Raw genomic sequence first — 71,588 nt, 5'->3', positions numbered from 1 at the left:
TTGATCTCTCATGGAGAGATGGTCAATTCATTCTAGCAACCTGTTGGCACTCCCTCAGGAAAGGAACAAATCTTTGAGGCTGCCAGCAGGGAAGTGGATGAATTATCCACCTGAAACCCTCAGGGCAATTACCAAGGCCCAGACACAGTTCCCACTACTGATCCTAATTGCGACTATAACGCCCCCGTGGGAATGAACCACCAGGCTAAATTTCTTGAGGCTGTCCTTGGAGGAATGAGAAAGGGATTAACTAAGGCAGTAAATTATGATAAAGTAAGGGAGGTTACATAAGGCAAGGAGGAAAATCCAGCCATGTTTTATGGTAGGCTAGAGGAAGCCTTTAAATATATACTAATCTGGATCCTTCCTCTCCTGAAGGCAAAATATTAATGGCACAGCGTTTCATTAGCCAATCTGCCCCAGACATTAGACGTAAACTCCAAAAGCTACAGATGGGGCCACAAACTAATCAAAATCAGCTTCTTGATACTGCCTTTATGGTGTATAACAATCATGACCTGGAGGAAGGAAAAAGAGAACAGAGTAAAGAAAGACGGCAAGCCAAAATTATGGCAGCCATCATTGGTGATGCCCTGAATGCCCAAAGAGAGTCTAAGGGAAACCCAAAGGACCATAAAAATAATGCCAGCAAAGGCAAGTCTTGCTTCAAACGCAAGAAAAGTGGGCATTGGGCAAAGGAATGTACTAAGCCTCCACCCCCCGGCTCCCCTCAGGCCCCTGCTGTCAATGCAAAGGCACCAGTCATGAACCCTGGCACTGGAGAATTGATTGTCCCTGCTCCCACTGAGGGGCTGGGTTAGGCAAAACTCTAGCAGTGCAAAAGGAGGAATCAGATGAAGACTGAAGGGGCCTGGGGTCTTCCTCACTGCCCCTGTCCAGGAACATTGTAATTACTACTGGGGAGCCCCGAGTAGCTCTGGATGTCATGGGCACCCAAATTCAGTTTCTTTTTGATACAGGGGCAAATTACACTGTCCTTACTGCTTATGCAGGGAAACTTCCCTCCTGATCCATGAGTGTTACGCGAATGGAAGGGAAGCCACAAACCAGATTTTTTACTCCTCCTTTGATTTGTCAGTTTGAGAAACAAATCTTCCAACAGGAATGCCTAGTAGTATCAAGCTACCCAATCCCTCTGCTGGGAAGAGAGATTATGGTTAAAATAAGGGCACTACTACAATTTAAGCATCACCCAGTGAAATTGCTAATCGTCAAAAATACAGACAATGTCCAAGACCACATTAATAAACAGGTTAACCTGCTGTCATTGTATACTAGAAAACCGGGGAAGGCTAAAACAGCAGTGCCAGTCAAAATACAGCTTGAAGACCCCAGCTATTTTCCCGGTCAAAAATAATACCCAATTAAGCAGGAAGTAAGAAATGACCTAGCACCCATAGTTGAGGTATTACTTACCCATGGGCTCTTAAAACCCTGTAATTGTCCCTGCAATACCCCCATCTTACCTGTTCTAAAGCCTTCAGGAGAATACTGGTTAGTAAGAACAGTTAATAAAGAAACAAGGGGGACAAAAAGAAGGATCCTCTTGGTATATGGGGTCAAAAATATATCTCCCTTAGACAGCCCAGTGGAAAGTTAAAAAAGCCCTGCATGACTCTTTCCATGTTGGAAGGGATGCAACTCTGATTACAGTAAACAAGCTCTTTACTGGGTCTAACTTCAGTGGCTAAGCAGATCTGCCAAGCCTGCTCACTCTGTGCACTTAACAACCCAGGAAACAAAATACCTCCTCTAATAGAACCAGTCCAGAGGAGAGGAAAGTTTCTAGGGGAAGACTGGCAATTAGACTTCACCTATATGCCAGCTTGCAGAGGATACAATTTTTTGTTAGTACTAGTAGCTACCTTTACTGGTTGGGTTGAAGCTTATCCTACCAGAACACAGAAGGCTAATCACATTATAAAGGTTCTCTTAAAAGAAATAATCCCCTGGTTTGGGTTACCTCAGAGCCTCCAAAGTGATAATGTCCTGTCCTTTATCTCCAAATAACTTGAGCGGTTGCTGAGGCTCTTGGAATCAAATACCATTTATATTCGGCATGGAGGCCTCAATCCTCCAGGAAAGTAGAAACAGGTAACCAAACTCTAAAACAGTTGTTAGCTAAGCTATGTCAGGAAACATCAGAAATTTGGGTCAGCTTACTGCCCATCGCCCTCTTAAGGATCCATAATACCCCAGAGCAAAAATTAATATAAGTGAATATAACGAAATGTTATACAGAAGGCCATTCTTAACTAATAATTACTGATCCAGAAACAGCCAGTAAAATACCTAGTCAACCTAGGACAATTTCAGCAGGCTTTAACAAAAGTGTGGAATTCAAAGGCTCCCCATACTGGGAACTAACTAGCAACCCCAAATCAGGCCAGGAGATAAGGTACTTGTTAAAACACGCAAGGAGGGATCAACTGTTCAACAATTACAACCCAAATGGAAGGGACCATATTCAGTAATACTGGCTATGCCTTCTGCCATCAAAGTACAAGGATTACATAGTTGGGTACATCTTTCAAGGATCAAGCCAGCAATACCAGAAGATCCAGACCAGGAACCCGAAGTTTCCATCAGCCACTACACCTGTGAACCTGTGGAAGCCCTGAAGTTCCTGTTTAAAAGACAGCCCAAAGATGAGTAAATACCTACCAACTTTCCTTGGTGTCTTTGTTGCATAATTACTGTAGGCTGGATAATAGTAGTCATTTATTTTATTTTTGCAGTTTAATTGCCTTCTTCCAAATGGATAGAATCACTTCCTTTGTAGTAATTAAGCTGAATGTTTTAATACATTTTTATAAGAAACATTCCTGACAGCGTAGGTATCCACACCCAAAGTTCGCATTAAGTATTTTAACCGAATTCATTTCCTCTCGCATAGAGACTATCAAGCTTCAGATGATCATGCAACAAGGTTTCCAGCCAGTTCCAAGTGAAGACACCACCCCTGGCCATCAAGAAGCCAACCTGTCTTCACTAGACAGGGTAGGAAGAGAGTTCTATGATCTTCAACAGATAGGGACTATGCCCAAGTCAGCATGAAGCAGTTACAGAAGAAAGTCCGTCAGTCCCTCTGCCTCCCATAAAGATTTATGGGGATCACGTCTCTCAGGGATGAGATGAGGCAGGAGAACAGGATCTGGAGGCAGGGAACCTAAGGTTGTTTCACAATGACTTCCTAGAACTAAACTGAAATGAAAACCCTAACTTTCCACACCTAAGTAACAAAAGGACCAGAGGCTACTGCCTTTGCAAACCCTCACCTTGTCTGTACAGCAGATGGGAAATTGAAAGTACCTCTGATTGGTTGCTTTTTTTTTTTTTTTTTGAGATGGAGTCTTGCTCTGTTACCCAGGCTGGAGTGCAATGGCACAATCTCAGCTTACTGCAGCCTCTGCCTCTCGGTTTCAAGCAATTCTCCTGCCTCAGCCTCCTGAGTAGCTGGAATTACAGGCATCTGCCACCACACCTGGCTAATTTTTAAATTATTTTCAGTAGAGACAGGTTTCGCCATGTTGGCCAGGCTGGTCTCAAACTCTTGGCCTCAGGTGATCCACCTGTCTCCAGCCTCCCAAAGTGTTTGAGCCACTGTGCCTAGCCGACTGGTTGTTTTATGCAGCCAATCAGATGTTTGCACAGGAGTGTGACCTTTGACATTTCAGCCTCCTATTGGTTGCTTTCTGCAACCAATCAGACTGATTGTGGGCCAACACTTCATTTACATGAAGGGAGCACCAAGTAGCCAATAGGAAACCTGTAGAAGGTATCTGGACCCCAGAAGATTCTGTATCAGGGGCCCTTGAGCTGCTGCTCAGGGTGCTCCCACACTGTGGAGTGTATTTTCATTTTCAATAAATTCCCACTTTCATTCTTTTTTTTTTGAGACGGAGTCTCTCTCTGTTGCCGAGGCTGGAGTGCAGCGGCGCCATCTCCGCTCACTGCAACCTCCACCTCCTGGGTTCAAGTGATTCTCCTGCCTCAGCCTCCTGAATCACTGGGATTACAGGCACTCACCACCACGCCCAGCTAATTTTTCGTAATTTTTAGTGGAGACAGGGTTTTGCCAAGTTGGCCAGGCTGGTCTTGAACTCCTGACCTCAGGTGATCCACCCGCCTCAGCCTCCCAAAGTGCTGGGATTACAGGCTGGAGCCACTGTGCCCAGCTGCATTCTTTCATTGCTTCATTCTTTTCTTGCTTTGCTGTGAGTTTTGTTCATTTCTTTGTTCAAAATGCCAAGAATCTGAACAACTTGCAGTCAAGACCCTCTACAAGTAACACAACCTCTTCATGAGATCCATGAGGAAGAGGACTTGCCCAGTGGTACACAGAAGAAGTGAAACTAGACATCACTTCTCCTAAGGCTGAACCTACAGATTATATGAGAGATGGCCATGTGGCTCTGCTCCAGGTGGATATGGGTAACAGATGCCGCTGTGGCTCTGCTCCTTGGTGGATGTGGGTGAGAGATGCTCATGGAGCTCTGCACCTTGGTACATGTGTAGATGAGAGATGCCCACGTGGCTCTGGTCCTTGGTGGGTGTGTAGGTGATGGATGCCCCTGTGGCTCCGCTCCTTGGTATATGTGGGTGACAGACACCCCTGTGGCTCTGCTTCTTGGTGGATGTGGGTGAGAGACGCCCCTGTGGCTCTGCTCCTTGGTGGAGGTTTGTGTGGTTGCTCAGGGTAACCACAAGGCCAGCATGGTATTCCCTGCAGCATCACTGGGAAATAGGAAGGGGCTGCACAGACCCTTCCAGCATCATTCCTTGTCTATCTTTCTAGCAGCCAAGTCCCCTCAACCCCATTACCCACCTCCTTTTGACTCCTACAGACACACTCCACCGTCATACAAGACGTCAACACCCTTAGGCAGTGGAAGGGTAACCCTCCCAGCCACCTCAGTGGCATATTCCTTTCAGATGAGAGTACCTGGCATCTCCACATAAAGGAATTTGGATGAAATTTTGGAAGGTCACAGACAAAGTGACTGGAAACCAAACCATAAACAAGATTGAAGAAGGGAAGGGACATGTTCCCAGTCAGGTAGACCCCGGCTTGCACCCTGGCCCTGCCACCTCCTGCTGAGAGAACCTGGGCAGGGCTTTAACCTCTCTGGCCTCAGTTTTCTCATTTGTAAAATGAAGATTCAAGATGATAATAATGAAACTACCTCTCAGTGATAAACTGTTCACTCATTGACTCATCGATTCAACTATTGAACAAGATAAAGGCCCTGCCCCTACCCCCACAGGCACACCCCATCCCCCTATGACTAGAGTAAAGGGCGATCAGCAAAGAAAGAAATAAACAAGATGGTAGCATCAAGTAATAATACTAGATGACAAAAAAAAATCAGGTTAAGGTAACACAAATTGGAGTGGGTTGCCTTTTGGGGTCTGATAAGAACTCTCTGAGGAAGTGGGCTTTGACTCTCCCTGGGAGAAATGAGAAACACTTGGGGAAAGAGCCGATGGAAAAATTAAACATGGTCAAGACTATCAGGCCATGCTTCCCAGCTGGGGCCTCACATTGCAGTCCTCTGCGAGCTTTTAAAAATCCCAACCCCCAGGCCACACTCTAGACATCTAAATCTCTCGAGATGGGACCTAACCATTGGTACTTTAAAAAAAAAAAAAAAAAACCCAGATGACTAAAATGTGCAGCCAAGGTTGACATAGAGTGATGTAAAGTATCTGACATACATATAAGTGCACACATACATAGAAGCGACAATTATTAAAACAAGGCCTCTGTCCTTGAAGAACTCACATTCTAAGAGTGATTGGTTACAATACTGGAAATTAGGCTGGGTGCAGTGGCTCATGCTTGTAACCCCAGCACTTTGGGGGGCAGAGGTGGGTGCTCGCTTACTTGAGCCCAGGAGTTTGAGACCAGCCTGGGCAACATGGTGAGATCCCATCTCTACAAAAAATACCAAGTATTATCCGGCGCACATCTGTAGTTCAAGCTACTCAGGAGGCTGAAATGGAAGGACTGCTATAGCCCAGGAGGTGGAGGTTGCAGTGAGCTGTGATGGTGCCACTGCACTTCAGCCTGAGTGACAGAGTGAGATCCTGTCTCAAAAAAAAATGTAAAATAAAAACTGGAAATTATTACCAGCTTACTATTAACGGCAAGGATCTGGGCCTTGAAATAATATGGCCCAGTACAACCTACCAGTCTTGCTTGTGTGTGGTTGGTGGGTATGGGTGTTGTTGGGGACCAGCCATGTATCTAAAGCCTAGGATGTGTGTGTGTGTGCCCTGAGTGTTAAAAGTGCATATGAGGCAGGAGAATAGGGCCCGGAGGCAGGGAACCTAAATACTTCCCAGAACTCGATCAAACTGAAACACTTTCGCTATGACAAGAAATATCCTCTTTATTTACATGTTAACTGACTTTGTAACTTTACTTCATCCTCTTCATTTACATAGAGTGTACACCAAGTAAATAACTTTGTAACTTCAGTTTAGCCTCTTCATTCTAGCCATACACCACATAACCAATGGAAACCTCTAGAGGGTATTTAAACCCCAGAAAATTCTGTAACCGGGCCCTTGAGCCACTTGCTTGGGCCCCCTCCCACCTGTGGAGTGTGCTTCCATTTTCAATAAATCTCTGCTTTTGTTGCTTCAGCCTTTCTGTGCTTTGTTTGTGCATTTTGTCCGATTCTTTGTTCAAAACGCCAAAAACCTGGACACCCTCAATCAGTAACACTTACACCTCAAATATATGTGTGGCAGTCATGTGGGTCAGATGTAGAGATCACAGACAGGTGATGCCAGCCTCAAACATGATTTGTTTGTCTGCATAGTGTTTCTTAGAAAATATTACTTAATTGCTAATGTACAATTTTAAAAGGTGATTTCGGCTGGTGTGGTGGTTCACGCCTATAATCCCAGCACTTTGGGAGGCCGAGGCAGGTGGATCAGGAGGTCAGGAATTCGAGACCAGCCTGGCTAACATGGTGAAATCCCGTCTCTACTAAAAAATACAAAAATTAGTTGGGCATGGTGGCGGGAACCTGTAATCTGCGGGAACCTGTAATCCGAGCTACTCGGGAGGCTGAGGCAAGAGAAGAATCATTTGAACCAGGGAGGCAGAGGTTGCAGTGAGCTGAGATTGCACCATTGCACTCCAGTCTGGGCGACAGAGTGAGACTCCATCTCAAAAAAAAAAAAAAAGTGATTTCTCATTAAACTGTAGATTTCCAGCTTTTTCTGAAAAAATCAGACAATTTGGAAACACCAGCTTGTTTTCCCCCAGGGCAACAGTTCATTGAAGCCGCACTGCCACCACCCTCCAGGTGGGGCCAGGCCCTGCAGCCTCCACAGCCCCTACAGCATATGCAGCTCCCATTTTTGGTATCACCTGGTCTCTGTGAGCGTTCGACCCCAGATGTAGTCAGGACATCTGGTTTTAAATCTTGGCTATTCTTGTTATTAAAAGACAATTTTCAAAAGGAAGATATCATAACTCTCATACAGATATAAAATGAACAAGTGTTAAAGATTGTATTTAACTCACTGAGGGAGGGAACCTGTAAAGACATTATAACCAGTTCAAGGAAAATCCAAACAATATTCATTTATAGATCAGGAGTAGTGGAATAAATGTGCAAATTGGAGGGAAAACTGGCCTCTTCCATAGTGGGAGAAGGAAGTCCATTTAAACTCCAAGGGACAAAAATTTACATGTGTATAGGCAAAGATAATTTTTCATTGTTATGAGCTATCTATAACTTCAGGAGCAATAAAAGTCACAGTGCCCCCATACAATCAGAAACAGGTTGTATGCATATGTGAAAGGAAAATAAATCTTGGGGCCCCTGAATCACTACGCTCAAGGGAAAAGTCAAGCTGGGAACTGCTTAAGGCCAACCTGCCTCCCATTCTATTCAAAGTCATCCTCTGCTCACTGAGGTAAATGCATATCTGACTGCCTCCTTTGGAGAGGCTAATCAGAAACTCAGAAGAATGCAACCATTTGTCTGTCACCTACCTGTGACCTGGAAGTTCCCTCCCCGCTTCAGGTTGTCTCCACCTTTCTGGATGGAACTAATGTATTTCTTAAGTATGTTGATTGATGTCTCATGTCTCCCTAAAATGTATAAAACCAAGCTGTGCCCTGACCACCTTGGGCAAATGTTTTCAGGACTTCCTGAGGCTGTATCATGGGCACTCGTCCACAACCTTGGCAAAATAAACTTTCTAAAGTAACTGAGACCTGTCTCAGATTTTCAGGGTTCACAGGTATGTAGAAGGGTATGCTCTAGACAATGAACAATTTTTCATTGGTCAAAATTTCTCTCTAAATGGTGATGATTTTTCTGACTATAGGCAGTCTTTAATCTTATTGTGCCTCAGTTTCCCCATTTGTAAGAAGATAAGTTCAAACTAGAAAGTCCCATTCAACTTTGAGAGTCTGTGTACATACATGTGTATACAAATGCAAGGAACACTAGATGTTGTTTTAGTGGAAAAGAAACTGAAGCTCAGTGAGAGACAGAAATTACCTTGCCCAAGACCACTCAGCAGAGCTAGCGTAAGTACTCAGGTTTCCAGTCTCCCAGCTCAGGGCCACACCTCTGGGCAAGATTGCAGAGCTGATAAGAGAACCACCCCCTTCTCACCTCACCAGTCTGAATTTGAGAGCACTTAGAGGCTGGACAATGGGGAGCAGGGATTGGACTTGTCAAGCAGGCTGGGCAGGGCTAGGGAAGGCAGGCTTGGGAGCAGCATCCTCACCAGCCTCAGTCTGAGGACTCAGGATGGGAGGCTTCTGTGCAGGCAGACATGGCTTTGATTCCCAAAGATTTTCATCTCAGTAGAGCTTTTTTCTAGAGCTGTGATGATCAATGCTGACTACACATTGGAGTCACCAGGGAGCTTGAAACCCTCCCCATGCTCAGGTTGCACACCAGGGTGGGACCTATGTATTACATTTTTTAAAGTCCCCCAGAGGATTCCAATATGCTGCCGACATTGAGAACCACTGTTCTAAAGGCGTAAGAAACGTTAAGAATGCTTCCAACCACCTGTAGTACATCCTTGTCGCCAAGAGGGGGCGGCCGCTACCCAACTCAGGCTCGTTGTTGGACACACGCCGGCCAAATGTGGCCAGATTTTTCAAGAGAAGCTGGAAATCCACTTTGATGTGAACTCTCCAAATATTTAATGGAGGGCAGATAATTCCGATATTTATTAAAAAAAAAAAAAAAACTCTCCGTGGAGCTGGGTGTGGTAGTTCACGCCTGTAATTCCAGCACTTTGGGAGGCCGAGGAGGGTGTATCACTTTAGGTTAGGAGTCTGAGACTAGCCTGGCCAAAATGGCAAAACCCTGTCTCTACCAAAAAGCATAAAAAATCAGCTGAGCGTGGTGGCGTGCACCTGTAATCCCAGATACTCGAGAGGCTGAGGCAGAAGAATTGCTTGAACCTGGGAGGCAGACGTTGCAGTGAGCCGAGATCGTGCCACTGCACTCCAGCCTGGGCAACAGAGAGAGACTCCGTCTAAAACAACAACAACAACAAAACTCTGCGTGGATCTGCCAAACCTACAAAACTGCAGTGGGCAAACTCTGGTGAAATGTGACCCCAGAGTGTGGGATCTTGGCTTCATTCAAAAAATGCTAGAGCTTTACGTCATTATTCTAATACCTTCATTTTACGATTGGGGAGACTGACGTCCGGAAAAGAAAAGAGATTTGCCCAGGTTTGTCAAGGCAGAGCCAAGTGTGAGACCCACACCCCCTGCCTCCTTGTCCAGATGTTCTCGCAGTCGGGGTTCAGGGGAGACGATTCTATAGCTCGGGCGAGGGCATGCCTCGGGGCCAAGGGGGAGCCGGTCGGGCCAAGGGGGAGTCCCGATGGGGCTGGGGAGGTCGCCAGAGCCCAAGGGCAGGAGGGGGAGCGGAAGTTTATTTTTAGCTGCTGGGAGTGTGCCTCTGCGCCTTATTTAGACATCAGGCGACAGGGTGAGCTGGAGGCAGCAGGGCCCCGGGGAGGAGATCGCCCCCTCCCGCTCCCTGGCTCCTCTTACAACTGCTCTTCCCAGTCCGCCCCCTTATCATCCTCTCTGGGGGCTCTGGGGCTACTGTAAATAGCAGCCCTTGCTGGCTTGGACTCTGCCCTCCTGTGCTCTTGCTTACTTGCTTTCTCCTCCATTCCCGCCCCAGCAACCACCCGACCCGTTCCCCCAAAGACTCTCGGATAATTAGAATCTAGGGCAGTAGGACGTTTTCTCTTCACCCTTCTGGGGTCACAGATCTCTTTGAGAAGCTGAAGTAATTTATCATGGGGCTTTAGAGCTCCGGTTGTGCAGTCTGGTAGACCTAGGTCCAAATCCCAGAGTAGGACCCTAGGCAAGAGACTTGCCCTCCCCAAACCTGAGCTTCCTCATTAATAAAGTGGAAGTGGTAGCCCGTCCGGTCTCCCTTCTGGGTTCTGATGATTAAATGTGATAAGTATACGAAGCCCTTAGCATATCACAGTAAATTCTCAATAAATAATGGTGATGACAATTCAAGATATAGACCTTTACCCAGAAAAAAAAAAAATGAAATTACTCATACATGGACAATTGTGAATGTAAACTTCATACTCAGTCCAACTAATTCATTAATTCACCCATGTGTTCAGCAAATCATGGCAGTGCTTACAGGAATTGAGCAAAGAGTGGGGTGGGGAATGTGAATGTATGTGAATTATCCAGTCACGGTGCAAGTCAATAGCAAATCAAGCATCAGAATGGAAGTCTCTATTTTTTAAAAAACAGCTTCATTGGCTGGGCGCAGTGGCTCACGCCTGTAATCCCAGCACTTTGGGAGGCCGAGGCAGACGGATCACGAGGTCAAGAGATCGAGACCATCCTGGCTAACACAGTGAAACCCCGTCTCTACTAAAAATACAAAAAAAATAGCCTGGCGTGGTGGCGGGCACCTGTAGTCCCAACTACTCGGGAGGCTGAGGCAGGAGAATGGTGTGAACCCGGGAGGTGGAGCTTGCAGTCAGCCAAGGTAGCGCCACTGCACTCCAGCCTGGGCAACAAAGCAAGACTCTGTCTCAAAAAAAAATAAATAAATAAACAGCTTTATTGAGGTATAATTGATATACAAAAAAACTGCACATAGTTAATGTGAACAATTTGATGAGTTTGGACATATGCATACACCCATGAAACATCACCACAATGAAGGTAATAGATACATCCATCACTTCCAAAAGTTTCCTGTGCCCCTTTGGTTTTCGTTTGTTTGTTTGTTTTCGTTTTGTTTTTTATGGTGAGAACACTTAATATGAGATCTACCCTCTTAAATTCTTAAGTGTGTAATAAAGTATTATTAACCATAGGCACTCTGTTGTACAGCAGATGTCTAGCACATTCATCTTGCATAACAGAAACTTTATACCCACTGAGCAACAACTCCCCAGTACCCTCCCCCATCAGCTCCTGACAACTACCATCCAATTCTCTGCTTCTATGAGTTTGATGATTTTAGATATTTCTTATAAATGGCATCATGACTGGCTCATTTCACTTAGCATAGTGTCCTCCAGGTTCATCCATGTTGTCACAAAAGGCAGGATTTCAGGATTTCCTTCTTTTTAAGGCTGAATACTATTTCTTTTATCTTTTTCTTTTCTTTTTTTTTTTTTTTTTTTGAGACAGAGTCTCGCTCTGTCACCCAGGCTGGAGTGCAGTGGTGTGATCTTGGCTCACTGCAGCCTCCACCTCCCAGTTTCCAGCAATTCTCCCGCCTCAGCCTCTCAGGTAGCTGGGATTACAGGCCCATGCCACCACATCCAGCTAATTTTGTATTTTTAGTAGAGACGAGGTTTCACCATGTTGGCCAGGCTGGTCTCAAACTCCTGACCTCAGGTAATCCACCTGCCTTGGCCTCGCATAGTGCTGGAATTACAGGTGTGAGCCACCGTGCCCAGTCTGAATACAGTTTCTTTGTATGTGTACACCACATTCTCTTTACCCATTCGTCTGTTGATGGGCATTTAGGTTGTTTCCATATCTTGGCTATAATGAATAATGCTGTAATGAACACAGGAGAGTAGATCTCTTTTCATGGGACAGCTGGATCATATGGTTCTATTTTTAATTTCTTCAGAAATCTCCATACTGTTTTCCACGGTGGCTGCACCATTTGCATTCTCACCAACACCGCACAAGAGTAAAAGTCTCTTGAATCCTACCTAATCTTGACTGCTTTAAAGAATAACTTTTGGTCGGACACAGTGGCTCATGCCTGTAATCCTAGCACTTTGGGAGGCCGAGGTGGGAGGATCACGAGGTCAGGAGATCGAGACTATCCTGGCCAACGTGGTGAAACCCTGTTTCTACTAAAAATATAAAAATTAACCTGGTATGGTGGTGCCCACCTGTAGTCCTAGCTACTCGGGAGGCTGAGGCAGGAGAATCGCTTGAACCCAGGGGGCAGAGGTTGCAGTGAGCCGAGATCACACCACTGCACTCCAGCCTGGCAACAGAGCAAGACTCCATCTCAAAAAAAAAAAAAAGAAAAGAAAAAGAAAAGAATAACTTTGCCTCTGAAAAGGGACTACAATGAAGATCTCTTCCAGTCCCAATCAAATCTGGGAGTCCATTCCCTCCAGATCCCTCCTCCAGCAGACCCTTGTACGCTTTCTCCAACACACTTGACCAATGTTAGCTTCTGCTTGAATACCTCCCGCAATGGGGCATTCACTCCCTGTCAAGCCAGACCCCTGAATGTTTGACCAGTTGGAAGGCCAGCCTGCCTTCCCTCCCTTCCTTCCTTCCTTCCTTCTTTCCTTCCTTCCTTCCTTCCTTCTTTCCTTCCTTCCTTCCTTCCTTCCTTCCTTCCTTCCTTCCTTCCTTCCTTCCTTCCTTCCTTCCTTCTTTCCTTCCTTCCTTCTTTCCTTTTTCAGACAGAGTCTTGCTCTGTCGCCCAGGCTAGAGTGCAGTGGCATGATCTCAGCTCACTGCAACCTCTGCCACCCAGGTTCAAGCAATTCTCCTGCCTCAACCTCATGAGTAGTCGGGATTACAGGTGCCTGCCACCGCACCTGTCTAATTTTTGTAGTTTCAGTGAAGACGGGGTTTCACCATCTTGGCCAGGCTGGTCTTGAGCTCCTGATCTTGTGATCCACCCGCCTCGGCCTCCCCAAGTGCTGGATTACAGGTGTGAGCCACCATGCCCGGCCTGGTCTTCCTTTTTTTCGAGGAGCTGGACTCTACGTTCCTGGGTGCCTCTGCCTACCACTCGTAGCTTTCCAAGACAGCTTGGAAGACAGTTCATCTTCTCCAAGTGCTCCTGACCCAAAAGTGCCTTGAGGAAGGAAGAGGAGGAATGGGGTGAACTGGAGGCTGCGTCTAGCCTTGCCCAGCTTCGAAGCCCTGCCTGAACTTGGGCTCCCCCAGAAATCCAGGTTCCCAAGATTCCCTCCCTCCTCTGCAGCTGCTTCTTTAAGAAGCACCATGGGGGCTGGTCCTTGCTACTGTCCTTGGATCCTGTCCAGGGCCCTGATTTAAAAGGTATCGCAAAGTTTTTAAAAAAAAAACATGTGTTGTAACCCAAGGCCCTGGTAACCACAACACTGCCGGCCGCTGGCTGCCGCCTCCCAGGCTAAGAGTAGAGGAAACTGCTCTCCACCTACCCAAAGGCACCCCACACTGCTGTGCACCGTAGTTACCTTATTATATCAGTCCAGGAGCTCTGTGAGGACAGGGCCCGAGCTGGCCCTCAAGGCTGCAATCCTTTTGCACCAAAGTGCCTTCGGGATCCTCACCCACACTCTCATGAACTATTCCAGTAGATACTTGACTGCTTCAGGAAAGCGCTTCCTCTCCATTCTCCACATGAGCCCCAGAGTGACCTTGGATACCACCAATCTGACCATACCACCCCCATTCCTACAAGATAAAGGAAAAATGTCTTGGCCAGGCCTTCAAGGCCTCTGCCTATCTGTATCTTCCTCACTCCCTGCATTCCCCCAGCATTCCAGCTGCACTGAGCCTCCGAGGCCCCCCTCAAAGTGCCACTGGGCATAAAATGTTCCCACTTTGTGGACAAGCAGAACCCCTGCTTAATCTACACAGCTCAGTTCAGACATCACATCCTTGGAGAAGCTGCCCCAACCTTCACTCTCCCAGACAGAGTTAATCACTGCTTTTGCTTCCATGGTATTTTTCCATAACCCTTGTTGCATTATTTGTCTACCTGGAATACAGGCAATGTAAACTCCTGCAAATATTTTGTTTAGCTTGCATGGTGATTTGTGTGTGTGTGTTTGTGTCAAAGAGAAAGAGAGATTTTACATTAAAAAAGGCGGAGGTGGGGGATTGCTGGACACAGTGGCTCACACGTGTAATTCCAGCACTTTGGGAGGCTGAGGCAGGAGGATTGTTTGAGCCCAGGGGTTCGAGACCAGCCCGGCCAACATGGCAAAACTATATCTCTACAAAAAAATACAAAAATTATCTGGGTGTGGCAGCATGCACCTATAGTTCCGGCTACTCGGGAAGCTGAGACGAGAGGATCGCTTGAGCCTAGCAGGTTGAGATTGCAGTGAGCCATGACTGTGCTGCTACACTCCAGCTTGGGCAACAAAGTGAGACCTTGCCAAAAATAAAAATAAAAAAGATTGAGCCGGGCATGGTGGTATGCACCTATAGTCCCAGATACTTGGGAGGCTGAGGCAGAAGATCACTTGAGCCCTGGAGTTTGAGGCTGCAGTGCACCATGATCGTGCCTGTGAATAGCCACTGCACTCTAGCCTGGGCAACACATCAAAACCCTATCTCTTATAAAGAAAGAAAAAAGATTTTCAGTTTCACTTAGAAAATTAGAAGGTCAGGCCAATCAGGGCCTCCATTTCCTTCTAACACCAATCCACTGCAGTGCAGCCCACCTGTGCCCCTTTTGGTTGGGTATATGGCCCCCAGTTTGCACCTGTCCCCAGCTTATACTAGACTTTTTCTAATTTAGGTATCTACCTAGCCCTATAGACATTTGGGTTTTAACCTGCAGACCTAGGTATATCTCCCATATATTCTGGGCCACTCTGATTTACAAATATTATTCTACCTCTTTGTCCCTCTAAATGTCCCAGAAATTCCAATATTTTGGTGAACAGTAATGCATGAATAGAATCAGATCAATAAAAATATACATAAGTCACAAAATTTATTTGCTAACTCATGTGGTCCAATTTTCAGTTTGGAAAGCCCAGTTGATGACCTCACCATCCTCCAACTCTCATTCCCATTGTTTTATGTGGGTAAGACCCTCCCACTAGGGTAGAACAAGGAAGATGCATCAGGACCCAGGACGAGGAAATGCCAGGTTTTCCAGAAGGAGGGGTCAAGGCGTAGTCTTCTGTTGGAAAAGGGTTGCTTAAGTTATGATTATATAGCAGGTTATACAGGTTGAAAAATATTCACTTTTCAAATCAAAGAATGAAGTGGGCTGCTGGAAATGAGGATCCACTGAACAAGGCTATACAGTTAATATGTTTGCAGTTGGATAGAATTGAGAGCATGATGTCAGTGGGAATATGCAGAAGGTGCAGACGGTCCCCTGATGAGATGTATATCGGGGGAGGCAAGGTAGAGGGGTAGGGAGTTTACTGACTACGTGCAGCCAGGGAAGTGAATACCCAGCTCTGCTATGAGCCTGGAAAGACCCAAGCTAATGCTGGAGTCCTGCTCACTCGATTACATATAAATCAACACACTGCTCAACAGAAGACTGTAGCCAAAAGGGAGCCTCAGAATCTCCAAAGCAAGGAAGGATTCTCCTATGGTCTCTAGTTGTGGGGCAGCTCAGGGCCTGGCTCTTTTAGCCCATGGAACAGTCCACCATGTTTCACGAGAAGGATGTGGGTAGGGGTGGTCTAGACACTAGACACCCAGTGTTGCCAAGGATGTCTCAAACCTAGAAAACAGTGCTTACCCATTGACTCACTGAGCCCTGGACCCTACTTTGTCCCTGATCTCTGTGTCCATTTTTTTTTAAGTCTATCAGATATCTATCAGACATGAGGAGGACATGAAGGTCTGAAGGAGTGGTTCTCAAACATAAGCACACATCACAATTATGGGGAGGAGATGTTAAAACACAGATTGCTGTGGCCCAAACTCAGGATGTCTGATGCTTTTCTAACAATTTCCCAAGAGATGCTGATGCTGTTAAACCCTGGTCAACATTTTGAGAGCCACTGATGCAATGAAATGTTCACTATTGTTCATCCCTGGTGGCCTCCAGACCCTGCAGCTTACTTAAGGAGAGCACGTGCAGTTTTCCCTAGAGAATATTCCCAGGCAGCTGGACACGGTGGCTCACACCTGTAATCCCAGCACTTTGGGAGGCCAAGACAGGAGGATCACTTGAGCCCAGGAATTCGAGACAATCCTGGGCAACACGGCAAAACCCTGTCTCTACAAAAAAATACAAAAATTAGCCAAGCGTGGTGGCACATGCCTGTAGTCCCAGCTACTCAGGAGGCTGAGGTGGGAGGATCACCTGAGCCCTGGAGGTCGAGGCTGCAGTGAGCCATGATTGCACTACTGCACTTCAGCCTGGGCAACAAGGCGAAACTTTGTCTCAAAAAAAAAAAAAAAAGAAAAGAGAGAGAGTATTTCTAGGTGATGTTCTTTGCTCCTCCTACTCTTACCATCCAAGCTCCTTAAGGATCTTTATTTGAACTTCACTGAACGGAGAAAGCACTGGCCGACCATGATTTACATGAATTGACTCTTGGTAAAGAAAGTGGTAAAGTGAATCTTTTGATGCCTCTCCGAAGGCAGCCCAAATCCCAAACCACAGCTCTCCTGGGAAAATGGGCAGGGATGGCTTCTTGCTAATTAGTGTTACTCAGATTCAATTCTCCTTTCCAAGGACTTATCCTTTTATTCAATTCAACACAATCCAATCCAATCCATGTAGCAATTCAGTTCCCTGGCAAGGAGACCCACACAAGCTTTGGGGCAGTAAAGCTCAACCTTGAGTGTGAAGATTCCTCTGACTCAGTCCTCTCAGTCCTGATGCAGTGGATGGGGAAAAGCAAGAGAACTCCAGAGAAACTGCACTTTAACCAATCCCTGATGCTTCTGAAGCAAATGAGCCCGCCCATATCTTGAGAAATACTCCAATAGAACTCTTAGGACTCAACAATTTTAGGTGTTTTCATTCTTCAAGAGGAGCCTGTCAAAACCAACCTTTCTTTTTAGGCTGGAGTGCAGTGGTGCAATTTTAGTTCACTGCAACCTCTGCCTCCTGGGTTCAAGAGATTCTTTTGCCTCAGCCTCCTGAGTAGCTGGGATTACAGGCGCATGCCACCACGCCTGGCTAATTTTTGTATTTTTGGTAGAGACAGGGTTTGCCATGTTGGCCAGGCTGGTCTCGAACTCCTGACCTCTAGTGATCCACTTGCCTCAGCCTCCCAAAGGGCTGGGATTACAAGCATGACCCACCATGCCTGGCCAAAACCAACCTTTCTATCCAGAGTCCAGAAAGCCCAGGGAACCTTAACACAGCCTCATTTCCCATCTCCAGAACTGAAGCTGGGGCTTTACAGAGTGTCCCTAAGAGTAAATTATTCTAATTAAATTCAATATAATCAACCTTAATTAGTGACCTATGTATCGGTTAGAAATTGCACTCTGATGCAAGGAACAAAATCTCAACAGCACTGGCTAAAACAAATTTTTAAAACATTTTGTAAGTTGATATATAATAGTTGTACATATTCGGGACATACATGTGATACATGTGCTATTTCATACATGTACACAATGTGTAATGATCAAATCAGGGTAATTGGGATATTCATCCCCTCAAACATCTATCTCTTCTTTGTGTTGGGAACATTATAATTCTCTTCCAGGTATTTTGAAAAATACAATTAATTATTGTTAACTATAATTTCCTTACTGGCTTAAACTATTTTGTTTATTATGTGTAAAGGTTTGGAAGTAGTTGATCAAGGCTGGTCTTGGGGCACTATAAATTAATCAGAGATCAAGACTCCTTCCTTATTTTGGCGCCAGGTAATAAGATGGCTGCCAGGATTCAGCCATCCGGTCTGTATTCCAGGCAGGAAAAGGGGGAGCACAAAACAGGGGAGCCCTGCTCCCAGCTGAGTCATCCTCCCATTAAAAGTTTTCCTGGAAGCCTTAACCCATAATTTCCCCTTACATATCCCTGGCTACCCCTAGATGCAAAGAAAGCTTCGTAAGTAGCCTGTTAGCCCAGTACTTTGCCAACCCAAAGAATGATCAGGATTCTGTAATTATGGAAGAGAGAAGAATGGAAGTTGAGTAAGGCGACTGGCAATCTCTCAGTGGGATGGGATGGGGTGAGGAGGGAGGAGACAGAGCTGTATAATCCTTCATCCATTAGGGAGGACACCCAGAGCACACAAACAAGTGCAGCTCAGAGGAAAACTGCCATGTGTGCTCAGACAGCCACAGAACAAGTGCTGCCAGGCTCTTGGAAGGAGAGGGCATTGGAGCTGCTCCTCGATGTATGGATAGAATTATAACCCACAGAGGTGGATTGTGAAGAAAGTCACTCTGGGCAGAGGACATGTGCTTGGGGAATACTTGGGCCCAATCAGAAGAACCTACACAGAAAAACTTTAGGGCTAGACAGACCTTTAATAGTTGTACATATTTGAGGCATACATGTGATATTTCATACATATACACAATGGGTAATGATCAAATCAGGGTAATAGGGACCACTGAGCTGAGAAGTTCTTCATCTGGGATCCACACACAACCCCACTGCATGGGCTGCGTGGGGTCCCTGAACTGCCTGAAATTCTAGGCAAAACTTTTTACATATGGGTATATTAAATTTTTCTCATGAAAGATGCTCAGAATAAGCCAGACGTGGTGGCTAATGCCTGTAATCCCAGCACTTTGGGAGGCCGATGCGGGCGGATCTCTTGAGGTTGGGAGTTTGAGACCAGCCTGACCAACATGGAGAAACCCTGTCTCTACTAAAAATACAAAAAATTAGCCGGGCGTGGTGGGGCATGCCTGTAATCCCAGCTACTCGGGAGGCTGAGGCAGGAGAATCACTAGAACCCAGGAGGCGGAGGTTACGGTGAACCGGGATCGCACCATTGCACTCCAGCCTGGGCAACAAGAGCGAAACTCCGTCTCAAAAAAGGAAGGAAGGAAGGAAGGAAGGAAGGAAGGAAGGAAGGAAGGAAGGAAGAAGGAAGGAAGGAAGGAAGGAAGGAAGGAAGGAAGGAAGGAAGGAAGATGCTCAGAATAATCCTCATATTGTTGTTTCCAGTATTTCCCCCCAAGAGCCCACACCATCAACTTTTGTTCTTTTACACACAACCTAGCTACCAACATGAATCCCTCATTGCCTAACTCGCCAGCTTCCATGCTGTAACCTGACTTGACTCATGCTGTTCTTCCCTCTTATAATCACTCCTCCTTGCTTCTCCCCTCCCCCAAGATACGAAAAGATGGGTAGTGATTTCCCCATCACTGAAAGTATTAAACATAGGCTGCATAAGCACCTAGAAAGGAAATGGTAACAGGAGATTTATATTAGTCAGTGTTCTTCATTGCAAGCAGTAGAAGACAAGGATCAAATTCCAACCCAACCTGACATTCTAGAATTCCTTTTGGTATGAATATCCTTTGGCTGTAGTATTCCCCCATAAAGTCCTCCTTGACTATCCCCACCCACCTTGGTATCTTATCTCCCTTTAATACTAATACCTCCTGCATGAAGCACACGACTTGGCATTAGCTTTATAAAACCTATTTTGTATTGTTTCCCATTTTTTCTTACGTATAGATCAAATGTCAAACAAAAGCACCCCAGATTATAACTAATTCAAGAACAAGAACTGAGTCTTCTCTTGCACCTTGACTATGCCTCAGCCATAGAGTGACCAACCATCCCAACATGCCTGGGACTGAAGAGTCTCTGGAGACATGGGACTTCCAGGGCTAAGAGTGGGAAAATCCTAGGCAAATCAGGATGAGTCACCCTAATTGCCCAAGAAGTAGTAGCTGCTTGTTGATTGCTAACTGTGGTAGACATTATGCCCTTTGCCAGTATTTCTGATTCTCCTCTCCTTCTGCACACACATTGCACTAGTTGGGCATGATTGTGTGACTTGCTTTGGCCAATGAAATGTGAATGGACCCAATGTGTGTCCCCTCCAAGTGGAAGCAGTTAAGGCCCTATGCACTATTCTCTGTACACTCCCTTCTCTTTGAGCGGCAAACCCTAAAGCTTTCATGTTGAGAAGGCTGCGTTATACGACAATGTGGAACTTCTCTGTGAAGCAGAGCCTTCCGCCTGCCCATTCTGGACATGTAGTGTGAGCAAAAACAGCTTCTCTTGTGTTAAGTCACTGAGATTTTTATGCTTTTTATTATCTCAACAAAACCTAACCTAACCTGACTGGTACATCAACCATCAAAAATCTCATTGGCAGCTTTGTCAAACTCATGCTGCTCAAGTTTCTCAGGCATGAACTTCAAAACACATGACCAAAAATCCAGCAGTGGGAAATTGTGAAATCTGAACCTGCGCTCCTAGGAGGCTGAAAGAGGCTGGAGGCAAGACGTCTTGAGAGCTGAGGCTCCAGGGAAAGAACTTGCCTCCTAGTTCCCACCCACCACTCCAAGCTATTCATTTTATTTTCTTCTGCTTTATTTATTTTTAGAGACAGTGTCTTCCTCTGTCACCCAGGCTGGGGTGCAGTGGCAGGATCATAGCTCACTGTAATGACAAACTCCTGGGCTCAAACAATTCTTCTGCCTCTGCCTCCTGAGTAGCTGGGACAACAGGCTCATGCTACCACACCCAGCTAATTAAAAAAATTTTTTTTCTTTTTTGCAAGGTCTCATTATGTTGTCCAGGCTGGTCTCAAACTCCTTGCCTCAAATGTTCCCCCTGTCTAGGCCTCTCAAAATGCTGGGATTACAAGTGTGAGCCACCATGCCTGGCCCCAAGTTATTAATTTCAATTGTTGACATTAAAATTTGGGGTCAATTTTGGAGAGTTCAACTCTCCAACATATAGATGAGAAACTCTCAGAAAGGAGAAATGACTGGTTCAGGATCACTTTGCGGGTTTGGATCTCATGCTCACAGTTTAGCCATCTTTGCCCTTTATGTTGCTTTTCTACCTAATTAATCACAGTCATTGGCCATTTCTTTAGGATTTCACAGAACTGCCCATGGCTTGATGATGAAAAACTAATGATAGTTTCATGTATGGGTTCAAAAATGTATTAAAAGAAAACTTTTTCATATTAAAATAATATTTTTTATTATAATAGTAATAAGTGCATACTCTTTTTTTTTTTTTTGAGACACTCTGTCGCCCAGGGTGGAGTGCAGTGGTGCGATCTTGGCTCACTGCAAGCTCTACCTCCCAGGTTCATGCCATTTTCCTGCCTCAGCCTCCCAAGTAGCTAGGACTACAGGCACCTGACACAATGCCCAGGCAAACTTTCTGTATTTTTAGTAGAGAAGGGGTTTCACCGTGTTAGCCAGGATGGTCTCGATCTTCTGACCTCGTGATCTGCCCGCCTCAGCCTCCCAAAGTGCTGGGATTACAGGCATGAGCCAATGTGCCCGGCCCTCATTTTTTAATATAAGAAAATGAAGCCAGGCTCAATGGCTCATGCCTGTAATCCCAGCACTTTGGGAGGCTGAGGTGGGAGAATTGCTTGAGGCTAGGAGTTCAAGACCAGCCTGGGCAATATAGTGAGACCCTCTATAAATTTTGTTTGTTTGTTTGTTTGTTTGAGACGGAATCTCACTCTGTTGCCCAGGCGGGAGTACAGTGGCATGATCTCAGCTTACTGCAACCTCTGCCTCCCAGGTTCAAGTGATTCTCCTGCCTCAGCCTCCCTAGTAGCTGGGATCACAGGCATACACCACCATGCTCAGCTAATTTTTGTATTTTTAGTAGAGATGGCATTTCACCAAGTTGGCCAGGCTGGTCTTGAACTCCTGACCTCAGGTGATCCACCCACCTTGGCCTCCCAAGGTGCTGGGATTACAGGCATGAGCCACTGTGACTGGCCTACAAAAACTTTTTTTTTTTTTCTTTAAGAGGGAGTCTCACTCTGTTGCCCAGGCTGGAGTACAATAGCACAATCTAGGCTCATTGCAACCTCTGCCTCCCGGGTTCAAGCAATTCTCCTGTCTCAGCCTCCTGAGTAGCTGAAACTACAGGCGCACGCCACCACCCCTGGCTAATTTTCGTATTTTTAGTAGAGACAGGGTTTCACCATATTGGTCAGGCTGGTCTCGAACTCCTGACCTCAGGTGATCCATCCACCTCAGCCTCCCAAGGTGCTGGGATTACAGGCATGAGCCACTGTGTCTGGCCTACAAAAATTAAAAAAAAAAAAATTAGCTAGGCTTGGTGGCAGGCACTTGTGTTCCCAGCTCAGGTGGGAGGATCACTTAAGCCTGGAAGATTGAGGCCGCAGCGAGCCATGATCACTCCATTGCCCTCCAGCCTGGGTGATATTGCAAGATCCTGTCTCAAAAAAACAAAACAAAACAAAACAAAAAAACAACAACAAAAAAACAGTTTTAAAATTTCAAAATCTCACCAATACAGTGGTAGTCCCTCAATATTTTTTTTAATGAAAATGAATTTGCTATGTTTTGTAACACAAAAAATTTATCTTCATCAGTATTTTTGCTGGTTATGTGGCATTCTATTTTTACGGATATAGCATAATGTATTTAACCAACCTTCTTTTCTTGGCTGTTTAGGTTGTTTTGGTTTCTTTGTTTTAAATCATGAGCACTGTTCCAATAAACATTCTTAATTTAAGTGTAATTTAAGTATATCCTGTTTCTTCAGTACCTGTGGAGCACTTCCTATGGCAGGGGTTCTCAAACTTTAGCCCAGGCCAGACATGCCTGGAGTGCTTATGAAGCTATAGATTCCTAAGCTCCATCCCCAGAGTTTAGGCCAGGGGTGGGGCCTGAGAATTTGCATTTCCAACAAAGGCGGCTGGTAGTGCTGACACTGCTGATTTGGGAATCACGCTTTGTGAGCCACCATTCTCTGTTATACTTGCTTTTGAGAACCTAATATCACGTTTCCTTAGTTTCCTTTCTTACACACTTTTGCAATTGGTTTTGTACTCTATGGAGGGAGCAATTTTTTTGAGGTCTCATATTCTTTCCCCATTCATGACTCTAAGCCCTTTTCACGCACACCTTTCCAAGAGTTTTGGGCCTGACTCTAATATTCCAAAATACATGCAAATAGGCATACACACTGATTTTCAAAATTGGTTATCTTTTTCCTGCATTGCCATTTCAGAAACCTCAGCTAATAACAAAGTGAAGATAAACAAAACTCCTTTTCCTAGACACTGACATTTTATGTCCCATAGTCTCACCATACCTGGCCTGCCTCAAGAGGTTGCTGTGATGAATAACATCTATCCAAGATGGATAGAGTCAAATATTACAGATGCTTGTGAGGTGGAAAAAACTATCAGCCCAGAAGTGAGGAGGCATTAAAATTAAACTTAGTATTATTGGCCAGGCGTGGTATCCCAGGACTTTGGGAGGCCGAAGCAGGCGGATTACCTGCACTCTAGCCTGGGCAATACAGCGAGACTGTGTCTCAAAAATAAATAAATAAATAAATAAATAAAATAAACTTAGTGTTATTATTTATTTGTAGGCCATTGAGTCAAAGCTCAGGTTCTGGAGTTAGAACTGTATTCTGTGCAGTGGCTCATGCCTGTAATCCCAACGCTTTGGGAGGGCAGAGTGGGAGGATCGCTTGAGGGCAGTCGTTCAAAATCAGACTGGAAAAAAGAAAAGAAATTAGTTGGGTATGGTGGTGAGCCTCTGTAGTCCCAGCTACTCAGGAGGCTGAGCTGGGAGGCTCCCTTGAGCCCAGGAGTTTAAGGCTGCAGTGAGCTATGATAGGAGCAAAAAAAAAAAAAAAAAAAAAGGAACCGGATTTTATCTGAGCTGTGGTAACTTGCTAGCCATGTGACCTTAGGCAAATCATGTTGCATCTCTGAACACCATTTTCCTCACCTGTAAAATGGAGGAAGTAATACCTTTGTTGCTCGGATATGGCGAGAAATAGAAATAAAATGTATAAAACAACTGGGACAAAAACAGCCCTCAATAAATGATAGCTGTTAGTTTATCAAATAATTGTTTTAATTATTTTTTCCCCTGGCCCTTTCTTAGCTGAGGGTTCGGAAAAGCATCTGTTGCTCCTTAAGGTTTTTTTTTTCTGCCCTGACCAGAGCTTCCTATTATTTAGAAATATTCTGGTCACCTGCCTCTGGTGGCGGCCGCGCCGCTGGCCCTGCGGGCTACGCTGAGGCCCCGCTCTTTGGGTATTTACGGCGCGCGGCCGCCCCAGCTTGTGCTCAAGACAGCGCTTCCAGGTTCAGTTTCAGGGTCTCGCCGGCAGCTCCAGCCGGCGGGCGCGGAGCGGGCAGTGGGGCCCGGACCGCAGGCTCCTCTGGGGGCCCCGGAGTTGGGAAGCGGCGTCCGGGAGCCCCCGGAGGAGGATGGGCTGTAGACACAGCAGGCTGAGCAGCTGCAAACCCCCGAAAAAGGTAAAGGGCTCCGGCGGAGAAGTTTGCTTTCAGAAAGAGGAGTGCGGAATCGCTCCGCCGCAGGGGACTCGGCGCCCTGGGCTCTCTCTGGTCGGCCCAGGGTACAGGACGGAGAACCTGGAGAGGCCGGCTCAGAGACGAGAGAGGCTCTGCTGGGAGGCGCCCTTTACGCCGGCCCGAGCCGCGCCAAGCAGCCGAGTTTACAAACACGGCACCCGGGCCAGGGAACGGCAGCTGATTCCCGCTGCCTCGGGTGGGGAGATGTCGTGTGTCTGTGGCAGGTGCCCTCTGCTTTCGGTCTGGGGCTGTTCGCTGTGTGGCCATGGACAAGTGACTTGACCTCTCTGGGCCTTCGGCTTCCTTCCCCCGGGGTTAGAGGCTGATAATCTGAGGGCTGCTCGAAGAGTGTTCCACAGACTCGCAGTATCAGCATCACTGGGGACCTGTTAGAAATGCAGAATCTCAGGCTCAGGCCCAGTCTTGCCAAGACAGAAGCTGCGTTTTAACAATATGCCCAGTTGATGTTAAAGTTTGAGGCGCTGGTCTTAAGGCTCTTGCAGGCCCCAGAGCTGGTGAGTGTGGGCTGCCCTTGGGGTAGCTGGGAGGGGCCAAAGAGGGAGGAGATCTACTGCGTTCTGCAGCCCTCTCCTCCCTTCCCGTCCTTCCCCCAAGGGGCCTTGGAGCTGGGTTAGGGCCCAGGGGACAATTCTCAGGTTTCTTGCAGTGAGACTAGCTGCCCTTTGGGGTCTGACGAGCCCAGAAGGTCAGAGCCTGGAGCTAGAAAGATAGCCTCCTCAGGGACACTGTGAGGCAGAGGGGAAGAAGGACCCTCAAATTCTGGCCCCTTTTCATACCACTGCCTGCCCCCTAGCCAGGTGGGACTAGATGATCCCATAAACTTTATGATCATTCTCCCTTGAGACCCTGAGATGCCCCAAACTGTGACAATGTTTAATAGTTTTGCAATGAACTTTAGTCCTCCCTCTGCTCCTGCTTTGCTTGTGCCCCGAGTACAGGTTCTTCTGCCTAACAGTACTGTCCTAGCCTGGAGGATTCTACTCCCTGCTCTGACACCTCCTGGCTTTCCTTGCTCTCCCTTTATTACCAGATCGAAATTCTCACCAACTTCTGACCTAGAAACCCTCATGTCTTTACTCACTCCAACAGGGAAACTGAGGCTTGGCTCTATCAGTAGAAGGAAGGGGCTGGCTGACAGGGATGACAAGGTGGAGAGACCTGAGCCTTGGCCGAGACTTGTAACTGAGCAAGTGGTAGGCAGACATTAGCCCTGGGTGTAAGTCCTGGTAGTGCCACAAACATACTGGGTGACCCCAAGCAAGCCCTTGTGGCTCCCTGGGTCTCACTTTCTCCCTGTATGGGGAGTGATGAGTAGCATGATCCCTAAGCGTTTGAGAGTCTGTGTTCTCTGCACCTGTGTCAACCTTGTAGCTTGCAAAGTGGACCAAGGGTGAATTCCATCTACCCAGAGGTGGAGGAAACGGGGAAGAACCTGACCCTTCCACAAGCTGGAAGAGGAGCACAGTAAGCACAGCTTCTTTGGCTCCTGCTCCTTCCGAGAGACTTACCAGCTGTTCCTGCCTGTCCCTGGCACAGCCAAAGCTCTGAAGGGCAAGTAAAGCTGGCACAGCCTGTCTGAGTTGGAAAGGGCCTTTGAGTCTACCTGGGCTGACCCACCCACTATACAGATAGGAGGTTAAGGCCTAGAAAAGGGAAGGGGCATGACTGAGGTCACAGAGCAACGCAGAGTAGAACCCAGGTATCTAGTCCCCTAGCTCCGTGTTCTTTGTGTCCACCTCCTCCCGCTGTGCTTCCAGTGGCTTCTTGATGACTTTAGCATAAAATCTTTTACTCTTGTTGCCTCAGAGAACAGCCTGGCATGCCTTCTTGGTCCCAGCCATGCCAGGCCCCTGCCCCTATATGGCAAGATTTATGGGCTGTTTTTATTTAAAGTTCTCATCCCTGTAGGCTGTGCTCCTGCCCAATTTCTCACCCAGGTGCCAACCCCTTGGAAGGCATGAGCTCCCAAGTTCGTCCCCAACAGGCTATCAGCCCCTGGGAGAGAGGGGGACTCCAGGGATGGGATGGACAAAAATGAGCTCAGGCTACAGAGGGGTTAGGTTCTGATAATCATGACTCACCCTGCATGTTTGCAGAATGCTTTCACATCCTGCCCAGTCTCACAGAAGCCCTGGAAGCTAGGCTGAGCTGCAGAATCTTTTCCACTTTACCGAGGAAACTGAGGCTTAGTGAGGAATGATGGGTCCAAAGTCACACAGCCAGTTGGTAGCAAAGCTGTGCAGCTGAGACTGGCCTTCTGCACTCCCCATCTGGTGCTCATTGCCTTATGCAGATCATGGAGCAGGTGCTTAAGTAGATATTTGAGTGAATGAGGGACAAATAAGGGCCATGCTAGGGGTTGGCCCAGGGAGCAGTAGGAGCGTGAGGGGGTTCTTTGTGGAGAATGGTGGCGGCAGGCAGCAAGGAATGAGGCAGGTGCTTTTAGCAAGGATTATCCTGGCTAGGGACAGGAGCTTGACCATGAGGCCTTCTCATTGTCCCTCCAGGTTCAAGGATCTGGGGGTCTGCTGAGTTCTGTGGTCTATGGTGCCTGTTGGGCTTGGCCGACTAGATGTTCTAGACCACCCTGAGAGGCCTGACCTGGGACTAGGTCACTGCCTTATTGGAACAAGTTGAAATGCTGGGAATGAATGAATGGGGTTCCTGGCAGGCTGGGGGTGGGTGCTGAGGAACCATCTGGATCATGAGGTCCTGCCTAAACCCTTCTTCTTGGCAAAGACCATGGCTAATGTGGTCACATCCCCCAGGAGGACTCAGGAGAAGGCCAGGCAGAGTGGGTAGGGATCAAGGAAACAAGCCTTCTGGGGGCTTGCCGGCCACGGTGGTAAGGAGGGGCCTTCCTATCCCCAACAGGTTACCAGCCTCCCTTGGGCAATAGGGTAGGAAGCGGAGGGGGGGTGGGGAGTGGTGCAGGAGGCACCTCATGGCCAACCCCCTTCGTGTGACACTGCAGAGTACCAGGAATGATGTCTGAACTCTCCATTCCCGAAGGCTGTGGCTACAGCTCCATAGTTCCAAGCAGGACCTCTGAGAAGGGGCTCAGCACAACTGCCAAAGCTGGGCCTCAGGTGACAGGTACTTGGTGGGTCAGTCATTCAGCAGCCCTTCATGAGTACGTCCATGTAGCAAGCCAGGTGACAGAAGTGAATGATATGGAAGAGGCTGGTGCAGGCTTGGGTAATTCTGAAATCAACCAGTAGGCAACAAGGGCATGGCTAGCTTGGCAAACATTTGTGGGTCGACCACACCGGGCTCTGGGTTGGATGCTGGTTCAGTCCTGACTACATGGAAGATCCATTAAGTGACCTTAAGAGTGGCTTGGCTTCTCCATGCCTCAGTTTCCCCATCTGTAAGATAGGCGTGGTATTAGCTCCTGTGCCATAGGGTTGTTCTAAAGATTAGATGAAAGACTGTATGTGACAGAGTCTGTGATACCCTGACTAGCAAGAAGGATGCCTTTGAAAGAGATAAGGAGGCATAGACTTAATGTTATGCTTTAAGGACATCACTGCCTAGATTGTACCCAAGGAAAGTACCCCGGGACATGGGAGGTAAAGGACACTAGTGTCCTTGGAAGGCTGACGCGGGCAGGGTGTGAGGATGCAGCCTAGCGTCTGGCCTCTTCCTTTAAATCTCTGAAGTCTTGTCAAGGGGCATGGAAAGCAGCTTTTTTCTCTGTTGTTCCAGAAGGCAGCACAGTGGCCAGTAGGGGAGGCTAAATCGAGCAGATTTCTACTCATGAGGAATAAGTGGCCAAAAAAAGGCCTCAAAGGCTAGTGAGTTCCTGTCACTGGAGGGTTCAAGCAGGGGTCAGGTGGCATTTTGGCAAGAATATTAGAGGGGATGCAAACCTACGACTAGCAAATATTTATGATTCCATTAAAAAATGGAATTGTTCTGATTATTATTTTGAGTCAAAATTTCAAATTGTGGGAAAGTATAAGAAATTAAAAAATCTTTTAATCTCACAATTAAGAGATAGCCACTGTGTACATTTCAGTGTCATTCTTTGTACTATTTTTTCCTATGTATATTATAGATGTGAGTATGACTATCTGTATAAAGCTAAGAATATGTTTTATATGGTTATATTCCAGTTACTTAATATTCTTCCGGGGGCATTTTCCCATGTTAAGTAGTCCATGGAAACATGGACTTTTTAATGGCTACCTAATGTCCTGTGGCTGTTCCGTGGCTTATTTAACCAGTTTGGACACGTGGTTCTTTGCAGTCTGCACTCCTACCCTGGAAATCGATGAACATCCCTTGTGTTTTCCTCCTACCTGGGGCCAGTGTGGCTTTGGACTCAGAAAGGATCAGGGAAGGCCCCTTAGAGAGACAGCATCTTGGCTGGGTTTTGAAGGAGGGCAGGGGTTAGGCACTTATGGGGCAGGTGAGTTCCTCAGGAGGGCATCCTAGGCAGAAGGAATATGGAAGCAGCCCTTGACACCTGGTCAGGAGGAGTGGGCAAATCTGATCTTCTAGCTCGGTTGGTAGGGGCGGGACAGCTGAGGAGCATGAAGGAAAGCTGCCTCTGCAGCACTCAGCCCCCTGCCCCAACCATCATGGAGATGTTGGCATGTACATGGCCTCCGAGCTGGTGATTTTGCCCAACCTAGAAACTAATGCCCACCAATCTTCCTAGCTAAAGCCAGTACAGGCTTCCATGCACGAGGCACTCTGGAAGACCTGTGAGATTAAATACCAGACTTTTGTGTTTGGCAACCTAAAACACACTAGAATAATTCCCAATACTCTCTGCCTTTGAGATACAACCTTTGGTGATATATTTTCTGCACATGTACATGTTTTTAATTCTTTTCCTCTATTGAATTCACAGATGGCTAATATAGGTCCCCTGAGAGCCTGATGAGTTCCCAGACACCTAAGGGCTCCCATTTTGCTTCAGTTGGCTGTTAGGCTTGGGACCTGTGCTTCATGTCAGCAGTGTGTTTCTTTTTTGTCATAAAAAGGGCAGAAAAGATGAAATTTTAAATTAATTACACAGAAGCAGGCTGCTATATAAATCAAGACAGTGAAACTCTGGGTAGGAGGGGCTGCCCCCTGACATCTCAGGGTGCATAGATCAGCCAGTGAACAAGAGTCTGAGACCTGCCTGGAAAAGGAGCTCTAAGGGGTGTCAGTATGAAATTCATGAATGTTCATATTCAAAAAATAAACTTGAAGAGTGTAAGTACCCTCCCAATGAAAGGAAGAGCCTCTCAGATGACCCTGGTTCTGTCTCTGACACCTTGGGCTTCCGTCCGCACGGCTGGCACTCGGTCCTCTGCATCCTCCACCCTCAGCACTGTGAGCTGTCCCCAGTGACCAGGGGAGAGGGCCAGACTGGGAGCCCCACTGCAGCAGGACTGGCAGCGGGGAGGGAGCTCCTGCTGCCCCACCTTGGCAGAAAGAAGGAGCAAGAGAAGATCCATCCATCTTTAGCAGATCTAAACCCATCCATTACCTGAAGACAAGCCATCCTGTTTGTCTTTCCAGGTGAATCTTAATCCCTAAAAATAGTTTATCTTGTGTCACCTTATTTTCAAATCTGAACCTTCCAGAACATCTAGGCCAAACACTGTACTATACCTAAAACAGCCATCCACATCCATGCATTCCCCCCCAAGACAAGTGATATGCAGTCTGACCTACTTCCAGATTTCCTCCTCTCTCCGCAATGGAGTTTTTTTTCACTGAGTGTACAATGACCTTTGTGGCCTTCCTCGCCATTTTCCACTGCCCCATGTGACCCTGCCCCTGTGCCTTCCTTAAGGAAATGGCCTGGACATCAGAAAAGCTGTTACCTTTACTGGATTCAGTAATGTCCCCTCCTACATTTACGTTCACCCAGAACCTGTAAATGCGACATTATTTGAAATAGGGTCTTTGCAGGGGCAATTGAGTTAAAATGAGGTCACACTGGATGGGCCCTAATCCAGTGACTAGTGTCCGAACAAGAAGAGGGAAATTTGGACACAGACACACAGGGAGAAGAGCAGGGAACGAAGTGACTCATCTTCCAAGCCAGAGAACCAAGGATTGCCAGCACCCACCAGGATCTGGGAGAGAGGGAGGGAACAGATCCTCCCTCAGAGCCTCCAGAAGAGCCAGCTCGGCTGACACCTTGAATTTGCACTTCTAACTTCCAGAACTGTGAGAGAATACATTTCTGTTGTTTTCAGCCACCAAGTGCATGGTAATTTGTTACAGCTTTAGGAAACTTTCATATCGCAAGGTTAATTGCTCCTTACCCACCCTCTCACCCCCAGCCCCAACTTGCCAGCAATCAAAAACGACAGCAAGAACCCAGTGCCTCCCTTTGGAACCCAGCTTGGCAGCAGAAGAGGCGCACTGTAAACAAGGAGATGCCTGGACAGGGCCCATTGCTTTTGGACACCAGCAGCTGCATCTGTAGAGGAAAGAGCACTGGACTGAGAGTCAAGAATGGGGCCTACTTCTTTATATTTTTTATTGATATATAATATTTTACATACTTCTCGGGTACATATGATATTTTGTTAGGTGCATAGACTGTGTAATGATCAAGTCAGGGTATTTGGAGTTTCATCACCACAAGTATTTATCATTTCTATGTGTTGGGAACGTTTCAAGTCCTCTCTTCTAGCTATTTTGAAGTATACAGTTCATGGTTGCTATGGAACATTAGAAGGTAGTCCTTCCATCTGGCTGTATGTTTGTATCCTTTGACCAGCCTTTCTTCATTCCCCGCACCCCACACACACGTCCTTCCCAACCTCTGGTATTTATCATTCTAACAATGGGTCCACTTCTGCCTCTTCTGCTAACTGTTCTCTTCCCCAGCCTTGATTTCTCTGTCTGTACCATGACTCTGGTGGAGGCTTTCAGGTTCCAAGAGAGGTACCTTTTTCTTGTTGTTGTTAATTTCTTTGTATACAAGTAATTCTTTAATGCGTTGTTGCTTTAAAAATCCTAAGAATTGGCCAGGCGTGGTGGCTCACGCCTGTAATCCCTGCACTTTGGGAGGCTGAGGTGGGCGGATCACCTGAGGTCAGGAGTTTGAGACCAGCCTGACCAACATGGTGAAACCCCGTCTCTACTAAAAATACAAAAATTAGCTGGGCGTGTGGCACATGCCTGTAATCTCAGCTACCCAGGAGGCTGAGGCAGGAGAACCACTGGAACGTGGGAGGCAGAGGCTGCAGTGAGCCGAGATTGCACCACTGCACACCACTCGCTCTAGGTGACAGAGCAAGACTCCATCTCAGAAAAAAAAAAAAAAAAAAATCCTAAGAATTTAGGTAAAATGGAAGCTACCCTTCCTTGACCACAGTAATTTTAGTCCATTCTCGAGATGACAACTGTTATCAGTTTGTGCTTTTCTAGGTACTTTTTCCTGTGCATTTTTTTATCATTAGTAATAGTTGGCCGGGCACGGTGGCTCACGCCTGTAATCCCAGTACTTTGGGAGGCTAAGGCGGGCAGATCACCTGAGGTCAGGAGTTCAAGACCAGCTTGGTTAACATGGTAAAACCCTGTCTCTACTAAAAATACAAAAATTAGCTGGGCATGGTGGCACACGCCTGTAGTCCCAGTTACTGGGGAGGCTGAGGCAGGAGAATTGCTTGAACCTGAGAGGCAGAGGTTGCAGTGAGCCAAGAATACACCACTGCACTCCAGCCTGGGTGACCGAAAAGAAATAGTTTAGTTTGGATATTGGTATTTTACCAAATCCCTTTCCATCTTTGTACATAAAGGTCTACTTCACTCTCTTAAACATGTGAATGAAATGACATAGTATTATGTCCCTGAGTGTATCCAGCCAGTCCCCAGTTTACAGCGTTTCCCTACTGCAAACGGTCCTGCCCTGAGCATCCTGTGCATCCTCCTCGCCCTCACTAATAGGTACTTATTTCTGCTCACAGTGCCACTGTAGAATTGGGAGCATGCTGCATGCAACTTGGGAGGTGGCTGAGCTCTGTCATTCTCTGCTTTCAGGCAATCCTGCCCTCTCTTTTACAACCACCCTTACGCTGGCTGCTGAAGAACAGGGGATGGTGTGGAGGGCTCCGGGTTCTCACCCAGGCCTCCTGAGCATGGGCCCCTCCTTTCCTGCTCTCCAGAGAAGCCCCCTCCATGACCAGAGTTAACAGCTGAGTGTGTCAAACTGCCCCTGCCCTGCCCAGAGCAAACAAGCCGGACAGGATCGACAGAAGATGAGATAGCAAGATGACCTCACTCTGCCCCTTCTTCCCCATCCACAGCATGTCAAAACCAGAAGGGCTCTTACGTATCCCATTGCACAATTCCGTGCCATGCAGAGGAGGGTACAGAAGCACAGAAAAGGAAGGGTGCCCACCGGAGGTCACACAGCAAGCAGATGGCAAGCTAGGACCTTGGCTCTGGACTCTCAATTTGCCATTGGACTGTGAGACAGGTATCCGGGCACTCAGCCTCAGATGGCAAGCTAGGACCTTGGCTCTGGACTCCCAGTTTGCCATTGGACTGGGAGACAGGTATCTGGGCCCTCAGCCTGTCTCTTTCCCCACCCCCATCCAGCTACTGACACCATTTTCTGTCCAGCTCCTTCAGGGTCCTGCCTACCAGGCTGACCCAAATGCTAGAAATAATGTCTAGTGCTTTTGCCAGCTCCAGGCCCCCTGAGGCAACCAGAACTAGCAGACACCCTGGGAAGCTGATATGGGACAAGAAAACGGGAGCTCTAGGGAGGAAGAAAATAAATAAGGTGTATTAGAAAGGCTTTCTCTAGGCCTCAGTGTCATCGTCTGCGAAGTGAGGCCTTGCACTCAAGGCCCTTCTGACGCTTGTCCGCCGTGGTCTGGCTCAGCGGGTGCAGGGGTGTTTAAGCAGGAAGCGTTCCTTTCCTCCCCTGAGGCACCTCATCAGTCGATCAGATAGGAGCAGTGGAGACCACATCCGCCCCTGACTTGTGTGCTCTGGGGGTCCTGCAGGTGTTCAGAGCGTAGGCCGTGTCACCGGTGCAGCTGAGTGGTGCAGCCTGGCACTTCTAACTTTAAGTTGGTTGTACAGTCACATTGGACTGTCCTCCAGCCAGTGAGGAAATGTTGACCACACACTGTGTGATATGAAGGGGATGAATTAAATCTTTAATGTCCCTGGCAGTGTTTGATTTTCAATGACATCAAATTCAGGCATTACTTTGGCAGAATATCCCTGCCCATCTTAGAGATGGGGAGGCTAAGGCCTGTATTTATGGTGTTCTTCCGTCTGAGCTTCTGTAATTCGGATGTAAACACTAACATTTCTCAACAGCCCTGAACATTTAGGCCCTGCCCTTCCTCCCCGAAGGCCCTGCCTGGAGTGGGGCCCCTTGGGCCTCCACCTCCCCGCCTCCTTCCTGCCTCTACCCTCCGCCAATAGGCTCTGACTGTGGTTACTTAGATCCCAAAACTAGTGGTGCCGGGCCAGACACCGGAAAGGCAGCTCTGATATTGGGGAGGGTGTGACCTGAGCCCTTTGAGACTTAGAATCACCTCTCCTCTACAGGCTCAGCTACTCGGATAAAGCTGACCCTGGCATCAGGGGGATGGAAAGGACTCCAGCCTCAGCTGTGAGTCTGGATTCTCCCCAGGGCTCTGCTTCCCTGCATTGCAGCTTCTGACAAGTTATCTGCCCACTCACCTCTGGGCCTCAGCTTTTCTATCTGGAAAAAGGATGTGGGGATTAGAGTCAGCTGCCTCCTGGGGCCCTTCCAACCCTGCTCTGGGTCCCAAGCCTTCCTCAGCCAGGATAGGTGTGATAGAACTACGTGCCCAGAGGAAGCCAGGCCTGTGATGTATGGGACACGTTGGAGCTGGCTGAACTCTTAAGGGGTCTTCTTTAATTACTAAATTCTCTAAGTTAAGCAGGAACAATGAGGACACAAAGCACTTAATCAGAAATACACAAGCCTTGAAGGCTGACAAACAGAATGGAGTGATGGTTCCCAAAGAGGGCTAGCTCAAGTGTCTGCAGGACAGGCCAAACCTCCCTCAGGGCTACTCTTACCTTCCATCCTACTAGGATTCCCAAGGTAGGGAATAGCTGGGCAGCTTCTATCCAAGTTGCTTCTGCCTAATTCACTCTTGCCTGGCGAGGCTCAGAATTTGAGGGTAGTTGGCCGGGCGCGGTGGCTCATGCCTGTAATCCCAGCACTTTGGGAGGCCGAGGCGGGTGGATCACGAGGTCAGGAGATCGAGACCACCCTGGCTAACATGGTGAAACCCTGTCTCCACTAAAAATACAAAAAAAAAAAAAAAAATAGCCGGGCGTGGTGGTGGGCACCTGTAGTCCCAGCTACTCGGGAGGCTGAGACAGGAGAATGGCGTGAATCTGGGAGGCAGAGCTTGCAGTGAGCCGAGATCGCGCCACTGCACTCAGCCTGGGCGACTGAGCAAGACTCCGTCTCAAAAAATAAAAAATAATTTGAGAGAAGTTGTTTAGGAGTCTATCCCAACGGCTTGAGTATGTGACTATAGCCATTCACCCCAAAATGCTGCTCCCTGAATAGCATTCAACAGAGCTCCCTGAGGTTCCATTAATGCTGGTGGTCTTTACATGCCACCTGTAGTAGATAAATTCTTCATGCTTACCGGAGGCTTTCACTTGCCAAACACCAGTGATGCTTTTTAGAATTATAGACTGTTAGAGTTCAGGGTTCTAAAGATCACTCAGTCCAATCTACAGCATGAAGTTTGACTCTCCAGTCTCTTCTTTCATGCTACTAGTGATGGAGTGCTCACTTCCACTACCCTGCCCCACCCTCCAATGAGGCAGCCTGCCAGTTTGTGATGGTTCTGAAATTTTTCTTCATACTGAACTGAAACTTCTGGAACCTCCTCATACTTGGCCACAATCCTGTCCTCCAAGGCTGTAGATGACACGTCAGCAGCTTCTACCCATGACAGTCCTGCTGAGATTTGAAGACAATAGTCAGGTCTTCCTGCCTGTTCTCAAGGCTGACCAACTCTTGTTCTGTTAACAGCCCCACCTATAATATGGTTTTGAGCCACCTCCTACATCCTGTCGGTTTCTTTGGGACGTCTTCCAGTGTGTCAGTTTACCCTCTAAAATGAGAGCATACTCTAGAGCATCTCACCAGCCCCAATCTGAGCTCAGGTGGCTCTCCATGGCTCTGGACACTGTCTTCTCATTCTACCCTGATTGTGTCTGCTTTTGACAGCTGTGTCCTACTATCTCAGGTTTGCTTCAGGTTGAACCTACTGCAAGGCTCTGGTCTGCTTGACAGCAAGGATCTGGGCCCCAAAGCTGTGAGTGTCACCTGGGTATAGGGGCTCTATTTCCAGCCTTCTTAGGAGAAGGGCTGCCCTGGAGCTCAGGAGGACTGAAGAGAGCATCTGTTCCAGCCCTGACCCTTCACAGATGGGGAAACTGAGAAGGAACATGACTTACCTAAAGTCACACAGTAAAGCTGGAATTGAGTCTCCTGACCTCAACCCCCGGCCTGGGTTCTCCCTGCGTCCTGTACTGCTGGCAGCCTCCTCTGCAGCTTTCTTGCTACCAAGTTTCCGTTGACTCAGGAAGCTGTCATCCCTCTTCCAGAGTGTAGTCCGGATACCCCACCCCAGCCCTATGCTCCCCACCCCTCTTTGGGAAGGGAAAATTCTTATGTCCCCCTCCCAACTCCCCCCTACCACCACCCACGCACACACACTGCAGGTGCCCTCTGCTCCATGACCTCTGAGGAGCAAGTTGTCAGGGCCCCAACCTGGGGATTTTCCACTCAGTAGTTGCTTGTTGAGACCTACCTAGTTCAGGGTCACGTGTCCTCAGGCTTTTGTGTGCACTAGGATCATCTGGCTAGGCTGCTAAAGATGGAGATTCTCACCAGGCGTGGTGGCTCATGCCTGTAATCTCAGCACTTTGGGAGGCTGAGGTGGGTGGATCACTTGAAGTCAGGAGTTTGAGACCTGCCTGGCCAACATGGTGAAACCCCGTCTCTACTGAAAATACAAAAATTAGCCTGGTGTGGTGGTATGCGCCTGTAATCCCAGCTACTCTGGAGGCTAAGGCAGGAGAATTGCTTGAGCCCGGAAGGCAGAGGTTGCAGTTGAGCTAAGATCGTGCCACTGCACTCCAGCCTGGGCAACAGAGCCAGACTCCATCTCAAAAAAAAAAAAAAAATGCAAATTCCAAGCACACATACTGTAGGTCTAGAATGCAACCTGGACATTCGTGTTGAGCAAGCCTTCCAGGTGGCTCTAGTACAGGAGGTCCATAGACCACATTCCTAAGAAATACTGTTCTGGGCATCATAACATACTGGGGCAAGTCCAATATAGATTTCAAAATCCTGTCCTCAAAGAGCCCGTTGGGCTAGCAGGAGAGACAGACAGCTAACCAGATGTAGATACTCTCAGGGGTGCCTGGAACATGGAGAAGACAGGAACTAACTCCGCCCCAGGGCAGGTCAGGAGAGAAGCAGAGAAATGGTGTGTGCACTGAGCCTGGGGGCCCTAGTTAGACCTAACCATGTGTCACGGTGGGATGGTCTTGAGCATGTAAGGTGTCTCGAACATACAGATGCCTGTGTTGGGGGGCAGGCGTGTAATAGGTAGCACTAGGTTATTTTGGTTTGGTTTTGACCTAGCAAATTTGCCAACATTTTTTTAAAAAGTGATAATATTCCACGTTGGCAAGGTTGCAGTGAAACTGGCCTTTTTTTTTTTTTTTTTTTTGAGACAGTCTTTCTCTGTCACCCAGGGTGGAGTGCAGTGGCCCAATCTCAGTTCACTGCAACCTCCGCCTCCCAGGTTCAAACAATTCTTGTGCCTCAGCATCCCAAATAGCTGGGATTACAGGCACATGCCACCACACCTGGCTAATTTTTGTATTTTTAGTAGAGATGGGGTTTTGTCATGTTGGCCAGGCTGGTCTCAAACTCATGGCTTCAAGTGATCCTCCCACCTCGGCCTCCTAAAGTGCTAGGATTACAGGTGTGAGCTACCACACCTAGCTGAAACTGGTCTTCTTGTGTGCCATTTGAAGGTGAGTAAATTGGTTGAACCTTTCAATATTAGACATGTAATATTAGATGTGTATAAAATTTTACAAATCAGTTTATTTTTTAATTTTAATTTTAATTTTTTATTTTTTGTGACAGGGTTTCACTCTGTCGCCCAGACTGGAGTGCAGTGGTGCGATCTTGGCTCACTGCAACCTCCACCTCCTGGGTTCAAGCGATTCTCCTGCCTCAGATTCCCAAGTAGCTGGGATTAGAGGTGCATGCCACTACCGCCTGGTTTTGTATTTTTAGTAGAGACGGAGTTTCACCAGGTTGGCCAGGCTGGTCTCGAACTCCTGACCTCAAATGATCCACCCACCTCTGCCTCCCAAAGTGCTAGGATTATAGGCGTGAGCCACCGCACCTGGCCTAAATCAATATATTTATTAAAGCATAATCGCAAATCAAAAAGTGGAAACAATTTAAACACTCAACAGTGAATGACTAAATTCATCCATAGGGATGTTCTGCTCATCATTAAAATTAACACATTTGCAGAATAGTTAATGCTGTGTAGTAAATGCTCATAATATATTTGAAAAAGTAAGATATGAGGAAGTATATGTAATATTGAATATGTATATGTAGATGAACGATATATGCCACCAGGTTATGGGGTTCTCTCTGGGTCGAGATTTTCTTTCTATATTTTCATGTATTTTCTGTACTTTCTACAACAAATGCCTACTAGTGCTGTAACTGGAAGAAGATATTTATAAATATTTAAGTATTAAGAAATTGAGGCTGGGTGCCTTGGCTCATGCCTGTAATCCCAGTACTTTGGAAGGCCGAGGCAGACAAATCACTTGAGCCTAGGAGTCCGAGACTATCCTGAGCAGCATGGCAAAATTCCGTCTCTACCAAAAATACAAAAATTAGCCAGGTGTGGTAGCATACGCCTGTAGTCCCAGCTACTTGGGAGGCTGAGGCAGGAGAATTGCTTGAGCCTGGGAGGCGGAGGTTGCAGTGAGCCCTGATCACACCACTGCACTCCAGCCTGGGCAACAGAGCAAGACTCAATCTCAAAAAAAAAAAGCCAGAAAAAAAAGAAAGAAATTGGAGTGGAGGTAGACTGGGGGACAGATGATGATAGCCTTAACTGCCATTCTGAAGGAGTTATCTTGTTTTGTCAAGAGCTGGGGACTCAAGTACAAGGCCACGTGCTGCCTGTGGTCTGAAAGCTGTTGTGGTGGTTATCTGAAAGAAGGCAGCATTTCATGAGCTTTTGACCTTATTTCAGACGACAAAACCTGAGACCCAGGGGCAGCCCAAGAGGTCTGCCAAAGCAGATGACGTGGATCTTTGTTCTTGCCATGTTTCTGAAACATGGCAATCGTCTTATGCAATATTTGAGCTCTTAGTATGTGCCAGACACTGCAGTTGCATTATTTCATCTCATCCTAAAAGAGCCTCATGAGAAATCCGAGGCATGGAGAGGTCAGTCACATGGTGTTGAATTTAGTATTTGAACCCAGACCTGTGTGGTTCTACAATTCTAGAGTTCTTAACCACTCTGCTCTGCAGTCTCTAATATTCTGACACCTGGTTCTAATGCTGATTTGAACATTAAGGCACAGTGTGACAGTGTCTTAAACCTCCCTGAGCCTCAGTTTCCTCGCCTGTAGTGACCTTTGCCTCACAGTACTGTTGAGAGGAGCTGAGATGAGAGCTTAGAGTTTGAACACTATGGGATCATCCAGTTAAACCACCAGACCTCCTCATCCCTACCTCACAGAGGAGGAAGCAGAAGCCAGAGCGGGAAGGGATTTGCCCAAGTTTGTAACAGAGCTGGGACTAGAATCTAGGCCTTCTGGCTCCCGTAAAAACATTGTCTGAGTTCAGCTAATCAGTCGTGGCAACAAGGAAGAGACAACCATTTATGTTTATCTCCCTCCTTCCTCCAGCCCAGGGTGGGGAGGCTGGCTGCTGTCACTTCCCCAGATTCCGGTGTTGACAGTTTCTCTGAGTCGTGCCTGGACCAGGCTTCCTCCTCTTCCCTGGAAAGGGTGGATTGAGTCTTCACCACGGTGGTGGGGGAGCTAAATTGTCAGGTCTGCCCAGCCACTCAGCAGATTGGGGGCACGAGGATGTGGGGGAGGCCCCATGCCTCACTCAGTCCTCCAGGGGCTTACACGTGCCAGGCTCTGTGCCCAGCACCATGGAAGAGAAGCAGACTATTCTAGAAGACTTCCCTTGATACATCTTCCCTCCCCAGTGAGAAGCATGCTTTCTAGAAGTATTTCAATGGTTCTTCAGTTTAGGACATTTTTAATAATTTTTGTCAAACATTTTCATAGCCTCTTCATAGTTTGACTTGTGTTTTTGTTTGTTTGTTTTTTGAGACAGAGTCTCACTCTATTGCCCAGGCTGGAGTGCAGTGGCGAGATCTTGGCTCACTGCAACCTCCACCTCCTGGGTTCAAGCAATTCTCATGCCTCAGCCTCCTGAGTAGTTGAGATTACAGGTGTGCACCACCACACCTGCCTAATTTTCGTATTTTTATTAGAGAGGAGTTTTTGCCATGTTGGTCAGGTTGATCTCAAACTCCTGACTGCAAATGATCTGCCCACGTTGGCCTCCCAGAGTGCCAAGATTATAGGCATGAGCCACTGCACCCAGGCCTGACTTGTTTTTTAAAGTGTTTCTTAAAATTGAATCTAGAACATCTTCTTCCTTCCTTCCTTTTTTCCTTCCTTTCTGCCCTTTCCCTTCCTTCTCTCTTTCTTTCTCTTCTTTGTAAGAGCATCTTGAAAAGCATACAAAAGGGCTTAAATTTTTTTTTACCCAAATCCTGGTCCGGTGACCACCGCCAGACATCAACCAACTTTTCACCTCTCCAGCATGAAATGAGAAAATGATGGTGTGAGCGAGTGTGTAATGTTCAGTAAGCATGTCAGTTCTCCTTTCCTGGAAGACTGTTCTTAAGCTTTTCCTTACTATATTTTGGAAGATCAAAATGTCCTTTATTTTATACAATGATAGTAATAATCTACAAATAGTTAGGCCGGGTACAGTGGCTCACGCCTGTAATCCCAGCACTTTGGGAGGCCAAGGTGGGCGGATCATGAGGTCAGGAGATTGAGACCATCCTGGCTAACACGGTGAAACCCGTCTCTACTAAAAATACAAAAAATTAGCTGGACGTGGTGGTGGGCACCTGTAGTCCCAGGTACTCGGGAAGCTGAGGCAGGAGAATGGCGTGAACCCGGGAGGTGGAGCTTGCAGTGAGCTGAGATTGCGCCACTGCACTCCAGCCTGGGTGACAGAGCAAGACTCCATCTAAAATAATAATAATAATAATAATAATAATAATAATAATAATAATATACAAATAGTTTTTTTCAGCATCCTTGCTTATCAGCCCATATCAACTCTCCCATTAAAAAATATTACTCATTTGGCCAGGTACAGTGGCTCAGGCCTCTAATCCTAGCACTTTGGGATGCCAAGGTGGGCAGATCGCTTGAGGCCAGGAGTTCAAGACCAGCCTGGCCAACATGGCGAAACCCTGTCTCTACTAAAAATACAAAAATTAGCCAGGTGTGGTGGCGCCTACCTGTAGTCTCAGCCACTCTGGAGGCTGAGGATCACTTGAACCCAGGAGGCGGAGGTTGCAGTGGCCGGAATCGTGTAACTGCACTCCAGCCTGGGCAACAGAGCAAGACTCTGTCTCAAAAAGAAAAAAAAGGTCGAGGGTGGTGGCTCACACCTGTAATCCCAGCATTTTGGGAGGCTGAGGTGGGTGGATCACAAGGTCAGGAGATCGAGACCATCCTGGCTAACACAGTGAAACCCCATCTCTACTAAAAATACAAGAAATTAGCCGGGCATGGTGGCACGCACCTGTAGTCCCAGCTACTCAGGAGGCTGAGGCAGCAGAATCACTTGAACCCAGGAGGCGGAGATTACAGTGAACCGAGATTGCGCCACTGTACTTCAGGCTGAGAGGCGGAGGTTGCAGTGAGCTGAGATCACACCACTGCACTCCAGCCTGGGCGACAGAGCAAGACTCAGTCTCAAAATAAGTACATTGATTAGTTAATTAAATTTTTAACCAATTGCTCATTTATGAAATCTGGGAGCCACTGGCACTGCTTTGTGATGCAGAAAGCCCTTTTGTATTAGTTATTCCTCTTAGAGGTTTGGGACTTTCAGCCCCACCCGACAACCTCTGGGGAGGGGAGAGGGACTAGAATGTCGCATTGATCACCAATGGTCAATAGTTTAATCAAGTATGCCTATATAATGAAGCCTCCATGAAAAACCCGAGAGGATTGGGTTTGGAGAGCTTCCGCATAGCTGAACACATGGAGGTTCCTGGATGGTGGCCCCCAAGGAGGGTATGGAAGCTCCCTCCCTTTCTCCCATACCTTGTCCTATGCAGCTCATCATCTGCGTCCTTTGTACTATCCTTTATAATAAACCAGTCATTGTAAGTAAGTGTTTTCCCAAGTTGTGTGAGCCACTCCAGCAAATTAATCAAACCCAAAGAGGTCAAGGAAACCTCAACTTGAAGCCCATCTGTCAAAAGTTCTGGAGGCCCAGACTTGTGACACTATCTCCAGGTAGGTAGTGTCAGAATTGAATTAGAGGACACCCAGCTGATGTCCGCTGCAGCACTGATGGGGAGAGCCCCTCCCACACACACGGAAGTCTTCTTCTGTGTGGGTGATTATTGTGGTGTGAGAGCAGAGGAAAAATGGTTTGAGTTTTCTCCAAACAAAAATCAACCCTGAATTGTGGGTCGGGAGGTTTTTAGGGCACCTCAAGTGCATAGCTGGAGTGAGGGTAATAGCAGGTCTGGCCAGATCCTGGGAGAAGAAAGAGGTGGTCTGAGAGGCCCCCAGGGATGGCAGCAGGAGCCAGACTGCAAGGATCTAGGGACAGGTCAAGCAGTGTCAAACTCCCCTGAGGGTTTCCCTGATGGGGATGAGAAGTCCTGTTCTGGGGCCCCTCCCCTGGTAGAGGGTCTGCTGCCTGGGGCTGCGAGGCAGCCTAATGCGCAGGTGTGGGGCAGGGTCTGGTGTAACTGAAGGTCCTGCCTTGCCTTTGGAAGAGTCCCACTGTTGCAGCCCGTCCTCGCATTGACCTCCTACCCTCTACCCACGCCTCACTGTTGTCTCATTTCTTCCAGAAGCGCCAAGAACCAGAACCAGAACAGCCACCCAGACCAGAGCCCCAGGAATTAGGTCCCCTCAATGGGGACACAGGTGAGTAGCCAGCCCCACAAAGGCCCCAACTGCCATCTATGAGGTTCCTACCTTATAATCAACACAGATGATATAGCTACTGAAATATATCATGAGATCTTAGATAGGTTACCTTAATAGGAATATCGTGTCTAAAATCAGGGAGGTAATAGTCCTGACCTGTGCTTCCCTATTCTAGGCTGTTGATACCACACCTAGAGTGCTATATATGTTTCTGGAAAGTACATTTTTAGAGGGATCCAGAAAAAAATTGGAGGGAGTACAACGGAACAAGATCAGACTGGTGAAGAATCTGGAAAACATGTCCTATAAGGAACAGTTAAAGGAACAGAGAATGTTCATCTGGAAAGAAGATGTCGCCATAGGGAGGGAGGGAGGGATGGGAGCAAGGGTTGAAAAACTGTTGGCTACTATGCTTAGTACCTGGGTGACAGGATCGTTTGTATCCCAAAACTCAGCATCACCCAATATACCCAGGTAACGAATCTGCATGCGTACCCCTAAATCTAAACAAAAGTTGAAAAAGAAAAAATATTTATATATAAAATAAGTTAAAATCCATTTTAATTTGTAATGGATCATCTGGGAACCTTCTAACTTGAATATCTAATTTTCTTTTTCAAATGAGTAGAGCTAAATACAGTGCAATAATATTTATTTTATTTTGTTTTCTTTTCTTTGAAATTTGCACGGTATGAAAATAAAAATTACTACATCCAGAAAAAAAAATAGGTTGCCATAAAACAACAATTTTCTCCACATGTCTGAGGTGCCCTAATGGAGCAGAAAGATGAGCCTTGCTTAGTGTGATACAGAGGTCAGTATTAAGATCTCAGGGTAGCAGGAACATGCAGGCAGAATTCAGCTCAATCTCAAAGAATTTTTTGTGTGGTTGTTGATTTAAAACCATCAGAGCTACCTGGTAATAGGAGGAGCTCCCTATCTCTGAAGGTATTTAGTTACAGCCTAGAGGCTGTTGGGAATATTGTAGGTGAAGTTCAAGTACTGCATAAGTAATTGGACCACAAAATCCAATCTGATTGTATATAAGAATTATCCAGGCCAGGTGCGATGGTTCTTGTCTATAATCCCAGGACTTTGGGAGGCCAAGGTGGATGGAATGCTTGAGCCCAAGAGTTCAAGATCAGACTGGGCAACATGGTGAAACCCCGTCTCTACCAAAAATACACACACAAAAAGTTAGCGGGGCGTGGTGGTGTGCCTGTAGTCCCAGCTACTTGGGAAACTGAGGTGGGAGGATCACCTGAGCCAGGGGGGTTGAGGCTGCAGTGAGCTGTGATCGCAGCACTGCCCTCCAACCTGGGCAACAGAGCAAGACCCTGTCTCAAAAAAAGAAAAATTACCTGGAGAACTTCAAAGATGCAGATTCTAGGGACCTACCACAGACCAACTAAATAAAAATCTCGGAGAGTGGGCTGAAGAAGCTGCATATTATGCAGCCCACTCTCTGGGCTGAAGCTTTTACTTAATAATTCTGATTTCCAATTTTTCTTGAAGAATCCAAAGAAGAACTGGCAATGTATGCCTTCATGTCAACCAGGGGCTGGAGCCGGAAGCAGCTGCCTCCTCTTTGGCCGGCCAGGATGGGGCTCTGCAGTTGGCTACAGAGCCATATTTTCTGAAGAAAAATATAAATATATTTATATTATATAAATATAAATATATATATACTAAATATATATATTTATTTTTATTTTATATTTTTATTTTTTCAAGACGGAGTTTCGCTCTCGTTGCCAGGCTGGAGTGCAGTGGCAGGATCTCAGCTCAGTGCAACCTCCGCCTCCCAGGTTCAAGCGATTCTCCTGCCTCAGCCTCCCGAGTAGCTGGGATTACAGGCGCCTGCCACCATGCTCAGCTAAATTTTTTTGGATTTTTGGTAGAGACGGGGCTTCACCATGGCCAGGCTGGTCTCGAACTCCTGACCTCAAGTGATCCACTCACCTCGGCCTCCCAAAGTGCTGAGATTACAGAAGTGAGCCACTGCACCGGGCAGAGAGAGACAGAGAGAGAGAGAGATTTCTAATAAGCTTCTCTCCAGTTGTGGTCAATCTGGTACTAATCTTGTGGACCAAAATTTGAGCCAAATGAATTGTGAGAATTCAGGGTTCTCTGATCTTAACTGTTGCCATCATCTGACGTCTGTCTATCTGCTTATGGCCTCTGGGACTCGGGCACCAGCTCACTTCTCCTATCCTGACGGGACTGAGCAGCATTGGGATCGTCCTCATCCTCACATTTCTTCCATATCCATTGCCAGACCTTGCTTATGGAATTTTCTAATAATAATGCTAACATTAATAATGCCAACAACACTAGTATTAGGCTCTAATGCTTGTCATGAGCACTGACAAACATTTAGAGAACATTTCATGAATAATAAGGAATATTTATTGAGCACTTCCAAAGTGCCTGGCACTGTATTTCTTTCTTTCTTTTTGTTTTTTAGATAGAGATGGGGTCTCACCATGTTGCCCAGGCTGGTCTCAAGCTCCTAGGCTCAAGCAATCCAGCCTCCTTGGCCTCCCAAAGTGCTAGGATTACAGGCGTGAGCCTCTGCAATTGGCCTGCACCAAGTTTTTTTGTTTTTTGAGACGGAGTCTCTGTGGCCCAGGCTGGAGTGCAATGGTGCCATCTCAACCTCCACCTCCCAGGTTCAAGCGATTCTCCTGCCTCAGCCTCCCGAGTAGCTAGGATTTTTTGTATTTTTAGTAGAGACGGGGTTTCACCATGCTGTCCAGGCTGGTCTCGAACTCCTGGGCTCAAGTGATCCACTCACCTTGGCCTCCCATAGTGCTGGGGTAACAGGTGTGAGCCACCGCGCCTGGCCTACATTTCCTTTTGTGCACAAGCAAGCAGGATAAGGTGGTAGTTAGGAGTATTTGCCATGGAAACAGATTGTGTAGGTTCATATCCCTGCTCCCTTAATTTTGAACTGGGTGACCTTGAACAAGTTGAACAACTCTGAGCCTCAACTTCCTCGTCTGTAGGATGGGTGTAATAATATTACTCACGACTATTGGGTAGCTGTGAGGAGCAGGTGAGTCATCCCTCTGAGGCACTTGGAACAGTGCTGGACATGTTGCAGGCATGGTAAGCTCTCAGTCCTCCTATCCTGCTTTTATTATTTTTATTGCCATTGTTTCCTGATTTAATCATCTCAGCCTCACTCATGTGGTAGGTGCCATAATTATCCTGATCCCATGTATTAGGTAACTGAGGCACAGAGAGGATGGCTACTGCCTTAGGTCATACCTAGCATCTGATAGACTCAGCGTGGCATTGGCAGGGCCTGTTTTGGAGTTTCCCGAAGCAGGGGCTAGACTTCCTGGTTGTGTTTCCTTCCTGCTCTCAAGTAGCACCCTCTGCTACCAGCTGAGGAGACGCTAAAGGTGAGGGGCCACAAACTCAGATGCTCTTGGGACCCAGCAGGTGAAGCAAATGACATGTGGCCCTTTGTATACATTTTTAATAATAGCAGGAGGTGAAGACTGTAGCCAACTGCAGAGCCCCATCCTGGCCGGCCAAAGAGGAGGCAGCTGCTTCCGGCTCCAGCCCCTGGTTGACATGAAGGCATACATTGCCAGTTTTTCTTTGGATTCTTCAAGAAAAATTGGAAATCAGAATTATTAAGTAAAAGCTTCCCAGTTATTAAGTATCAACAACTAATTTTTAAATCTTTTGCCCAGACTGGAGTGCAGTGGTTCAGTCATAGCTTACTGCAGCCTTGAACTCCTGTGCTCAAAACCATCCTCCTGCTTTGGTCTCCCTAGTAGCTGGGACTGCAGGTGCATGCCATCATGCCCAGCTTTTTTCTTTTCTTTTTTTTTTTTTAGAGATAGGGTCTCACTGTGTTTTCTAGTCTGGTCTCCAACTCCTGGTCTCAAGTGCTCCTCCCACCTCAGCCTCCCAAAGTGCTGGGACTACAGGTGTGAGCCACCGTGTCTGGCCAGCAACTAATTTTTAAAAAAATGGGGAAGAACATGGAGACCAGAGGACAAAATGAGACCATTGGCTTATTCCTTGAAAGAGGATCTCCAAATCCATAGAGACTCGAGGGGCTGTCTCTGGAGACTGGTCCCACCTGAAATCATTCTTGAGGCAGAGACCAGGGTTCTCATCCCTTAGCCCCATTTCCCACACTCTCTCTGCCAGCTCTGACTATACTTCCACTCTGTGAGTTTTTTTTTTTTTTTTTTTGCTTTTTCATCTCTAGCTATAACCGTCCAGCTCTGTGCATCAGAGGAGGCTGAGCGGCACCAGAAGGATATAACCAGAATTCTCCAGCAACATGAGGAGGAAAAGAAGAAATGGGCACAACAGGTAAGTCCAGGTGCCCCCACCCCCTGTCTTTCTCCTGCTCAGCTAACTTTGCTGAATCCCAGAGTGAGTGCCTACCTTAGGTTTTTGTTGCTGTTGTGAGAGTCCCTTACTCATTTTGCCAAGAAGGGAGTCCTTTATCTGTTAAACACATATTTTTATCAGGGCACTGTGTGCTGGGCACATTGGTTAAAACAAGCAGAGCTGGCAGCTGCTTTCACGAAGCTGAGAGTCTATTTGGGAAGAGTAAAAGCTGTTGATGCTGCTAGATTAATTGCCTTTCTGGGCCCACCTCATGGTTGGGTGGGACCGCAGAACTCGTTCTGGCTGATTCGTTATAGAAAGAAGAACCAGTGTCACTTCTAGGGCAAGCATTTAGTTGCCAGTTCAAGACCCTCAAGGTCTTTCTGTCTAGCTAAGTGACAGGACTGTTGTAATGGCCGCTCCATCAGCCTGATCTCTGGATGATTATCCCTGGATAATCCTGGATAATCCCTGGCAGCAGAGCTCCCTGCCACACAAAATGGGTAGGTAGTGAGGGCAAAATAAACCTTTTAAGCCACTGAGACTTTGCCATTGTTTGTTATGGCAGCATAATTTAGCTTATCCTGACTGAGATGGGACATCAGATGCTAAACGCAGTTAAGCAGAAATACTTATTGCAATTAAAAGTGCTATGAAAAGTTTATAGTGCTGTGAAAGGACATAAGAGAACCCTTAACCAAGGCTGTGGGTTCAGAGAAGGCTTCTCGAAAGGGATGACACTGAGGCTTTAAAATTACCCAGAAATGAAAATTGAAGGACATTCTACAGAATTTCCAGCCTATATTAGTCAAATGTCAAGGCCATGAAACATGAGGAAAGACTGGGGAACAATTCTAGATTGAAGGACACTAAAGTGATGGGATGACTGAATGTAACCTGCAGCCCAGGATTTCCTTTTCCTCATTCTAACTTGGTCACTCATCCTTCGCCTCTCTTTGCCTCCATTTCTTCCTTTACCAGAGGGAGTGGGTAGAGTAGCAGGAAAGATTTGGTGGTGTACACACGTTTTCTCTAAATTTTCTTTAGTTTAAGTTATAAATATGAAATATGTTCAGGGTAAATATTCAAAATTCTGAAATTTAAAGTCACTTCTTTAAGATGGATCTGGGCCAGGCACGCCTGTAATCCCATCACTTTGGGAGGCCAAGGCAGGCAGATCACCTGATGTCAGGAGTTTGAGACCAGCCTGGGCAACATGGCGAGACCACCGTCTCTACAAAAATACAAAAATTAGCCCAGCCTGGTGGCGCATGCCTGTAATCCCAGCTACTTGGGAAGCTGAGGCAGGAGAATCGCTTGAACCTGGGAGGCAGAGGTTGCAGTGAGCTGAGATCACACCACTGCACTCTACCCTGGGTGGCAGAGCAAGAATCCATCTCAAAAAAAAAAAAGGCTCTGTAGTTACAAACTAATCACTCTATTAAATTGCATGGTTATTTATTACTAAAAGATTTTCTGCTAGATTTTATTCACCCAGTCGACTTGTTGGGGGAGATTACTATGTGCGGGGAGGGTACAGCCTCGGCACTGCCAGGGGTACAGGGAGAAATCGGGTCCAGACCCTGCCCTCAGGTGTTCGCTGGGTGGAAGGCTGCAACGAGTGCCCCCCCACACATTAAAATGGTCTTAGCTTAGATGCATTTTTCAGAAACACACCTTTTATGAAAGGTAAGTTAACTGTATGCAGCTGCCGGTCTTTAGTTTGTTTTGGTAGAGTTACCATGGTAATGTCATTTGGCCCTGACTCTTACCTGTGGAATTCCTTAACCTTGAGACTTGTAAGGGCCTCAGGTATTGTCATGTTGAGTCCCTTCATTATACAGTGGAGGGAGCTCATTAGACAGGAACTCAGTGGTATGCTGGGGCTAGAACCCCTTTAAGTCATGCCTTGCCTCAGGATATGCCCCATCAGCTGTACCTTACAGGTGGCAAAGGGACTGGAAAACATCTCAAGTGCGGGACAATGAGAAGGGCTGGGAGGGTTCAGCCTGGAGAAGAGAAATGTTGGGAACACGGGCCACTGTGCTCAGATCTCTGAGGGGCTGCCTGGGTTGAGGGAACAGTCTGGCTCTGTGTGACCCCAGAGGGCAGATCTGGGACCTGATGGTAGAAGTTGGAGGTCGCTTGCAACAGCAAGCCTTACACAAGCAGAGAAACACCTTGGGAGGCTTCCTGCCTTGAGTAAGCATCAGGATTAGAATACTCCTACATCCTTTTCCATGTAGATAATTATATGGGAACCCCCTGCTAAACCCTAAAAAAGGCAAATTCTGCCACACTTGCTGTGTCCTGGAAGTCTTGTGTCCTCTCTGGGCATGGCATTCCCATCCCTCAGAGGAAGGGTTAGGACTCTGGTCACCAAGTTCCACGCAGGCCCAGGTGAGGGGATAAGAGATGCTGTGCTGATCCTGCTCAACCTTAGTCCTGCCCGGGACTCTCTGCCCCCAGGTGGAGAAGGAAAGGGAGCTAGAGCTTCGGGACAGACTGGATGAGCAGCAAAGGGTCCTGGAAGGAAAGAATGAAGAGGCCCTGCAAGGTAAGGGTAGAGATGTTCCACTGGCTAAGGTGTGGGAGGCGCTTCCTTCTGGCCCCACCTGCCGAGTTCACCTGGGCTCTCCCACTGGTCCCTCCCTGTCTGTCTGATCCACAAGCAATTGACTCAAACCTACAGGATCCTTGGCCCTAGAGGGCTGATGGACTTTTCCTTTGGGGCATGGATTTAAGAGGCTGGCATCAAGCTTTCTTTTTCCTTATTCGAGAGGTATTTTTTTCTTTCCATTTAAAAAGCAATCCATATTTATTAAGGGAAATTTGGAAAACCCAGACAAATAGAATAATTTTTAAATACACATATTCCATCCCCACGATGATGGTAGCTCTTATTTATTGTTAGATTGATTATTTTGAAAAATAACTGTCTTTCCTCTTATATCACCAAATGTGATCATCATAGAAAATTTGGAAACTGTAGATTAGACAAAAAGATCTTACAGCACAGTGGTTAATGTCTCATTCTTGGCTTGGCATAGTGGCTCACGCCTGTATTCCCAGCACTTTGAGAGTCCAAGGTGGATAGACTGCTTGAGCCCAGGAGTTCAAGACCAACCTGGGCAACATAGCAAGATTCTGTCACTATTAAAAATAAATAAATAGATAATAGATAGATAGATAGATAGATAGATAGATAGATAGATAGATAGATAGATAGATTGCTTGAGCCCAGGAGTTCAAGACCAACCTGGGCAACATAGCAAGATGCTGTCACTATTAAAAATAAATAGACGATAGATAGATAAGAGGGAGGGAGGGAGATAGATGGATGGATGGATGGATAGATAGATAGATAGATAGATAGATAATCAAACTTTCCAGTTTGGTAAGATAGATAGATGATAGATAGATAGATAGATAGATAGATAGATAGATAGATAGATAGATAGATAGATAAATCTCATTCTCTAGAGCTCCAGTCCCTGGGTCTAAACTTCATCTCCACTGCTTACCAGCTCTGTAACCTTGAAGAAGTTACTTTACCTCCCTAATAGGTTGTTTGTAAGAATTAAACAATTTAATGATAGATAGACAGAGATAGAATTTAGAACAGTGCAAGATACTTAGCAATAATTCTTAGCACTGATTTTATTGTTGAGAAAATTTAAATCATAATTCCACCCAGAGTTAGCCACTGTTACCCCTTTGAAATAGATTCCTTCCATTTCTTTTTCTGTATGTATACATAGAATATACATCTATACACACACACTTTGGGGAGGGGAGGTAAATTATTTTTTTTACTTTGTGTTGCATTAGCATCCTGTCATTAAATTATTTTTTTTCACTTTGTGTTATATTAGCATCCTGTCATAAACATTAAATGATAAATGTCATTAAACATTAAATTTGGTATAGAAGTCATTAAACTTCTATACCAAGAGTTTTAGTAACTACATAGCATTCCAGTATGCACCCTTGTTCATTTAACTGAGTCCCTTTGTTAGGCATTTAGGTAATTTCAAGATTTTTGCCATTGTTTATAACAGCAATGATACTTACATAATGAACCCCGGTTTTATAAAATCTTTGTCACATTCATGATTTCAGCGTTAGAATAACATCCTAGTAGAATTGGTGTGGTAAAGTTTATGTATATATATTTTTTATTCTGGTAAAATAGACATAAGATTTACCATTAGTGACATTTAGTACATTCACAGTGCCATCACTCCAAAAGGAAACTCCCACCCACTGAGCAGTCACTTTGTTTGTTTTGGTTTTTTTTTTGTTTGTTTGTTTTTTGTTTGTTTGTTTGTTTGAGACAGGGTCTCGCTCTGTTGCCCAGGCTGGAGTACAGTGGCGCAATCTCGGCTCACTTCAACCTCCGCCTCTTGGGCTCAAGCAATCCTCCCCCCTCAGCCTTCTGAGTAGCTACAGGCGCATGCCACCATGCCCAGCTAATTTTTATATTTTTTTGTAGAGATGAGGTTTTGCCATGTTTCCCAGGCAGGTCTCAAACTCCTGGGCTCAAGTGATCTGCCCACCTCGGCCTCCCAAAGTGCTGGGATTACAGGCATGAGCCACCGTGCCCAGCCTAAGCAGTCACTTCTTATCTTGCCACTAGCCCCTGGCAACCACCAATCCACTGTCTGTCTCTATGGCCTTGTCCATTCTGGACACGCATATAAACGGGATTGTATAACCCACATGATCACCCACATCTGACTTCTTTCACCTTGGAATGTTTCCAGGGCTCATCTGTGTTGCAGCATGCATCTACACTTTGTTTCTTTTTATGGCTGGGTAATTTGCCATTGCACAGACACACCACACTCTACCCATTCATCATCAGTTGATGGACACCTAGGCTGCCTCCACCATTTAGCCACTGTAAATAGTGCCACTAGTACAAGCACCTACTTGAACAGCTGTTTTCAGTTCCCCCTGGGTGTACACCCAGGAGAATTGCTAGGTCATATGATCATTCTGTGCTTAACTTTTTGAGCAACTGCCAAACTGTTTTCCAGAGGGGCTGTACCACTTTATATTCCCATCAGCAACCCACAGGAGTTCCAATGGTGGCACGTCCTTTTCAACACTTGTTATTTTCTGCAACACCTGTTGCTATCCTAGTGCATGTAAAGTGGTTTCGCATTGTGGTTGTGATTTGCATTTCCCTAATGCCTAATTCTGTTGAGCATCTTTTCATGTGCTTCTTGGTGACTTGCGTGTCTTCTTTGGAGAAGATTATGTATGTTACTGATGTTACTGAAATTGACCTTGAAAATGCTTTACTGATTTTTCCTTTCATTATCAGTATTCGCATGACCTTTCCCCAGAATTATTTATCTTCTTAAAACATGGCTGTGGCTGGGTGCGGTGGCTCACGCCTATAATCCCAGCACTTTGGGAGGCCGAGGTGGGTGGATCACAAGGTCAGGAGTTCTAGACCAGCCTGGCCAACATGATGAAACCCCATCTATACTAAAAATAAAAAAAAAAAATTAGCCTGATGTGGTGGTGTGCACCTGTAATCCCAGCTACTTGGGATACTGAGGAGGCTGAGGCAGGAGAATTGCTTGAACCCGGGAGGCAGAGGTTGCAGTGAGCCAAGATCTCACCACTGTACTCCAGCCTCGGTGACAGAGCAAGACTCCATCTAAAAAACAAAACAAAACAAAACAACAAAACACATGGTTGTGATTATTTTATATGTAGAAGTGTATATCCTGTTCTTTTCATTTAACATTGTATCAAATATGTTTCCAAGTAATTATGCTGCCACTAAAATGTTTATAAAGGCAAGACCATAAAGTACATGGCTTTCCTTATTTCTTGTGAGTCTAGACCTCTAGATCTCAAAACAGCTTTTGCGTAATTTTGCCCGTATTTCACATTATGTCCTTAGATTTACCCAGATGGAATAACTAGAACAGAGGTCTGAATGATTTTAAAAATCTTGAAACATATTGCAACATTAGCACACATTATTGCAAACATTGTGAAATGGAATTAAAGTCCTTGCCTGGAAATTGAAGAATTGTGGTTTTGTGGGTGTGGGTGTGTGGGTGTGTGGGTGTGCGTGGTTTTGTTTTTTTGTTTGTTTTGTTTTGTTTTTTTTGAGACAGAGTCTCGCTCTGTCCCCCAGGCTGGAGTGCAGTGGCATGATCTCGGTTCACTGCAACCTCCGCCTCCTGGGTCCAAGCGATTCTTCTGCCTCAGCCTCCCGAGTAGCTGGGATTACAGGCATCCGCAACCAAGCCTGGCTAATTTTTGTATTTTTAGTAGAGACAGGGTTTCACCATGTTGGCCAGGCTGGTCCCGAATTCCTGACCTCATAATCCGCCTGCCTTGGCCTCCTAAAGTGCTGGGATTACAGGCATGAGCCACCTCACCCGGCCGAAGAATTGTGTTTTAATGAGATACCATACCCTGTTGAACTGGGGCTATCATTCACCCTCCTTGAATCTCGGTTCAGTTTCTCTATCTCTAAAATCTACCTTCTGTACCTCACAAGACTTTATGGGAAAACAACTTTATTCTCCAAGCATTGCTTTGATATTATTTTTAGTGTTACAAATATATTAATAAGAAGAATTTCCTACTGTAAAACCCAGGGGAGAAGAGATTGCCTGTCTTGAGTTCTTCCTATCAGTCAGAATTCTTCTATAGTTATTTTTAAATGCTTGGCACATATTAAGTGCTACATAAGTTTATAATGAATGAATGAAAGCACAGCATGGTGGAAATATATGAGATTTTGTATGTATGGGGAGAGGTACACAGATAACCAGGAGAGACTAGTGGTGGTTTTCCACATTCGATGACCCTTTGTTGTCTTTTTTTTATTTTTTAAATTATCATATAGTGAAACTGACTCTTTTTGAGGGGGTGTGCATTTTCATAAATTCTAATGCATGTATAGATTCTTTTTTGTTTGTTTGTTTTGTTTTGAGATGGAGGCCCACTCTGTCACCCAGACTGGAGTGCAGTGGCGCAATCTCAGCTCACTGCAACCTCTGCCTCCTGGGTTCAAGCAATTCTTTGCCTGAGCCTCCCGAGTAGCTGGGATTACAGGCATGTGCCACTATGCCCAGCTAATTTTTGTATTTTTAGTAGAGACAGTGTTTCACCATCTTGGTCAGGCTGGTCTTCAACTCCTGACCTCGTGATCCACCCACCTCGGCCTCCCAAAGTACTGGGATTACAGGCGTGAGCCACCGTGCCCGGCCACATTATAGATTCTTGTAATCATCACCACAGTCAGGATACACAACAGTTTTATCACCCCCAAAAATCTGTCTCAAACTACCCTGGTATTCACATCCTCCTCCCCCCCAGCCCCTGGCAATTACTGATCTGTTCTCCATCTCTGTAGCTTTGTCTTTTCTAGGCTATTACATAAATGACATAATACAATATGATTTTTTATATTGGCTTCCTTCATGCATCAGGATGCCTTTGACGTTCATTCCAGCTGTTGCCTATCTCAGTAATTCATACATTTTCATTGTGGCGTTATATTCCATTGTTTACTCATTCACTGTTGCAGGACATTTGAGGCAATTATGAATAGAGCTGTTCTAACATTCGTGTGCAGACTTTGTGTGGACATAGGTTTTCATTTATCTTGGGTGAATACACAGGCGTGGGCTAGGTCATATGATAAATGTATGTTTAGCTTTATGAGAAACAGCTAAACTGTCTTCCAGAGTGACCACTATTTTATATTACCATCTGTGATGTATGAGTTATACTGTTCCTACTTCATGCCAATACTTGTTGTCACTGGTTTTTTATTTTAGTTGTTCTAATAGGTGTGCAGTAATCTTCACCATAGGTTTAATTTACATTTCAATAATGACTCATGTGCTTATTTGCTGTCTACATATCTTCTTTGGTCAAATGTGTGTTCAGGTCTTTTTCCCATTTAAATTAACTTGTGTCTATGTTCATGAGGAATATTGGCCTGTAGTTTTCTTACACTATCTGGTTTTAGTATCAGGATAAAGCTTGCCCCATGTAGTAATGTCCCCTCATCTCTTTCTGGGAGAGATTATATAGAATTGGTGTTATATCATTTTTACATGTTTAATAGAATTTTTCAATGAAATAATCTGTGCTTGGGCATGTCTTTCAAAGTGTTTAACAACAAATTCAATTTCTTTTTAATATTTAAAGGAATTTCAGGTTATATACTTCACCTTGGGTGAGTTTTGGTCATTCTTTTTTTTTAAAGAATTGGTACATTCATCTAAGTTGCTGAATCTAGGTGCATAGGATTGTTCAGCATATTTCCTTAATATCATTTCATATATCTGTTGTGTCTGTAGTGATATTTCATTCCTGATATTGGTCATGTGTGTGTTCTCTTTTTTCTTTGTCAGTCTTGCTTGAGGTTATCAATTTTATTAATTATTTCAAAGAACCAGCTTTTGGTTTCATTGATTTCCCCACCCCACTCCCCTTATTTTACCATTTTCCATCTCACTGGTTTCTCTTATTTTTATTTCCTTCCTTCTGTGTGCTTGCTTTATATTTGGTTAGCTTTTCTTTTTTTTTATTTATTTATTTTCATTCTTCTTCTTTTTTTTTTCCTGAGACAGGGTTTTGCTCTGTCTCCCAGGCTGGAGTACAGTGTCATGATCATAGCTCAGGGCAGCCTCAAACTCCTGGACTCAAGCAATCTTCCCACCACAGCCTCCTGAGTAGCTGAGACTATAGGTACCCCACCACACCTAGCCAGCTAATTTTTAAATTTTTATTAGAGGCATGTCTCTCTCTGTTACCCAGGCTGGTCTCAAATTCCTGGTCTCGGCAATCCTCCTGACTCAGCCTCTCAAAGTGCTGGGATTACAGGTGTGAGTCACTGGGCCTGATCCCTTTTCCTGATTTCTTCAGCTTAGAATATTGATTTGAGACCTTTCTCCTTTTCTAATATAAACATTTAAAGCTATAAAATTTCTCCTAAACTCTTCTTTACCTGCATCCTACAAATTGATGGTTTTATTTTCATTTTGTTGAGTTCAAAATATTTTCAGTCTTATTTTCCTTGAGACTTCCTCTCTGGCATTGAATATGTGGAAGTGTATTTCCAAGTGTTGGGAGATTTTCTGGTTCTCTTTCTGTTATTTGATTTCCAGTTTGATTGCATTACAGTCAGAGAACATAGTTTGTATTTTGCTGCTTTTATAGTTTGTTAAGGTTTGTTTTATGACCCAGGGTATGGTCTATCTTGTTTCATGTATACTTGAAAGGAATGTGTATTCTGCTGTTGTTGGGTTGAGTATTTTAGAAATAAATCAATTAGATAAAGTTTGGTTGATGGTAGTATTCAATTCTATATTCTTGCTGATTTTCTCGCTGTTTTATGTGGAATGCTGAGGAGTGTTGAAGTCTCCAATTATAATGTATATTTGTCTATGTCTCCTTTCAGTTCTTTATCTGCAAATCATATAGCTACTATGACTTTCTTTTGATTAGTGTTTCTTTTTCCACCCTTTTACTTATTACCTACCTATAACATCTATTTAAAGTGGGTTTCTTGTAAATAGCACATAGTTAGTTGGTGGGTGGTTTTTTTTTTTTATTTCAACTTTAATTTTAGATTCAGGACACACATGCAGGTTTGTTACACAGGTATAGTACATGATGCTGAGGTTTGGGGTATGAATGATCCCATCAGGTGGGTTTTTAAAAACCCATTCTGACATACTCTGTGTTTTATTTGGTATGTTTAAGCCATTTAATTTACTGTTTTTATCGATAATGTTGATGTTCATAATGTTGGGTTGAGGTCTACCATTTTAGGATGTGTTTTCTGTTTGTTCTCGTTGATCTTTATCCTGTTTTCCCTTTCCTGCTTTTTTTTGGAGTATTTGAACATTTTTTAGTATTCCATTTTAACTTATTTATTGTCTTTCTTACTGTATCTCTGTATTTTTTTTTAATGGTTACTCTAAGAATTACAATATACTTAACAATCTACTTAGAGTTGCCTTTTTTTTTTTTTTTTTTTAAAAGAGTCTTGCTCTGTCACCCAGGCTGGAGTGCAATGGCATGTGCTGGACTCATTGCAAACTCTGCCTCCTGGGTTCAAGCGATTCTCCTACCTCAGCCTCCCAAGTATCTGAAATTACAGGCACCCACCACCAGGCCCAGCTAATTTTTGTATTTTTAGTAGAGACCGGGTTTCACCATGTTGGCCAGTCTGGTCTGGAACTCCTGACCTCAGATGATCCACCCACCTTGGCCTCCCAAAGTGCGGGAATTACAAGTGTGAGCCACCATGCCCAGCCTAGAATTGCTATTTTACCACATCTGATGGAATGCAGAAAGCTTACCATCATGTAGGTTCCTCTGTTCTCCCCCATTTTTGTTACATTTATCTCATGTATTACATCTACATACATCTAATGCCCCATCGGACAAGGTTATAATTTTTGCATTTAATCATCAATCATATTTTAAAGAGCTCAAGGGAAGAACAGTCTATTGTATTTACTTAGGTCTTTACCAGTTCTGTTATTCTTCCTACATTCTTGAAGTTTCAAGTTTCAAGTTTCCCTCTGGTTTCATTTGAAGAATTTCCTTTAGCAATTCTTTTAGAGCAGGTTTGCTGATGATGAATTCTAAGTGTCCTTCATCTGAGAATGTCTCGATTTAATCTTCTTTCCTGAAGGATATTTTCACTGCATATGGGATTCTGGGCTTTTTGTTTTGGTTTTGTACTCCAAAAGAAAGCAGGAAAGGGAAAACAGAGCATAAAGATCAGCGAGAACAAACAGAAAACACATCCTAAAATGGTAGACCTCAACCCAACATTATGAACATCAACATTTTCCAGCAGTTTTTAAATTTTTTTCTTCTGGTCCCTGAGGTTTCTGATGAGAAACACACAGTTATTCAAGCCATTGTTCCCTATACGTAGTATACCATTTTTATCTGGTTCCATTCCACACCTTTTCTGTGTCATTAGCTTTTGGAAATGATGTTGTCTGGGTGCGGATTTCCTTGGGCTTACTTTGGAGTTCAGTGATCTTCTTTAATCTGTAGGTTTATGTTTTGGCAAGTTTGTGGAATATTCAGTCATTCTTTCTTCAATTTTTTTTTTTTTTTGCACTGCACCCTTTTTCCTCTAATTCTTTCACTGTGGTGATAGAAATGTTAGCTGTTTGGGCATTATCTTACAGGTCTCTGAAGCTCCGTTCATTTTTTTTTTCTAATCTTTTTTTCTTCTCTGTTGTCCAGATCAGATAATTTCTATTGATCTATCTTGAAGTTCACTGGCTCTTTCTTATCATCTCATCTCCATTCTGCTATTGATTTCACCTAGCAAGTTTTTATTTCACTTATTATACTTTTTAGTTCTAAAATTTCCTTTTGGTTCTTCTTATTAACTCTATTTATTGCTAAGACTTTCTATTTTTCTATTATTCCTAAAAGTATATTCACTCTTACTTTCCTTTTCTCTTTTTCCTTCTTGCCGTCAGTGGCAGAATACCCATACTTATTGGAGTCTTTCTATACTGATGACCATAAAAACTCTGTGAATAATTCCTACATCTATAGGATCTCAGTTTAGGCATCTGTTGAATATCTTTTCTCAAGGGAGTTTTTTTTTCTGCTTCTTTTTAGGCTGAGTAATTTTGTATTATATGCTGAGAAATTTGGGGTTGTATCCTGGACATTTTAAATATCTAAATACATGAGATTCTGGGTTTGTTTAAATCTGTCGGGTCAGTGGTACTTCAAATTCTGGTCTTCTTGCTCGGTCTGCTGCTACCATTTACTTTTCAGTCTGCAAATAACTGCAGAGTTCATTCTGTCCAGGTTTTATAGCTACATTCAGTAGGAAAAACTGGATGGAGTGTGCTTCCTTCATCTTACCTGAAACCAGAACCTGTCTTGATAGGCAAATTAACAAATCAGGCCAATAATTTTAAAAAGTTAAGGCTGTAATTTTTATATGATAAAGTGATATTATATATAGAGAAATATTATATATTGATAAATTCTTATCAATTTTTTACTACTCTACCACAGTTATATTACTGAACATTATTTTTTCTTTTTTTTTTTTTTGGAGACAGAGTCTCTGTTGCCCAGGCTGGAGCGCAGTGGCATGATCTCAGCTCACTGCAACTTCTGCCTCCCGGGTTGAAACCATTCTCCTGCCTCAGCGTCCTGAGTAGCTGGGACTACAAGCTTGCGCCACCATGCCAAGCTAATTTTTGTATTTTTAGTATAGACAGAGTTTTGCCATGTCGGCCAGGCTGGTCTCAAACTCCCGGCCTCAAGTGAGCCTTCCACCTCAGCCTCCCAAAGTGCTGGGATAACAGGCATGAGCCACTGCGCCCGGCCTTGAACATTATTTTTTTCATCACAGCCAGATACCTGGCTCTTTGGCTGTATTAAACTTTCCTGTCTCCTCTGTTCTATTTCCCATTCTGCCCGTTGATTGTCAGTTGCCTATTGTCTTTTTTCAGCTGAGACAAGGTTGGAATTTTCCAAAAGGAACTTTATGAAGGAGATGGGATGATACATACAACTGTATTGATTTGGGGAATGACGATAATTTCAGCTGTGTACAGCACCGCCCTGTCTGTAAAGTCCTTGCACGTCCTTCTCATGTGATCCTCAAATGACCCCTTTGAGACAATCAGACCCAGTTTATTGATCCCATTTCACAGTTGAGGTAACAGGACTTTTAGATGTCTGATGTGATCTTCTCAAGGTCTCTCCATTTTGGAAAGGCAGAGCCAGGACCAGGTGGATTTCCTAGCCACAAATCCAATGTACTTACTGCAGTTGTGTGCTTTAGTTTGACGACTAAGGATTTAATGATTTTGTGATTTGGCTAATCTAGTTTACAAAGCATCGTCCTATGCATTTTCCGTGGCCCAAAGTGGTCTTAGGTGAACATGCTTGCTGCAAGATCTTTGGATCTTAGCCTTAGTGAGGTGTGGATGGCACCCGCAATCTGGTAGTGTTCCTCCCAGGCTATAGTTTGTTTCAATTTCCATGAGGTTTTATTAAATACCTAGTACATTTCTGGCACAGCCCCCAAGCAAGCCTAGGAGACAGAAGGATGAATAAGACGGTTCCTAGACTCCTGGCCTCTATGGGCCCCAGTTAATCATCTGAACCTTCCTGGCCATCAAGGGGCCTGCCAGAAAGCTTTGGGGAGAAGTGTCTGAGCTTATGGAGTTCTCCTTTCCCTACAGTCCTCCGGGCCTCATATGAACAGGAGAAAGAAGCGCTTACCCACTCTTTCCAGGAGGCCAGTGCTATCCAGCAGGTGAGAGGGGCTGGGTCGTGTCGGTCTCGGATGAGGGTAGGCGAGGACCAGTGGGAAAGCAGCATGGAGCCCCAAGGCAGCCAAAACTGATTACATGTGCCTAGGAGTGACGGGCTGAGGTGATTGTCTTCTGTGTATCCAGGCCCCTGGATGTGGTAACCAGGCTATTAGCTCAAGAGGACTGAGTGTGAAATTGAGTTGGGCCTATTTTTCCAGGGACTACTGGGGAGATCTTGGAGAGGCATGGGCCAAGTGCCACAGTGTGATTAGATTCATGGGTGGATGCACAGGGACCTGTGGAAGGATGCAGGGAAGCATCTGACTCAATGTGGCTGTGCAGGAAAGATTTCCTAGAGGGAATGAGATCTAAGCTGGAGTCTGAAGGATGGGTTGGAATTCTTTGGTAAAGAAGGGTAGGAAGGGTGCCTCAGGCAGAAAAAAAGCAATGTGTTCAAAGACATGGAGGAAGAAGGAAAAATATGGAATACCTGAGGAACTGAAAGATGTCCAGGATGTCTGGGGTATGAGTTTCAGTGGGAGAGGGGACTAAGGCTAAGAAAGTGAGCAAGGGCCAGAGTGGGAGCCAGTGAGCCACCTTAAGTGGTTGTGCTCTATCCTAACGGTAATGATCACGGTTCAAGTAGAGGAAGTTCTTGGCAGTAAAACAGTTTGCAGATAAGAATTTACCCTGCAGCTGGGGAAGTATTGTGATGTTTGGCTGGAGGAGAGGATGTATAGAAGGAGCAGTGAGAGGCAAGCTTGGAAAAATTCATTGAGCCTGGTTTGGATGGGTTTTGAATGCCAGGCTAACAATGATCTTTTATAGCAGGACACTGTCCCCCACAGTATGGGGAGCCATTAAAGGCATTAAAGCAAGAGGTGGGGTTGGTATGTTCCTTTCCTCTCCTCTCCTTCTCCCTCTCCTTCGTCTCCTTCTCCCTCTCCTTCGTCTCCTTCTCCCTCTCCTTCGTCTCCTTCTCCCTCTCCTTCGTCTCCTTCTCCCTCTCCTTCGGCTCCTTCTCCCACTCCTTCTCCTTCTCCCACTCCTTCTCCCTCTCCCTCTCCCTCTCCCTCCCCGTCCTCTTTCTCTCCCCCTCCCCTCCCCCTCCCTCTCCCTTTCCCATTCCCTCTCCCTCTCCCCCTGCCTCCCCCTCCCCTCCCCTCTTCTTTTCTTTCCTCTTTTCTTTTCTCTTCTTTCTTTCTCTTTCCGGCATGCGATTTTGCACTGAAAGGGCTGATAGATCTCAAGCAGTGGTCGAAGTATGTTGATCTTGCATTGTCATGTGGGTAGCCCAAAGACAGATTGAAGAACCCAAAACTGTTCTCCCTCTGGGATGTGGCAAAGTTCACCTATAGCCTTTATGAGGCAGGCTTTGATTGTCTCCACCCCACTCCCTGCTCCAGGAGACCATAGACAGACTGACCTCACAGCTGGAGGCTTTCCAGGCCAAAATGAAGAGGGTGGAGGAGTCCATTCTGAGCCGAAACTATAAGAAACATATCCAGGTAGGTGGCAGCACCCTGGGGGCTTTTCCTCCTTGAATCTCCAGGGAGGTCAGGGCCAGGAAACAGGAAAGACCAGTCCTTGTTCAAGGACAAGACTCAGACCTGACACTCTTACCTACACAAGGGCCTGGAAATAAAAGGCCAAGAGAGCAGCATCTGGAATAGTAAAGTGCTCACATTCTGGATTCAGAGAGAACTAGGTGCACATAGCAAATCTGCCACTTAGCACAAGTGACTCAACCTATCTGAGCCACAGTCTCCTCATCTGTGGTGCTAGTACATGTCTCAAAAGATGTTATTCGGATACAGGGAGATAAAGCATATTAAGCACTTAACATGGGCTGAGAGAGGAAGGTGGGTGACTTGTGAAAGTCCAACTATGAGTTTCTGGCAGAATGGAGAGGAGGGAGGTAGCCTACTGGCCTAATGAGGTCACTCTGTCCCTGTCTAGGATTATGGAAGCCTCAGCCAGTTCTGGGAGCAGGAGCTGGAGAGCTTACACTTTGTCATCGAGATGAAGAATGAACGTATTCATGAGCTGGACAAGCGGCTGATCCTCATGGAAACAGTGGTCTGTGGCTGGGAGTGGCTGGGGGATGCAGGCTTAGGCTCCTGCTTTCTTGGTGTTTCCGTTGTAAAGCATGCAGAGGGGAGGCGGTTTGAGGAGGTCCCAGCCTAGTTCACTCAGCTTTGACCTGCCACCTGTGCTGACCACTGAGCATGGTCTGTGGCCAGGCTGGGTCAAGCAGCGCCTCCTTATCATCGAGTCCTGTGCCTTTCGAGGCTACTGACGTTGCTGTAGCTTGGGTGACACTAGGGCAGTTAGCATTGAGAACGCGGGAGGACAGAAGCCTCAGAAACCCTAGGGTTGAATCTAAGCAGAGATTATGTTGCTGTGGAAGAAGTCTCCTTGGCCTCCTGTGTGCCATACAACTTATAATTAAAAAAATAAAACTAAGGAGTTAACAAAACACTGCTGACTTTTAGTTTTGCCACAGGAGAATGTTTAAAAAAAGAAGTCTTACAGGCACTACCATCTCATGTCACCATCCGTTCTTTTCTCAGAAAGGAAAGAGGGTGGGAGGGAGATGGGGAGCCAGGGTGTGTGCCCAGGGAGCCCTGGGGGCTTGAGTCATGTGACATGGAATCACCCACAGGGCTTTATTTTAATCAGATCATCTCAAACATTCCCTGTAGATTTGGTTCGCTCATTTTTGGGGAAACACATAACAGACAAACTTAATTTTATTTATATAGATCATATCCTTCTGACTTTTGGAGAACAAAACACATTCTTTCTTCCATGAACTCATGGTGATATGAGATGGTAGGGCCTGTAATTTTTTTTTTTACCATTCTCCTGTGGCAAAAAGCCAGCAGCCCTTTGTTAACTTTTTAGTTTTATTTTTTTCTAAGTCACCTTATTGCTCCATGAAATGTAACATCTAGTCTAGAATGAATCAGTGCTTTCAGTGACCACAGATAAGAGGGAGGTGACAGCACACATCGTGCAGCGTGAGTTTGGCAGCGTTCTGAGCTCATTCTCATTGTTATAGAAAGAGAAAAATCTGATATTGGAGGAAAAAATCACAAGCCTGCAACAGGAGAATGAGGACCTCCATGTCCGAAGCCGCAACCACGTGGTCCTGTCAAGGTAGCTGTCTTCCTGCCTCCTTTCCTCCCACCCTATTTGCCAAAATTTCCAGCTGGGAGAGTCTTAGATGGGCCTGAAGAATGGACTGACAGGTGGGCCCAGGGCCTATTTAGGGAATGTGGCTTCTCTTTCCCTGGGAGTCAAGAAACCCAAGGGGGCAGCTCTGCTCGGAAACCAAAGTCCCAGTGCCTTGATTAGTATCTGTTTGTCTCTGTCCTGGCTGAGTGTACTCCGTGGGAAAGTTCAATATAGGGAAGAGGAAACAGGAAATTTATAGTGCACCAGGTCTAAGTGGAATGAATCAGTTCTTAGGGCTTAGTAAATAAGAGCTAGTATCATGTGTCAAACATAATTTATTGAATACTGTACATATTTTCTCATCTAATCCTCATAATTACTGTAAGAGCTGGGTCCTATTCTTCTTCTTCCCGTTTTACAAATGAGGAGATTGAAATTTAAGAAGAATGAATAACTTATTCAAGATTATATAGCTAAGTGGTAGAGCAGAGATTTGGAGCAGCTCAGAACCGCCTGCCTGTCTGTGAGGCCCCCGCTCCTTGGTCAACAGATTGAATTGCCTCTTGTATACAGGCCAACAAGGAGGGCAGTGGGGACCCTGCAGCAGGCTGCTGGTCCATCTAAGGAAGGCTTCCTGGGGGAATGGGTTGGTCTCTGTGGCAGCTGCTCCCAGTAGGCAACCCTGGGCTCTGTGTGCATCCACAGGCAGCTCTCAGAAGACCTGCTTCTCACGCGTGAGGCCCTGGAGAAGGAGGTGCAGCTGCGGCGACAGCTCCAGCAGGAGAAGGAGGAGCTGTTGTACCGGGTCCTTGGGGCCAATGCCTCGCCTGCCTTCCCCCTGGCCCCTGTCACTCCCACTGAGGTCTCCTTCCTCGCCACATAGGGTGCAGGGCCTGGGCCCATCACAATGCCTGAAGTCACAGCTCCTTCCAGGGTTTTTCTGGAGAAGACAGCAGGAGCCTCTCAGTTGTTTTCCAGGAAGGAACAAGGGTGGGAGGGAGATGGAGAGCCTGGGTGTGTGCCCAGTGAGCCCTGGGGCCTTGGGTTACATGGAATCACCCACAGGGTTTTGGAGACCCCGAGAAGCGTCTTCGTTGAGTTGGCCGAGGGAATAAGCAAGAGGAGACATTTCCTCCCTCCCCTAGCACTCTGTCCCAATCCGAGAAGTTCCGAGGCTTTCCCAGGGGCAGCCTGTGTCATGTTGGCCATTTGACATAAAGGAGACAGCCCCTGGTCTCAGCTTGTCAGCTCTGCTGCCAACTCGCTGACTTGTCAACTTCCTCTAGGTGTTCCCACTTCACCCTGGCCTGCTCAGAGCCTCAGTTTACCCCTGCATTAAAATGGTGGGGGGACTGGTCAAAGGACTCTTATGTCACTGCAGTGTCCCATTCTAGGATTGTCTGAAGGCCAGAGTAGGGGTTGGGGGCAGTGTGGACAAACCCTGCAAATCAGAGTGAGGAAGGTGAGTGATGGGGGGGGGGGGGGGTCTCTGAAGTCCCTTGGGGCTGACAGGGCCAGGCAGCCTCCCCAGCTGAGCACCATTCCTGGGCCAGAGTCGGGTCTACCAAGGGACAGTAGCCAGAGCTCCTCTTCCTTTACCAGGCAAGGCGCATCCCCTCAGCCCTCCTGGCCCTTCAGTCTTGGTGCCACCTGGGCACAGGGGCAAGCTTGGTGGTTCTGAGTCCACTCATCTGTCAGAGCTGGAACCTCATCCCTGCACAGATGAGGAAACTGAGGCATGGAGCAGTTCCCACAGTCAAATCTAGATCTCACCTGTCATCCAGGTCTTATCCTTTGCTCTGTTTTTCTCTTCAGGCTGTGGAAAAGCAGATCTGTGACTTCATCTTCCTCTCCCTGGCCCTCACCCACTTAGTTTCTTTTTCACTCCTGCTCCCTGCCTTAACTCCTCCTCCCACTGCCCCTGATCCCAGGCCCAGGCTTTTACAACCTGGTGCTCAGCTTCCCCATCGGTGACAAGGGGTGGCTAGAGTAACTAACCTCAGCAGGCCGTCCAGTCCTGATAGTCTGTGGATTTCAGATCCTTCTCAGGAAGCTTCATGTCTACTGGAGACTATAATTATAACTCCTGTTCTGCTTACAGCATTTGCATCAAAGGCTTTCCATACCCCTCCCTCGCCTGGTCCTCATAAGATCCTTGAAGCAGGTTCCTATTCCTCATTGGCAACACGGCAAACAGATCACAGGAGTCAAAGGGCCTTGCTCAAGGTCCCCAGCTTCAGTCCCAGGCCCTAAGCCAGCATCAGAACAGTCAATCTACATTTTTCATCAGTCATTCTATAGTGACATCATCCCAGACTGCCTTCTGTATTCCCCTGTGTACAGTCTCCTTCTGTTTCTAGGTTTAGAAGTTCAGAGGTGACTGTGTTTCTTCATCTCCACAGCCAAATGGGGGAAGAGGTGAGGCTAGGGGAGTGGTGTGCTGATTCTCCAGCCATGGTCAGACAGGTCATCCGGGAGCCTCGAGGAAAGCCCTGGAGGGAATCACACGTGTACTTTTTCATGAAGCTTTTTGCAAAGCACAGCTGCGATACACTAGTTTGTTGAACTAATGTCCAGGAGTAGACATGATTGGTGGCCAGGTTATTTGGGGACACCTAAACAGATCAGCAACCTGAATGACTTCTCAGAACCTTTAATATGCCAATGTGTGTGGCAAACTTACAAGAAGGGAGCTAAGTATCCAGCCTCTCCCAAACCTCTTTGAGCAAAGCTTCTGTCCCTCCCACACCTCTCACCTCACAGGCACATCAGGCTGCAGAACGCGCTTTAGAAAGCATTGTTTTAGTCCGGGCGCGGTGGCTCACACCTGTAATCCCAGCACTTTGGGAGGCCGAGGCGGGTGGATCACAAGGTCGGGAGATTGAGACCATCCTGGCTAACATGGTGAAACCCTGTCTCTACTAAAAAAATACAAAAAATTAGCTTGGTATGGTGGTGGGCGCCTGTAGTCCCAGCAACTCTGGAGGCTGAGGCTGGAGAATGGTATGAACCTGGGAGGCAGAGCTTGCAGTGAGCCAAGATCCCACCACTGCACTCCAGCCGGGGTGACAGAGTGAGACTCCGTCTCAAAAAAAAAAAAGAAAAAAGAAAGCATTGTTTTAATTGAGAGGGGCAGGGCTGGAGAAGGAGCAAGTTGTGGGGAGCGAGGCTTCCCTCATGCAGCCTGTGGTGTTTGTGGGAAGGAGATCAACTTCTCCTCACTCTGGGACAGACAATATATGGAAACCCTGAAAAGAACATGCGGCACCTTATTTATGTGGCTTCTGTGTTTTTCTGGGAGAGGGGGGAGGTGGGTCTTCACGAGGACTTCTGCCAGTGGTGGGGATCTCTGAAGAATAAATCTGGGGCCTCGGTAGCCCACTCATGGTTCTGGGCACCCTCCTCAAGTACCAAAGCCCCACTGGCCCTTGCTTTGCCCTAATTGTGGATGTGGGGCCTGGGGCTAGGTTGAAGGCTGGATTAAAGGATGGCTTTCAAAATAGACCAAGGCTTGGAGTGAGGCCGAGGTTGAAGTAAGTGGTGAAAACAGAGGGATGGGGTGAGAGAGTGCGAGGAATGAATGAGAAGGCGCCTTCTGCACTGCAGGACCCCTCTTTGGCATCAGAAACACTGAGGTTCCCACAGGTACCTACCCCTGCTTCTGCCTATTGCTCCATATCCAGATGCCTGTGGCCAGGGAGGGAGCTAGGAAGGGGTAGAGGAGACACGACGACCTCGAGTCACGTGGACATGGGTGGTGGCCAAACCAGTGCCCTGAAGGTTGGTGGCCCCGCAGGTGTAGACACCAGCATCCCTGGCCCAGGTCTCCTCCACATACAGGGTGCCCTCTGCCTCCTGCTGTACCTGGCTCTCCCCGTGTACCACATGGGCCCGTTCACTGATGTAGAGTGGTCAGCCCAACGGTAGGGGATAAAAACGGACTGTCCATCAGCTGCCCCAGGTGCATCTCTGACTCACGCACCAGGGTCAGGTAAGAGGCACCATTTATCCCTTTGGGGAAAGGAGAAGTGACTTGCCCAAGGTCACACTTCGGCTTGGTGTCAGAGCACCTTAAAGGCCAGGTTCTTTGTGAAAAACGTTAAACTCAAGTCTGCAGAGAGAAGCTGGGGTTCCCTCCCCTACTCAAAGAGTGTCCAGAGGTAACTCAGTCCAGGGAAGTACTTCCCAATGTGGGTTTTGTGGCCCTCTGCTTCTGTAGGGATGCTACCTCCTCAAAGGAAAGGAAGGGGAATAATTTTACTACCAAAAGTGTTTCGGAAACATTAAGAAAAGCAAAGTGAAATTGGGTAGACTCCGACCACTGAGTCTGTTACGTGTACCTGTGTATTTTGAATCTCCAAGACAGGTAATGGTTATAAGAGGAAGTGAGGTAGGGTGGGAGGGAACTTTCTGGTATTCCACCCTCCTAAAGAACATGTTGGGGAAATCCTGGTAAAGCCAAGCCAGTGTCTCCCGACCATCTGTATGCTCCTTTCCCCTTCTTGGGTCTCAGTTTCCTCTTCTGACAAGTGGGAGAGTGATCCCTTACCCTTTTCAACTGCTAAGGCCTCTGTGGAGTTCACCTTTATCACATCTTTGCAGCCACTGCAGGGAATGGAGAGATGAACTCGAGAAGTAGCTATGTGCTAGCTCGGGCTACACAAATGACTGGGGCGAGGTGAAGCCAGAGTATTTTAAGTTCAGGGGGAACAGGGCATCCTCACTGGGTTCCACTGGCCTCCTTTTCAGGGCTACTGAAAGTGGTGATCTTACCAAGTCACAGCTTGCAAAGCACCTTGTTTCCCTATCCTATACTTTTCTTAAACGGCCTCCAGCTGGGTGGTAGCCCCTCATGGGTCTTTCTGAGCCACGCTTTCCCTGGGACCCATACAAGATCAGCTCACTGCTCAGATGTCATTGATGGCTCCTGGGAGTCTCAAGAATGATACCTGAGTTCCTGGGCCCACATGCTCCCCTGCATTCTCCACAGGTGGCAATGGTGGGACAGATGAGTCTCTGGGTCTCATGTGAGTGTGACATGTTCGCCCTTATTCTTTCTCCTGGTACCACAGGTCTGGATTTCCCCCCTCCCCCTCCACAAGGCTCCTATCAAATTCCAGCTCTTCCAGGATGTCCTTTTACAAATTCCTCAGGTCTTCCATGTTGGTAACATAACTTTTAGCACAGCTGTTCTCCAGATGTTTGAACTTCATGGGAGTAAGTTCTTTGAGAAGAAAAAACACTACCTCTCCAACACCGCTTGGGAAGGTCTGATCTCACAACAGATGCCAGGGAAACAGTTGCTAACGTTCATCTCCTGTTACACATACGCACCCAGCCACAGAGCCTGAGCATTTGCTCCAGCCCCATCTTTGTGTGGCTGAGGCCAGTCTGGTCTCGGCTTGAATGTCACCTCGGAGATGACTCCCTAACCACTATATCTTAGGTAGACCCTATCACATTGCCCTGTTTTATGCTCGTCGTATCATTTGGCATTGTCTACATCGTCACTTTTGTCCATATTTCACTTCTCCTCCCTGCTTAGATGATAAACTTGCAGATAGCAGAAGCCATCTCTTTTAGACTCATCCTCATAACCTTAGTACCTAGTCCAGTGTCTGGCATGTGGCAAGTGCTCATTTCTGGTTAAATTGAGAAAGGAACAAATTATGCATTCTTACACAGTAATCTGAGAAGTTACTATTTGACAGATGAGAAAACTGGGGCCCAGAAAAGGGAAGTGATTTGCCCCAGGTCACTCAGAGAAGCAGCATCAGAGTTGGGACCAGAATCCAGGTTCATCAGATTCCCAGTCAAGCAGTAGCTCCATCCCACCATGATTACTCTTGGTACTAACTAATCCTTCACTCCCACCTCCCTGCCCCAACACTCCACCACCATGTACACACATACACGCAGCCTCCATTACCTGCTGCTTACCTTCTGCCCTGAATATCCCTAGCTAAAGTCCACAGCAATCTCTGGCTCGCCCAGAACCATGCAGGTCACACTAAAGTTTTCTCCTAGTTATACTGATGTTGCTGAAGCTTGGATGGTGGGTTTGGGGGAGGAAGATGGGTCTGCCATGGTTAAGAGGGTAGAGAAGTTAGAGACAAACATGTTGACTTGATTGTTAGAATTGTTGAATTGATGGTAGATAGAGGGATGGAGAGATGGATGAATAGAATGAATGGGCAGAATGGCTAAATGGGTAGAGGGTGAATGGTTGAGGTGGCTGAATTAATAGAGGATGTGTAGATGTACGAATGGGTAAAATGAATTAATGGAGTATGGGTAGGTGATGGAATGATTGACTGATGGAGGATTCATGCATGGAACAGTTTGACTTGATTGTGAATAGGTCAATGGATAGAAAAGCTGAGCTGGTACCAGCTGGTTCCATGGCTGATCGGCTGGCTGGACAAAATGGCTGACTACATGGAGAGTCATTGAAAGCTGATGTTGTTTAGAGCTCCATAATCCACAGAGCCGAAACCAGAGGTTCCTGAAGAAGGTATATCTCTCCATATCCTCCCCTTCCCTGCCCACCCAGAGCCCTAGACCCATGTGCAATTGATATAGACCAGCATATACTTGGTAGAGATTTGTCTCATGCTGCCTAGGCTGGCCATGCAGAAGTGGGAGCCAGCCAGGGAAGCCTGGGCCTGGTGGATAGTGAAGCCCTTCTTCACATCAAAGGAGATGTCTGTCTCCCACTGGGACCTCCTCAGGGGGAGCTCCCAGTGTAGTGTCATCTGGGCCAGGGGGTTTGTAACTTGGAAGGGAAGCAAGGCTGGATGATGAGTGTGCAGCTGTACCACCTCATAGTAGTTATCTGTAGGGACAAAGAGCTCCTCAGGGTCTGGGAATGTGGGGAAAAAGATTTATTGCTTCCCGGTGGCTCTACCACCACCCAGGAGCATGAGGTCTTTCTTGGGGACCTGAAACCTCACTTTCTCTTCCCGTCCCCGTTCTCTATGCTCCTTACTGTCTCATAAGGAAGGGGTCCTGGACTGAGGATGCTGAAGACAAGCCTCCTAGTTCCAGCTCTGTCATTAGCTTGCTGTGTGTATTAAAGAAATCTTTCCCTCTCTGCACATGCAATTATGCACAATGCAAGGATTCAGACTGCTTGATCTTTAAGGGCGCTTCAATGTAAAAAATGCAAAAAAGATTATTGGATGGCCAGGCACAGTGGCTCATGCCTGTAATCCTAGCATTTTCAGAGGCCGAAGCAGGCGGATCATGAGGTCAGGAGTTTGAGACTAGCCTGGACAACATAGTGAAACCCCGTCTCTACTAAAGATACAAAAATTAGCCAGGCGTGGTGGTGCGTGCCTGTAGTCCCAGCTACTTGGGAGGCTGAAGCAGGAAAATCGCTTGAACCCAGGAGGCGGAGGTTGTGACGAGCTGAGATCACACCACTGCACTCCAGCCTAGGCAACAGAGTGAGACTCTGTCTTAAAGAAAAAAAAAAGAAAAAGAAAAAAAAGATTACAGGAAATACTGAACTTCTTGAAGTCAAGGTTGATTCCCAATCCTACCACCTGCTAGCTGTAGGACCTTGGTTCTTAAATGTCAATTGGGAGGAATAATCCCACCCCAGCCTACTTCGTAGAACTGATAAGAAGCAAATAAGATATTGGCTATGAGCATGAGGCCCATGGGACAAAAACATTCATCAAACTATCAAGAGACTTTTTAATTAATTTTTTTGAGAAAGAGTCTTGCTCTGTCACCCAGGCTGGAGTGCAG

General features: G+C 46.3%; 1 protein-coding gene across 1 annotated transcript; it reads left to right on the top strand.

Annotated features, from left to right (window-relative positions):
* The first annotated feature begins 24,469 nt into the window (after positions 1-24,469).
* Positions 24,470-67,105, top strand: CCDC69 (coiled-coil domain containing 69). Its single transcript, XM_032158396.2, has 9 exons — positions 24,470-24,639; positions 42,900-42,975; positions 47,213-47,319; positions 49,810-49,897; positions 60,582-60,655; positions 62,060-62,161; positions 62,613-62,732; positions 63,718-63,815; positions 64,539-67,105. Exons 1-9 carry the CDS (start codon positions 24,592-24,594, stop codon positions 64,714-64,716), a joined length of 891 nt encoding a protein of 296 aa, XP_032014287.1. The 5' UTR covers positions 24,470-24,591; the 3' UTR covers positions 64,717-67,105.
* Positions 67,106-71,588: the final 4,483 nt, after the last annotated feature.

The sequence above is a fragment of the Hylobates moloch genome, unplaced genomic scaffold (genome assembly GCF_009828535.3).
Source record: "Hylobates moloch isolate HMO894 unplaced genomic scaffold, HMol_V3 SCAFFOLD_6, whole genome shotgun sequence".
In the NCBI taxonomy this organism is placed as follows: Eukaryota; Metazoa; Chordata; class Mammalia; order Primates; family Hylobatidae; genus Hylobates; species Hylobates moloch.
This window is presented reverse-complemented; position numbering and strand designations above follow the sequence as displayed.

Coding starts and splice junctions, on each gene's coding strand:
- CCDC69 (XM_032158396.2), top strand. CDS start 24,592: ATGGGCTGTAGACACAGCAGGCTGAGCAGCTGCAAACCCCCGAAAAAG. Junction 47,320..49,809: donor AGAAGAAATGGGCACAACAG/GTAAGTCCAGGT, acceptor CTCTGCCCCCAG/GTGGAGAAGGAAAGGGAGCT. Junction 63,816..64,538: donor AACCACGTGGTCCTGTCAAG/GTAGCTGTCTTC, acceptor GTGCATCCACAG/GCAGCTCTCAGAAGACCTGC.